At 47.4% G+C, this 72,089-nt stretch overlaps 1 long non-coding RNA gene across 1 annotated transcript; it reads left to right on the forward strand.

Moving 5' to 3' along the window:
* Positions 1-14,172: 14,172 nt before the first annotated feature.
* Positions 14,173-39,932, forward strand: LOC132653507 (uncharacterized). The gene is made up of 3 exons (XR_009591237.1): positions 14,173-14,315; positions 20,430-20,526; positions 39,799-39,932. It is a non-coding gene; the product is annotated as an uncharacterized LOC132653507 (long non-coding RNA).
* The last annotated feature ends 32,157 nt before the right edge of the window (positions 39,933-72,089 follow it).

Genomic DNA, 72,089 nt, shown 5'->3' on the forward strand with positions numbered 1-72,089 from the left:
AAATATGAGGTCAAGGTCAGCCTGGGCTATATTAGAAGATATTGTCTCAAGAAAAGAAAATCAACCAAACCAGAGGGTTAATATCCAAATTATATAAAGAACTCAAGAAATTAAACACCAACAAACCAAATAACCCAATTAAAAAATGAAGTACAGAATTAAACAAGCTAAACAGAGAATTCTCAACAGAGGAATCTCTAATGGTAGAGAAGCACTTATATGTTCAATGTCCTTGGTCATTAGGGAAATGCAAATCAAAATGACTCTGAGATTCCATCCTACACCCTGTCAGAGTGGCTAAGGTCAAAAACTGAAGTGACAGCACATGCTGGTGAGAATGACGATCAAGGGGAACCCTCCTCCATTGCTGGTGGGAGTGCAAACTTGTACAACCACTGTGAAATTCAAGTTGGCACTTTTTCAGAAAACTGGGAATAGTTCTACCTCAAGACCCAGCTATACCACTCCTGGGAAAATACCCAAAAGATGCTCCACCATACTACAAGTCTACTTGTTTGACTGTGTTCATAGCCAGAAACTGAAAACAACCTAGATGCCCCTCAACTGAAGAATGAATTTTTTAAAATGTGGTACATTTACACAATAGAATACTACTCAGCTATTAAAAACAAAGGCATCATATAATTTTCAGACAAATGGATGGAACTAGAAAAGATCATCATGAGTGAGGTAAGCCAGACCCAGAAACACACATGGCATATCCTCACTTGTAAGTGGATATTCGCCACAACCATTCTATAATCCACAGACCCAAGGAAGCCAAGAAGGGCCCAAAGGAGGATGCATGACTCTCACTTAGAAGAGGAAATACAGTAGACATCTGAAGCAGATGGAGGAGGGGACTAGGGGGGAGAGGGGGTGGGGAGGGTAACAGGGGTGGGGATCAGGTGTTTGGGGAGCAGAGGGTGGTGGGGAGGACTGGGAGAGAGAATGGAAAGGGGGCATCTCTGGGTCAGGGGATGCTTCCAGGAGTCTATGAGGGTAACTTTAGCTGAGACTTCTAGCAACAAGGGTTAAGGAGCTTGAAATCATCAACTCCTGTAGCCAGGTGGGACTTCCAAAAGAGGGAGGGCAACACCAACCTACCCATAAAACCTTTGACCCCAAATTTGTCTTGCCTACAAGAAGTTTAGGGATTAAGATGGAGCAGAGATTGAGAGAATGGCAAATCAATGACTGGCCCATCTTGAGACCCACCCCACAGGAGAGATCCAACCCCTGTCACTGTTAATGATACTCTGCTACGCTTGCAGATACGAGCCTAACATAACTGCCTTCTGGCTTCATCCAACTGCTGATGGAACAGATGCAGAGACCCACAGTCAAACAATAGGCTGAGCTTGGGGCATTGACTGACAGAGCCAGAGCGGTCAAGGACACCGCAAGACCTACAGAGAAAACTAACCTGTGCCATGGAAGTTCACAAAGACTGAACCACCAACCAAAGAGCTTGCATGGGCTGGACCCAAACCCCTTACACATATGTAGCAGTTTGGTCAATATGTGAGTCTCCTAACAAGAGGAATAAGAGCTGTCTCCAACTCTGTTGGCTGTCTTTGGATCCCTTCCCCTTAGTGGGGCTGCCTTGTCAGGCCTCAGTGGGAGAGGATGCTTTTAGTCCTTCTGCAACATGAGGTGCCAGGGTGAGTTGGTACCCCTTGGGGTCTCCCTTCTCTGAGAAAAAGAAGAGGGAGGAAAGAGGGGAGGGGCTGGGCCAGTATGTAAAGTGATTAAATGAATGAATAACATTCAAAAATCATCTAAACAAACAAGCAAATAAGACTAAGAAAATTATATAACTTCTTGTCCTAATAATGTCTAATTTTCTCAGGCAAGGGCCATCAAGGAGTTTAACTAATTGATTGAATTATATCAAGGGGTACTGAAAAAGTGAATGTACTTTCTAAAAATTTTATTTATTCTGCGTGTGTGTGTGTGTGTGTGTGTGTGTGTGTGTGCACAAATGCCATAGTACCTGTGCCTGTGTGGGTCAGAGGGCAACTTGCTGGAAACAGAACCCATGCTGGCTTGAAGTTCTTGTCAATCTTCTTGCATTAACCTTTTACCATGCTTCCATCTCTTGCCCTAAGCTAGAATTCAAATGTATGCCACCGTGTCTGGTGCAAATATCAAATCTTAAGATTAAGGTCAATCGAGTCAATCTCATCTTTGATCCAGTAATCAGGAGGCAGAGCATATAAACTTTGAGAGTTCAAGGCCAGCTTGGTCTACATAGTGTGTTCCGGACCAGACAGGACTACACAGAGAGACCCTTCCTCAAAACAAAACAACAACAAAAAAACTAACAAAGCCAATATTGCTCTAGACAGCCCTACACAATCCTAATCCAAAGACTTAATAAATTACTGGTCAATCTGCCTCCTATACCCCCAGAAGGGTATGAATAACAGCTAGAACCTCAACACATCCAACCAAAAACATGAGGTATGATGATAAAAAGACCAAGTGACTGAAAATCAAGAGAAAAATAAAAAAACATACAAGCATAGACCCATAAGCTGTTAAAATAATGTTTTGAGATAGGGAGCCTAGGTACATATCATCCAGTATGTGGGATGGGGGATATTGTTCAATAATTCTAATAATTAATATGTTTTTAAGATTATTAAGCGTAGGACATGGTGGTGCACACCTGTGATTCCAGCACTCAGGAGAGGCAGAGGCAGGTGGATCTCTGTGAGTTTGGGGCTAGCATGAGCTACAAAGTGAGTCCAGGGTAGTTAAGGCTACACAGAGAAACCCTGTCTTATCCCCACTCCAGAAAAAAAAATTATTAAGAAGTTATAGAGCAAGGCGTTCTGGCTCACATCTGGAATCTGAGCACTCGGAATAGAGGCAAGGGACTAGCTTCCACTCTATAGCGATTTCAAAGACTAACCTGAGCTTCATGAGACTGCCTCAAAAAACAGACAGCCAAACAGCTAACCAAACCCAGTGTGAAAAGAAGGATGCAGAGCTTCAAAGAGAAATAAAATCCAGTTTTAAAAAGTTAAACAGGCTGGGCCTTTAATGCCAGCACTTGGGAGTCAGAGGCAGCTAAATCTCTGAGTTTGAGGCCAGTGAGTTCCAGGAAAGCCAAGACTATGCAGACAAACCCTGTCTTGAAAGCCAAAAAAATCAAAACAAACAAACAAAAAATTAAACAGAAATTCTAAATCTGAAAAACCTTCTGCTTCTTCTTCTTCTTCTTCTTCTTCTTCTTCTTCTTCTTCTTCTTCTTCTTCTTCTTCTTCTTCTTCTTCTTCATCTTCTTGACAGGGTCTTACTATATAACCCTGGCTGTCCTGAAACTCACTCTTTAGACCTGACTGACCTCAGACTCATAGAGATGCCTCTGCCTCCTGAATGCTGGGATTAAAGAAATACACACACCATGCCTTGCTCTTTCCCTTCCCTCTGACCTCCACATGCAAACTGTAGCTGGTGTACCTTCATCCCCACTAAATAAACACATGCAAAATAAGTACAATAGAGAAACTAAGAGACAACTTAGCAAACAGACAATTCAGAGGGTAAAAACGCAAGGAGTAACAGTGGGTAACAATGAAAAAAGTAAAGATTTAGACACCGCAAAGAAGTCCAGCTGAGCATCAGGGGACCATCAGAATGAGAGAGTGAAGGGGATAGGATACGAAGAATAATGAGGGGATCTCGCCAAGTCTCAGAGGTCCACCGCAACACAGACCAGAGAATACTCGAGGCAGCCACAGCATGAAGATGCCACACCTAGACACTCCACAGTGAAATCTGTAGACATGCGCTGGAGAAAAATTACAAAAGTGGCTACGAGGAGCTGTTGAGGTGGCCCACTGGGTAAAGGTTCGTGCTACAGAACCTGACAACCCTAGTTCAATGCCTAGGGCTCACGTGGTGGAAGAACAGGGCTAACTCCCTCACATTGTCCACTGGTTTCCCCAGACAAGCTGCGGCATAAGCGCCATCCCCATCAATAAATGAAATAAAAATTTAAAAAATGGCAAGGGAATAACTGAATGTCTTTCTTTCTCTAGGATTCAGCGAGGTTATGTTAATTTCCTTGTCGTTTTTGTGACCAAATACCTGATGAGAGCAACTCAAAGGAGGAAGGAGTTATCTTAGCTCACAGTTCAAGGGGACACAGTCCATCATGGTGGCACCCAGCTTCCTGGAGGTGGTGGCTGTGTGGGCAGATACAGCTGGTACTTCTCATCGCCCTCCACCTCAGTGACCAGGCAGCAGCAACAGGGGTATGCTGGCCTTATCCGACATTCTCCTTTTTCCCTTTCCTTCAGTCTTGGATTTCAGTGTGTGGGTTGGTACCACCATATCTGTAGTGAATCTTCCTTCTACTCTTTCGGAAAATGTCCTCATAGACAACCCCACCCCACTACCCTACCCCAACCCTGGTGATTCTAAGTTCAGGAAACAGAGAAGATTAGCTGTCACAGAGGCTGACAGCTGGCTTGAGACCATAAAACCCAACTCTGATCAGATGTTGCTGAAGAACCTTATTGATATTTTACTACCTTAGGTATCAGGTGCTGGCTGCCTTTTTGTTTGTGACGGGGGTCTGTCCTTAGTTAGGCCGGATAGGCTTGCCATCAAGACCCGGGTATCTACCTGTCTCTGCCTTTGTAGTCTGGGGTTACTGGCCGGTACCACCATACCTGGCCCATTTACACAGATGCTGCAGATGGAGTTCAGGTCCCCTCACACTTGCACAGAGAGCACGTCCTCACTGCTCATTCCTCACTCCTGCTTTGGAGTGAAGTGAGAGCTGGGATGGGAGAAGGCTGGGATCTTCAGATTTTAAATGGATCTGCTCTGTGGCAGTAGAGGGAGAGGAGAGGCAACTTGGCTTTGGTAGAGATTTGGAAATGGTGGCTGTTGGAGAGAATGATGTGTATAAGACCTCACTCAGCCAGCATTTGGCCTCAATTTGAATAAGCAAGCCCCGGAGCCATTCCATAGCCCGTCCTGGAGGCTGGTATTGGGGTCAGAGTGGTCCTTCTCTCCTCAGGATTTTTCTGATCAATACCCCAGCTTCATAAGCACATACACATTTCATCCACTTTTATATCAACAGAAAATGCTTTCCAGATGTACGTTGGAGGTGACAGGCTCCGAAGTGCTGAATTTTTATTTTCTATTAGGCTTCAGCCTAACCCAGCATAGAGCCTATTGTTTTTACATAAAAAGGACCAGTCTTACCTGCTTAATAAGCAGGAGGAATTTGCAGCAACCAGGGGAAGTGCAGGAATGCGGCTTTCAGATCCTATGATGAGAGAGATGTGGCCAGGTCCCCAGGGCTCTCAGGTTTTAGCCTCCTCAGCCTACAATGTCACCCATTGTCTTCTGATGCTGTGTGCTAAATGATTCAGGTTTTCATGCCCTTCTTCCCCGAGCCTGTGCGCACAGCCCCAGAGCACACCACTGGCCAGGCTGTTTGGAAAGTCTCTGTGGGTTCTTGTAAACTCTGAAGGAACATGAAGATGGCAGCTCCAGGTTTCTACTTCTCTTCAGAAAGTTGAATTGTTCACATGAACGGCAGGTAGGTGGAACTGTGAGCTCAGTGTGACACTTCCAGAAGTGAGAGGACAGCTTCTGAGAGTTGGTTCTCTCCTTCCGTGGGCCTCAGCTACTGAACTCATGCCATCAGGCTTGGTGGAAGGACCTTTACCCACTGAGCCATTTCCTTTGCCATGTGAGACAGGGTCTCCTGTAGTCCAGGCTAGCCCGAAACTCCTCATCGTCTTCCACTTCCCACGTGCTGGGGTTACAGGGGTGTGCCACTGTGCTGTTTATATTACTTCTGTGATTCAATCAACTAAGGACTGAAAATGTTTGAATTAAAAATTGCCTGTGTTTGAACAGGTACAAATTCAATCTCTCTTCCCCATAACTTCCCGAGCAAACCATGTCATCTAGAGGCAGACCATGTCACTTAGAGCAACTTGAACTGAACAGGAAGACATATAGGATCTATGCAGATACTCCATTTTCTGCGAGAGACCTGAGCCTCCATGGATTTTGGTATCAAGGAAATGTCATCGATCTAGCTTCCCCATACTTACCAAGAGATGAGTTTATGTGATTTCTCATTCTCTCTCTCTCTCTCTCTCTCTCTCTCTCTCTCTCTCTCAATCCACCCATCCATTTATTTATTTGGGCTTTTAGAGATGAGGTTTCTCTCTGTAGCCCTGGCCAGCCACAAACTCACATAGTTTTGTTTCAATCCCAGGTGTGGGATATGAGGCTGCTTCCGATTGTCCACAGCAGCTGACTCTGCTTGCTCTGGCGGGGGCATGATTGTGCCAGCTGAAGATAGTTTAATTCTGGGGACTCCAGAGAGGGTATAAAAAGACCGGAGCTCTAAGAGAGGAGGTGTGGCTGTTCCTCCCACTGGTTTCTGCTCCTGCTGCTGTTGCTGGCTTGTCAAGTGGTTGTGAGAAAAGACTCGATAAAAAGAGAAGATTGGATTTTCCCCAAGTAACTCAACACCCCTAATCAGCAGGAAGTAGTCTAAAAATACCTCAAGGCCCCCTCTCTCCACTAACCTTCTGTCTCTCCTACCTGGTGTTGGGGTGTTAGAAGGGATGGGGTGTAGAAGAGTGGTAGATATAAGAACCCAAATAAAATAGATAAAAAAGTCATTCCAACAGACCCTCTCTAACTTCAGTTTTCCAGAGGTTACAACTATAAATCCTTGGACTGGATGGGCAGAGGAATCCAGGAAGTAGAGATGGATCTTATGTGTTGAGTCACATCACTTTGATTGGTCTCCACGATCATCTAGCCGGAGTGGCAGAGAATAATCCTTGTCATTGAGCCTCCTCACCTCCACTTCCCCTTCGTGACCGCCCTGTTTGTGCTTCTGAGCTAGGGAGTCTTGTGTATGTAGAGGACTGCTCCCCACTCCCCCATCTTACTCTACTCCTTTCTTCACCCGCCTTCTCCAGCTACATCATTTCTCCTTGCTATCTAACCTTCATTCTCTGTGGCCCAGTTTTATGAACCTTGTATGGGGATCACTCAGCATCTGGGATCCTCAGATGTTTAATCTGTAAATTGGGGATATGGGTGGTCCTTGCATTCTAGGTCTGAAAACTGTCAAAGGGGAGTGGCTGGTGCAGTTAATAAAGGCAACATGTTCTTTCTCAGAAGGGGGACTTGAAAGGGGTGGTATGGAAGGAGATGCCCCTAGATGTGGTTCCTGGGGCTGCCTGCAAGTCCTAACTGGATCTGTGTCTTCCATCACGCTCTGGCTTGATGGATATTTCTTTGATGTATGCAATTGTTGTCTGTGTCCCCATGGTGACTACATCTCTTGGAGCCTTCTCTCACTGCCATGCTTGCTGTTTCTGCCTCCACTGCTCCTTCCTGCCCCCAGGTCTTCTGATCTCAGCTTAAATATCACCCTCTCCTAGGTCTTAACCTGTTCATGCTGGCCATGTCTCAGTAGCTACCTCACTGTATAGTAATCTCCTGCTTTCTTACCTTTCTTACCTGAATTGGTAGTCATCTCCCTTAAATACTGACAAAACAAAAAACTCTTTCCTGAGACAGGGTTTTCCAATGTAGACCAAGCTTCCAGAGTGCACCCAGTTTCTTCATTTGTTTTTAAGCATCAGTAGAACGAGGTCCGGTCAGTGTCTAAGTCCCTAGCAGAGTGCTTGCTCTAGAGCAAGCACTTTAGGGGATGTTTGGATACATTCATTTGACAGCTATTGTCTGAGCATGTGCCGTGTGTTGGGTACCACCCTGGAGTGTAAGAAGGTTCTTACCCTCTGAAAGTTTAATTCCTACACTGAGAATGGAAATGCACACCAATTTCTAGAACTGATGTTTTGCCCAACTTGAACTTCCCAGAGTTGGGAAGACTCAAGCCTTCGCCTTTATGTGTTTGCAAGTGTGAGGATAGACCAGAACACTATTTCTCCCATATCTTTTTAGCCCTGTCATGCATCTCTAGAACTGCCAAGTGACCTGGTGGGCCTCTGGGGCCACCTATGCCGACCATCACATAAGCTGTTTGTTAACAGCATTGATTGCATGGAGGGAGGACATTTAAATTTAATTCTGTCGAGAAGCAAACATTTACACCACAGATGCACAGCTATGCTAATCTGGAGGCAAAGGTGTTTGCACGAGGCTAGATGGCATTTGGAGATGGGTGTTGGTTAGGGAAATGGAATAGCCCCCATGAGCTTGCTCTCCTGGACAGTGGTGGAAGGGCCCTACTGGTGGGTGTACTCACTAAGAATGCACCACACAAAGGCCTCTCCCACCTGACTTTTTCTGTCTCAGAACTGTTAGGGAGTGCCAGACTCAGCATTCATTCAGGAACTTCTCTTCCTCCCTTTTCCCCTTCCCTCCCTTCTCTTTCCCCCTCCCCTCCCCTTCCTTCTCCTCTCCTCTCTTGCCTCTATTTCTCTTCCCTCCTCTTCCTCTCTCCTTTTCTTTCTCTTCTGACAGGGTCTTGCTATGTAGCACAGTCTGGCTTCAGACTCATTGAGCTTCAAATTCACTCTCCCGCCCCAGGCTCCTGTGCACTGACATTACAGACACAGGTGCCCATTTCTTTTCTCCATAGTGTCTCTCAACCTAAGGGCATGGTTCTAAAATCTGCCTCTTTTAAAGATCATGCTGAGTTCCCCAGGCTGTGATCCAAACAGAGCAAGCCCAAGGGCAGGGTCCATCTCCTCTGGGGTCTGTACTGATCCTTAGATTAGCTGAAGTGGCCTCTCAAAGGGGAGAGGACCTGACCTTGACAGAAGCCCCCAGAGATAAAAGTAAAGCATCCTTAACTTTAGACACCACTGAGCCAAATCCCCAACCCCTATGCCAGCCTGGGCTATACGAGACATGGTCTAAAAAACTAATACAAAAATAGGTGGTCAGAGTGTGAGTCCTTTCAGAAGGCTCTCTGGAATTTGCTTTTTTAATATTCTTTGGGCAGGAAGGGAAGGTGTTGCCCGCGTTGAGACACGGCATAAATCTGAGGAGCCAACATCAGCGCCCACCCCATGGAGGGAGGATCCAGACTGCAGGCAGAGCTGTGACGCTCTCCAGGACTGCCCCAGCTCACCCAAGGTGTGGGGGCGAGCTCCCTGCCCCTTCCTTTGAAAGGGTCAAGGTGAGAAACTGCAGACTTCCCAAGTTCTCCACTGAGTCAGAGCGGAGGGGGGCGTGAGGAAGCCGCCCGCCTCCTCCGCACACATCTGCTGCACACATTGCCACTGTGTACTCAGCTTGTTCAACAGTGAGCAGGATCGGTTCCTCTCATTACTCCCCATGTCGCTTTAAAACCACACTCGGGAGAAATCAAACCGCGGAAGGGGTCCCTGCACAACTGGAGGTGCTGCCTCAGCTTCCTAAATGCAGGGGTTGGAGGTGGTGAGGAGAGGGGGTGTTGGGGTACAGAGAGGCCAAGAGGTGCAGGGAGGGAGAGAGAGCTGTAGCCTGAACAGATTCCTACTGTTAAGTGTGTGTGTTCATGTATATGTCTATACATGTCTGTCAGAGCCTTTGAGTATATATTTTTCTGTTTGGAAGTCTAGTATATGGGTCTGTCTGTCTCTGCTTGCCTGCATGCTGTGTGTGATGTATTTAATCCATTAATTATTTGTTTTATTTTATTTCGGTGCTGGAGATCAAATCTAGGGCCTCATGCACATCAGATCAGTAGCTTACCCTTGAGCTACAGTTCCAGCCATTGCTTCGTTGTGTGGCCCAGGCCTTTCTGTTTTGACTTAAGACAGGTCTCACTATGTGACTAACCCTAGCTAATATGGTGCCCACCCTGAAGACAAGGCTGGCCCAGAACTCACAGAGATCTACCTGCCTCTGCCTCAGCCTTTCCAGTGTCCTGGGGGAATAGCCATGAAGGAGACTCAGACAGCTCTTGCTTGTAAGGGTGGATGCCTAGATGGGGGGTGTCCTACCCTCACTATATAGAGTGGGAAGCACACATGTGCTGTTTGTAGCCAGGAGGAGGGAGCTGTGTTCTCCCAGGACGGGAACTGGATGAGGGCTGTGGGTTTTAGCCTCAATCTAGGAATTCAAGAGAATTTCAAGTAGCCATGGATATCTGGGCCCTTTCGAAAGGAACAGCTCCACACCAGGTGAAAAACGGATTGTTACTGAAGCACCCCATGAAAGCCTGCCCCTCCGCATCATCCTTTCTGAGGGCTGTCCCCTTCTGAGACTGGGGTTCTTGATATAACACCCTTCCATATGTCCAGGTCAGAGTTCCGTGCTACTGTTTTTTTTTTTTTTTTTCAGGTTCATGGCACATGATTGCTGAAGATTCAAGCCCTGAGAATCTCCAGTGTGGGCTTAAACACTGCTCAACCAGACCAAGAACTGTGTAGTCTTGGGAGTAAACATGGCCCTTTATTGCACTGACTGGCCTCAAGGGGAGGCTGAGATGTGTGAGGTAAAGCAAGGTAAACCTTCTTGGAAAGCAGGAAGGTTTGTTCCTGATTGGGTCTCACTGAGTGGAGTATGCAGTTTCCTCCTAGGCTAGCTCACGTGGAGAATACCGAATATTTCCACAGCAAGTAGCTGGTCTGAAGTGAACCAACCATGAAATGTTCATGCCTTTCCTTGAGCTGTTTGTCTCTGAGGTGGGAGGTATCGAACCCATTTTTATGAATGGATGAATTGAAACTTGGTTTCCAGTTCAAAGCCACACATCATGTAAGCTGTAGGCGTGGTATGTGAATGTAGGTCTCTCTAGCTTCATGGCATGACTCCAAAAGTATTAGCTAAGTCTTTTTTTTCCCATCTTTAAAATGGAGCTAACCACTGACTCTACATTATATGGTCCACATGATGGTTGAATGAAATGTTAGTGCAAGGCAAGTGTCAGTGCAAAAAACATGGAGGGTACTTCATAGATTCTCTCTCCATCTTTCTCTCTCTCATTTATTCAATACATACTCAGTGGATGCTAATTAAATGTCCAACCAGGAGAGTCAGCTGGGTCCTGTCATACATAGACCTGTAATCCCAGCTATCGGAGAGGCTGAGGCAGGAGGATTACTAATTCAGTACTTGTTTGTGAGTGAATGTATTCAAGGTCAACTTGGGCTGCTTAGTGGGATCCTATATCAAAATAAAACAGGTTCAAGCCCCAGCATCACTGTGTGTGTGTGTGTGTGTGATGGCGGAGAGTTTGCTTGGCATGAGCAAGGCTCTACTTTCATCCCACGGTAATGGAGGCCAATCAGCCATCAAAACCTGTATGGAAAGAAAAGGACCCTTAAGGATCTGGGGGTAGGGGTCCATTTTGGTAGTGTGCTTGCCCAGCACGGACAGTCAAGCCCTAGTACCCTATTAACAGGCTGTGGTGGCACACGCCTGTAATGCCAGCGCACGGGCGAAGAGGCAGGAGGACCACCAGCCTCAACTATGTGAGACCTTGTCTTAAAAAAAGCACAACAGGATAGGTGAGTGGCTCCTCAGGTAAAATCCTTCCCATACAAACCTGATAACCTCAGTGTGATGCCCAGGAGGGAGGGAATGAAAATAAAAACCAAAAGTTAAAAGTGAAACAAAGGTCAGTGAGAAGCCTCTGAGGGTAATGGCACTTGCCAAAATACCCTCCTGACCCGAGTTTGGTCCTCAGAACTCACGTAAAGGTGGAAAGAGGGAACCGATTCCTCAAAGCGGTCCTTCGACCTTCACATTCTGACTATGGTGTACACCCTGTCCACTCACTCTGCATATGCACACACAGTAATTAATAAATAAATAAAAGTTTAAAACGCACCTTCCCCCCCCCCCAAAGAAAATAGAAAACCAAAAGAACAAAACCCTGTATTGCAGAAAACCTTTCTCTTGCCACTCCAGGGACATCAGTACAGACAGAAAAATAAATCTGAGTCAAATACATCTCCTCTCTCGCTTTTCACAGTCTTCCCATGAGGTCACGGCTGGACAAAACCCAAAGGCAGGGAGATGGCTGGGACTTGATTTTATCAGAATCGGCTTTTCCCAAGCAGACCGCACATGCCACTGATACACAATACGCTGTTATTTATGACTTGTTGAAGACCTACAGTCTGTTCAGCCCTTTACAAGAGATAAAGGAGATAAGCCCCGAGCCCCTGGGAGGCTTGCAACGTGAGTCTCTCAGACTCCGGAGCGGCGCTAGCTGAGGGTCTGGATGCTCACAGCAGGCCAGCCCTCCACTGGTTTATTCCTCTCATAAAGGGAATGACGAGGACAGTGGTTCAGCACGGATTTGTCAAGACCTGACCCCTGGTATAGAAATAACATATGGTATTGAAATTAATTGAAAATTAAGAAGTCTTTCAAACTTCCAAGCCACAGATCGGGAGGTTTTCATTTCCTCCCCAACCCTTGCACGCCTTCTGGTTCCAAACTGTTTAATCTCCGAGGGGTGGCTCTTCAATGGAAGGACAGATCTGTAAACAGACCTTACTGTGCCTGGGAGGTTGGCACCTCGATGAACTTCGGATCTTCTTTCATTTTTGCCAGTCCAGGGGGAGGTCCTGGCAAACCTGGCTCTTCCTTGCTTGGAGAACATTGATCACCCCGCAGTCCGCCCCAAGAAAGAGGGCAGATCCTATGGAGCCAGCTAAAGAGGCCTTCGAGCGGTGGTAGCTGCATGTAAACATGGCCCTTTCTTTTCCGACTCTGATGTAAGGGAATGAAGAACGGGGTGCACAGGAGCCACTGACGGGCTCATTTCCATTCACCCCTCCGTGCTCCAGCGGGGGCCTTCACACCAAAGGCACTGGACAGTTGTCCCAGGGTCCCCGTTAACCAATTGTCTCACTTCTACCAAACCGTAGGGCTCTATTTTCTGTGCAGCTGTTGGTCCATTTTTAGTTGTCTTTACGTCTGCTTGCTCAGTCTAGCCACCATTCCTTTCCACCCGGAAGGGAGGAACAGCGATTGCCCTGATTGTCGGCCACCCCACCTTGTCCCATGGCGCTCCAGTATCGTGCATCCATGGTGTATGCCTTTTGAGATGGGGGTCTCACTCTCTAGCCCTGGCTGGCTTGGAACTTGCTACTTAAACCAGGCTGGCTACAAACTCCCAGAGAGCCACCTGTTTCTGCCTCCCAAGTGCTAGAATTAAAGGTATGTGTGTGCTACCAGCCCAGCTCACCTTCGGAGTTCTGAAGTATTACCCTCCTGTCTCTATGTTCCTATTCCATTCTTTAAAATGAATTCATTTTACTTTATGAGACAAAAATCTCATTTTATAGCCCAGACCAGTCTCTGTCTCATGATCCTCCTGCCTCAGCCTCCCAGATGCAGATCACCTACACGCTTTGCCTCCTGCTTGTGGCGTTTTTTGTTTTTGTTTTTGTTTTTGGGATGGTGTTTGCAGACAGTCCTTGAGGACATACCTTCCATGTGCTATTTATTGTAGGCCTCCCAGAGTGTAGTCCACCGTGTGGAAAGAAAAACTTAGTAGACACCCCACTTTAATAGACTCCTTTCCCCGGGTGGTGGTAGCACACGCCTTTAATCCCAGCACCTGGGAGGCAGAGGGAGGTGGATCTCTGTGAGTTCGAGGCCAGCCTGGTCTACAGAACAGCCAAGGCTACACAGTGGAACCCTGTCTCGAAAAACAAAAAGCGACCAACCAAACAAAAATCCTCTCACCCAGCCCCAAACCCACAGGATCTGTCAAAGACATTTGGATGCCTAATAGTAAGAGATTTTTGAAGCAAAAAGGTGTATGTCCCTCTTTTGGTTTCTTAATATTGTTTAATACCATCTAAGACACAAGTCTGTGAGATTGTCACTCCTGGACCGCTAACCTGGAAAATTTCCGGTGAGACTGTAGCCTGTCTTCGGGGGATGAGAAAGACTGAGGGCCCTCCTGCTGTCTGCCATCCCAGCAAGGAGATCACCAAACAAAGGGAGACATATTCAAAAGCAAAAGTGCATCCGCTTGCTAACGCCCGAGGAAAGCCTGGTTATGCTCAGCCCAGTCTGCGCATGCGTCTGGGACGGCCTTGGTGGCCTCATGTTGCAAGCATCAGGAATATTTGCAAAGTCAAAGTTCCTGATGCAGCGTCGGTCCAAGGGAACTCTGTGTTTTTCATTCTAATTGGAGTCGATTGGGTTTGTATTTACCCTGTGAGTTCAGGGTGAGTTGGATCTCACATCAATCCGTCTGATCTTCCACGAAGAATTCTCTGATCCTTCTTTGAAAACCTCGCCGTCTTTCATCCTTTTTTCTGGTTGCTGTCATGGGGACAATTCAGAGCAAAGCTGTGCTCAGTGGGAGAAGCTTTCCACACAAGGTCAGCCGGAGTGTGTCAGCCAAGGGCTGCTGCTTTTACAATCTTCAATATTGTCTGTATTATTTGGGTAGCAGCGTGTACAAATGAAACGCGGGTCTTTAGAAAAAAGTTTCTAGGGGACACGCTTGGGTAAAAGTGATTGCCGCACAACCCAATGATCTGAGTTCAATTCCCAGAACCCACAGTGGGAGGATGCTTCCCATTTCCACAAGTTCTTCTCTGATCCCCACACCACACAAGCTAGTAATCAATAAAGCGAAAATTCTCAGGTCGGGGAGGTGGCTCGGCGAGTGAATGGGCTTGCTTTTGTAAGTGGGAAGACTCAGTTTGAGTCTCCAGCGCCTACGTGAAAGGCTGGCATGGTGGGGACAGGTGAAGCCCAGGAGCTCAGTGGCCAGGCAACCTCCCTGGAACTGTGGGCTCAGGTTTGATGAGAAACTTGGGGCAAAGCGGTAAAGTCAAGTCCATACAGGAAGACACCCAACAGTCCAATGAACTCTACATGCACTTGTACATTCCTGAGAATCCCCACAACACACACACACACACACACACACACACACACACACACACACACCAATTTGTTTAAAAATAATTTCCCAGGGGATGGAGAGACAGCTCAGTGGTTAAGAGCACTGGCTGCTCTTCCAGGGGACCTGGGTTCGGTTCCCAGCACCCACATGGCAGCTCACACTTGTCTGTAACTCCAGTTCTGGGGCCTCTAACATCCTCACACAGACACACATGCAGGAAAAACACCAATGAACACAAAATAAAAATAAATTATATTTAAGAAAATTTCTTAGATGGGGCTGGAGAGACAGTTCAGTGGTTAAGAGCACTGTCTATGCTTTCAGAGAACTCAGGTCCAGTTCCCAGGACTCACATGGCTTCTCACAACTGTCTGCACCTCCAGTTCCAGGAAATAGAAGGCTATCTTTTCTCCTAGCCTCTGAAGACCCCAGGTACACATGTGGTGCACAGACATATATTCAGACACAACACCTATACATATAAAATAAATAAAAATTCCAGACAAGGTTTCTCCGTGTAGCCCTGGCTGTCCTGGAACTCGCTCTGTAGACCATGCTGGTATTGAACTCACAGAGCTCTGCCTTCCCCTGCCTCCCCAGTACTGGGATTAAAGGCATCACACCCAGCTTTTTTTTTTTTTTTCTTTAGATAACTTACTGAGTTCAGTCAGGGTTGCCTGTGTGTGGATATTTGACATGTCACTGACAGCTTATCAGTGGCTGTTCTTTCAAAGGAACATGACCTCCTCTATCAGCAGCCATCAACTACTTTCTAAGTATTCCCCAGAGAGGGGTGGGGTCTCATGAGTTCCTCTCCTATCAGAGCTGGAGTTTTGGCTGGCTTAGTCTTGTGAGGGTCTCATCCAGGTAACCACAACTGAGTGTGAGAGTAGAGTTGTGTCCAGAAGATGACATTTCACAGATCTCCGCTCCAGCCACGGGTTCTTACAGTGGCTTCTGTTGCCTTTTCTTCTATAGCATTCCCTGAGCCTTGGTGAGGGGGTCAATACATCTGTACCATTTGGGGCAACAGTCAGTTGCCTTCAGCGCTTTGACCGGTCATGAGGTCTTTGCATTATCCGATATGACCACTGAAGAAGCAACTTCTCTGACCGAGGTTGAGCACAGCACTAATCTGTGGAGATGGACAATACATATTTAGAAGGCAATTAGACTGCTTGTCAACATGACCTTTTAACAAAATAAAATAGCAGGTTCCTCCCCAGGACCTGTGACCTTTTGACCAGGGTACAGTACCATTCATAAATTCTCACCTGTGGAACAGGCACAAATACTGTCAGAGAGAGGTTGGTTACTCACATACCACTCATGCCACTACTGCTTCAGGGGGCACACCCTGCCTGGCAAGTCCATATTGGGTCATGCGGGGTCCAGCACTGAGTTGATGGCTTCGCTCCCCCAGCAGTCTGCTGCACAGCTCTTTCCAGCACTATCAAAGAGGGGAGAAAGCGTCTGGGTCAGTTCCGATTTTATGCAACCAAAGTGTGTGTGTGTGTCTTCAGCAGCAGGATCTTCTCAACTAGTTATGGTGGTCAAACGAGGACAATGACTATATCCTGTGCTGTTTGGGGGGCCTCTGGGGCCTTTTAGTGAGTTTTTCAACTCCCATCTCAGGAGTGTCCTTTCTCCACAGACTCCTTCTGAGGTTTGCTGTGATGAACTAGAATGTGCATGGAAGGAATATTGAGCTCTATAGGTAGAGATGAATGTCAGAGATGTTGACAGATAAATGACATTTGCATTTCAGAAAGTGGCTTCCTTCCTTCCCTCCTTTCTCCCTCCCTCCCTCCCTCCCTCCCTCCCTTCCTTCCTTCCTTCCTTCCTTCCTTCCTTCCTTCCTTCCTTCCCTCCTTTCTCCCTCCCTCCCTCCCTCCCTCCCTCCCTCCCTCCCTCCCTCCCTCCCTCCCTCCCTCCCTCCCTCCCTCCCTTTCCTTCCTTCCTTCCTTCCTTCCTTCCTTCCTTCCTTCCTTCCTTCCCTCCTTTCTCTCTCCCTCCCTCCCTCCCTCCCTTCTTTCCTTTCTTTCTTCCTTCCTTCCTTCCTTCCTTCCTTCCTCCCTCCCTCCCTCCCTCCCTCTCTCTCTCTCTCTCTCTCTCTCTCTTTCTCTTTCTTTCTTTCTTTCTTTCTTTCTTTCTTTCTTTCTTTCTTTCTTTCTTTCTGTCTCACTAGGTAGCCCTGGATAGCTTGGAAGTCCATATGTAGACTACTCTGTCCTCAAACTCATAGAGATTCAATTTCCTCTAGCTGGCCTTAAAGGCATGTGCCATCACACCTTGCCTAGTTGTTTTTTTTTTTTTTAAATTGCCTCAATCTCACTATGTAGCCAAGGATGACCTTGAATGTTAGATCCTTTTGTCTCTGCTCCTGAGTGCTGGGATTACAGGATCTGGTCACCTTGCCTAATCTATGTGGTGCTGAAGATGCAACCCAGGGCCCTGTGCATGCTAGGCAAGCACTTTACAGACTGAGCAACACTGCGTCCCCCTCCCCCTCCCTTTGCTGAGTGTTGATTGAATCCCTCCTGCTTCTGCCTCCTGAGCACTGAGATTACAGCTATGTACCCTACTGTGGCTTGGACAAGTCTGTTTTTCATGCACCCAGAGGCATCTGAAGGCTGAAGACCACTCCCTTCCCTGCCCTTTCCACAGATGAATGCTACCAATTACAGAAATGTCTTATTCCTTGGGTAAAACAAAAGATAACTCACACTTGTTGTTTTTAAAAGGCAAGTTTCTTAAACTATATAATTGACATCCAATAAAAAACATTCACCCTTTAGAGATGTGGTCTGAAGACATTCTCACATGTCTATCCCTCCACTCACAAAGACTCCTCTGTGCTCCTAGAAGCACTTCCCCCTGCTCATCTTTTGCACCTGCCTGGGAACCACTGATCTGTTCTCTGTTCTTTTAGATTTAATGTCTTGAGGATGTCACAAGAATGGAAATTCTATGACGTCGTCTTTGGTGCCTGGGTTCTTTCAGTTTGTATAATAAATGCTTTAAGATTCATCTGTATTTCTGCAAGGCCTGTGGTTTGATTTTTTTTTATTTTTATTGCTGTGTAATACTCCATTAGATAAACATACCACAATGTGTTTCTGCCGTCAGCAGGTAATGGGCTTTGGATTGTTTCAATAGGTTGAGGTGTTATGAATACTCAGACTTGGGCTTTTGTGAAGACACGAGTCTTTATTTCTGTTGGCTATATACCCAGGAATGGAATTTCTGGGTTAAATGATCCATGTTTAGTTAAAACTATGAAAAGCAGCAGAAGTTTCTCTTAAGTGTTCTAAAGTCTTCTGAGGAATTGGCCATAGTGGAAACTCTCATGCAGATGGCCTCATTTCAACACCTTCACCTCTGTAGGTCTCCACATTCTGGGTGCTGAGAGTCAGAACTGGGACATACAGATTGCCTTGGAGGGAGACGTGGTTGCCCTTGTCCTCTATCTGGACAGGGTGGGAGGGATTCGGTCTTTCCACATCCTTGCCCTCTCTAGCTCTGGTTGGTCTGTTTACTATTGGTCTTTCTGGCTGTCTGAAGAACTCATTGTACTTCTATGAACTCATTTCTATGACCCTGGGGCTGTGTGAGTTTGCACATCCTTCTTGCTGAGAAAGCCTAGGGTGTTGTCAAGAGCAAATAGCGACCAGCCACTTGTGCCAGTCATTACTAAAGACCAGAGTCCAAGAAAGTAGGCTGGATCTGGGCGCCTGCATGGCGGCCTTTGCCGTGCTGGTGTTGCTTACACAGACAAGGAGTCGTGTGCCCACATGAACCCCATGCAGCAGCCACTTGGGGAGCCTGAGGGCTCCTGCTTTCTTAAGAGTGTGGGAATGGACTAGGGGAGAAGACCAGAACACAAACAAGAGATGCCTTTTATGGGGAAGAGATGGGATGACAACTTGTTGGACTCTGTGATGCAGACGGTTTCACCAGGCACAGGGAAAGGTGGAGATAAAATTGGATTTTGTCCTGAGATATGATGTCAAAGAATAAGCCAAGTGACAGGCCCCTTAATAATTTTTCCCCTAATTTTTATGTCTATCTATTTATTGTCTATTTATTCTATTATCTATCTATCTATCTATCTATCTATCTATCTACCTATCTACCTATTTATGCCTATCTACCATATCTATCATATTGATCTATCAATCTGCACACCTACCTCTCTACCTATTTATCATCTATCATATCTCTCTATATCAATCAATCTATTTATCTATGTTATCTATCACCTATCTTATTTATTTATCTATCATCTACCTATTGTCTGTCTATCTATCTATCTATCTATCTATCTATCTATCTATCTATCTAAGAGCTGCTTGAATTTCAGACCCAATGCACTAGCATTCCATTTCTCTTCTCCCCCTCCTCCAGCTGCCCCTAAAGCAAAGCCCACAAAAGTGACTCTGACAGCCGTAGAGTGATATTGCAATTGATTGGCCTGCCGTGATGGCGTGAGCGTGTTTTGTCGTTAGTGAGGAGACTGAAAGGGGCCAGCTAATAGAATGATCTGGCCTACAAGACAGGCCTGGCCTGATGAACAATCCGACACAAATGTCAATAACAATTGGATTGTCTGTAAACTACAGTCACTTAGGGCACCCGGAGCCTGTCCACAGAGCCGGGACTGAAGCCCTCAGCCTTGCGAATGCCAAATCAGGTTTGGCATCGGGAATGAAAAGCCATCAGAGGTAATAGTGTTAGGAGGCTGTTGGTCAAAGAAGTGAAAAGGGCTGCGAATAATTCTTGGGCTCTGTGTGTCGCAGGGCAAGAGATGAGAGGAAAGAAAGGGGGGGGCTGCAGAGCCCTAAGTACACAGAAGGAAGGCAAGCTGTGTGAGGGTACAATGGTGGAGATGGGCTACGGGGCTCTGAGTCTTGGATCTGTCATGCCTACAGTGTGTGACTTTGGACAGACGCCCTTTCTGTGTCTCGGTTTCCTCCTGATGAAATGGGATGGCTTAGGACCCAAAAGGAGGTCACATGATGTTACAGGGCTCTGTGCTAAGTGCTCACAGAAAATGATGAGAATTACAGAGTAGCTGAGAGCCCTTCAAGTTAGTTGCTGAGTGGCTGCTGTAGCTTTTAAGTCTAGAATACAGGGTAGTCATGATGGCTCAGGAAAGACACTTGGCTGCCAAGCCTTAGAATCTAAGTTCAATTCTTAGGACACATATAGAGAAGAAGAGAAATGAATTCTAAAACTTGCCCTCTGACCTTCACATGTGGATCATGGTACCCACATGGACACATACACAAAATAAAAGCATGTAATAAATTGCTTTTACAAACACACAACACAAGCTGCTGTGATTGTTAATTTCGGTTGTCAATTTGATTGGATCTGGAATAAACTAAGACCCAGCTGCCAGGGCCAGTTTGCAAGGTCACTTCCAGGAAGGATTAACTGAGGGGAAGACCCTCCCCTATGGAAGCCCCCTGTGTAAAGAGGGGAAAGCCAGGCTGTGGCTCACCTTTGCTTCTTAGTGCTGGTGAGGCTGCTGCTGCTGCCAACCTCGCTGACATAACCTATGTCTTTGGTCTTCCAGTGTGTTTACGTCATCAGAGTCAGTCTCGTGGCCCAACGGGGTTCTTGGTTCTCTCTAATGTTCAGACAGCCACAATCAACTATCCTGATCCTATCATGTAAGTCAGTCTAGTAAGTCACTTCTGCAGTATATGTGTGTGTGTGTGTGTGTGTGTGTGTGTGTGTGTATTTATATTCATTCTCTTGATTCTGTTGTTTTAAAGGAACCTGAATAATAATTCAGCTGGGATGCAGTTCAGTGGTAGAGCGCTTGCGCAGCATGCATGAGGAAGGTTCAATCCACAGTAACATACAGGCACACACACACACACTGTAGTGACTCAGAGCCTCCACATGGCCTCACTTTGGGATGGAATAGCTGTGATCAGGTGCACTGAGCGGAATTTACACTCTCCTGGAGGCTGGGGACCCTCAGCAGATAGAAAGAGAGAGAAATGTTTCCACAGAACGTCACAGGGCGGCTGCTGCTGCTGCTCTCAGCCTCACAAGCCAGGGGAGGCTCAGGCTGTTTTGGAAAAATGGAGAGGAAAAAGACACAGAAGAACGAGTCTCTGGCCTGGTGAGATATTTACGTCTCTGGGAAAAAATCATCCTGGGTGTGCATGGGTAGGGGAGAGGAGCAAGAGTGGGAAAGGGAGGAGGAAGTGGGCTGGGGCTTTAAATCAGAAGCCTTTCTCACAGGCTGGGACATCCCTCAGTGAGTACAGCACTTTTGCAGCACTGAGTCTGATTCCTAGCACCATATAACCTGACTGTGGTGGCATACGCCTGTAATCCCTGAAGTTAGGAGGTGGAAGCAGGAGAATAGGAAGGTCAGGGTTATTTTTGGCTCTAAAGTGAGTATAAGGCCAATAAAGTCTACATGAGACACTATTTTAAAAGCCCCCCCCCCCAAAAAAAAAAAACAGCAGAGAAGAGAGCAATGGATTAGTGAATGCATGCCAGGGTTCATCTCATTTTCTCTACTAGCACACAGTCCGAGACCCCATGCCAGGGGAATGGTGCCACCCACAGTGGGCATGTCCTCCTACGTCAAGCACTTTAATCAAAAACAACTCCCCCCACAGATACACCCCCAAGGAAACCCAACATAGAAAACATAGAATATTCTTTGCTGAGCTCCCTCCCCAGGTGGTTTTAGACTGTGTCAACTGGACAGTTAAAGCTGGTCATGGTGAGGTGTCTTCCCAGGAGTGGAACTGGCTGGTCATACATTAATTCCATTCTTCATTATTTGAAGGATGTCCTTGCTGACTGCCATAGTGGCTAGATCAAGATAAACAATTCTGATGACCTAACCCAGCAGCCCAGGGACAGCCAGTGTGGGGAGCAGAGTTTGCACAACAATTGCCAAAGTCAGGAGAAGCCAAAGTTGTTAGGATGGTGGAGTTGAACCATTGAATAGATGGGTAAACCAAGGCTGGAGAGCATAAAGGGACTCACCAAAGGCATGTAGTGAATGAATGAGTCTTCTGAGGACTCCAGGAACTTGGGTGAGCTGGTGAGATGTGATCTTTTGGAGCCAGAGATTTAGTGGCAGGAGGGTCGAAGAACATTTGAGGTCCTCTTGAGTGTGATTTATTCATTTGCTCCCTTAGCTTTTTGTTGTTGTTGTTGTTGCTAAGGGTTTGAGTCACATCTGCAGCTAATTCTTTCCTTCTTTTTCTTTGACTGGACCCACTTATTTCCATTGATAGATTTATCTTGCTCCCACGTCATCACAGAAGCAGGCATCGCGTCTGCAAGCTGGGATTTATGCTGGCTTTGACATGCACAGCACGCAGGCGCTTAGCTACAGCTCTAAGAGACCGGCTGTGTGGCTCCTATATGGACTGTGTGCATGGTGCTGGCTTTATGTATCAGGCGAGACCAGTGGCACCACTGACACATAGCAGGTCTGTGTTCAAAATGAAAAGGTGGGGCCTCACGCTCCTGTTACTCACTTTTGTAGATGTTGGGACAGAAGCCACTTAGACTCTCAGTTTAAGCGGGCACAGTCCATGATGGTATCTGGGGCTTCATACGAGGTGGTAGGTGCTTGCAGCCTGACTTATTAACGACATCTCAGCAGACCAGAGGGTGCAGAGAGGGGCTCCACTGGAAGTGGGCATGCTTCAACTCTCAAGGCCTGTCCCACACTGGCCCTCTCCCCCGAAGCCAGGACCTGAAACCTCCTGAAGCTTCCATAATGTCCATAAACAGCAGCACCAGCTGGTGTATAAATGTCCAAGCTACATATTTAACCCATTATACAGTGAATAATGGACTCAAGGCACTGACTGGAAGTCATTCAAGCCAGCCCTTGGCTCTTCTGATTTCAGGGCCCTGCAACTGTGCAGCTCCCACACCCAGGAGGCCAGGCCTGGTATGGGCTTTGGGAGATTCTGCTCTAAGTAGGACCAATTTGATGGCCCGTCCTAGGTCCCTTGGGGGCTTGCTCTGAGGCCACCCACCTTGTAGGGGTGGTCAAGCACTCAAAGTTCCCCTGTGAGAATAGAAGTCTTCATGGAGCCACAAACAAACAAACAAACAAAACAAAGCAAAAACCAAAGCCTAATGTGGCTGAATTCTTGTTCCGGTAACCTGGGACTGGAGAGTTAGGAAATACAAAGGGCCCAGACACGGGTTCCTTAGAGATTTTAGTGGAGGGCTAAGGTGATGGCTCAGGGCGTAAGGAGCTTGCAGCACAAGGGCCTGAGTTTAGACCCCCAGCACAAACATAAAAGTCATGTGTGGTGGTGTGTGTAACCCCAGTGCTGGGGCGGTGAGAATTGGAGGATTCTAGGGGCTGAACCTGATACTCAGGTTCAGAGAGAGAGAGCGAGAGAGAGAGAGAGAGAGAGAGAGAGAGAGAGAGAAACAGGGAGAGAGACAGAGACAGAGACAGAAACAGAGAAAGAAACAGAGAGAGACAGAGACACAGAAAGAAACAAAGAGAGGAACTGAGAGAGACAGAGACACAGAGAGATGAGAGAGACACAGAAATAGAGAGAGTCTCAGAATATAGTATACAAAGTGGAGAGTCCAGAGGAAGATGTTTGGTGTTGACTTCTGCCTTTCACACTTGGGCTAACACAGCCAAATACACACATGAATTAAACACACAGACACACAGACACACACACACACACACACACACACACACACACACACGGTGGGGATACTTCCTAAATAGGAGCCAGAATTAAACACACAGACACACAGACACACACACACACACACACACACACACACACACACACACGGTGGGGATACTTCCTAAATAGGAGCCAGAAATGCTATTCTCATCTGTATGTCCACTTGATGGTGCATTCTTGGTAGGGGAAGAAAATTCAGGTGTGGGAAGAGAGACAGGAAGAGGAATGGGAAAAGGAAAGGGAAAAAAGAAAGAAAAACTTAAAATGGACTTATAAAGTCTCAAGATAGTTCCAGCAGCTTCTTTGGCCTGCCTTCATGCCTACCTGGGTAAGTGGCTGCCAACATTTGAAATAAATAACTAAAGAGACACTCCTGACTTCACAGATCAAAATAATGAGCACAGTGTCTAGTGTAAGTCCCCCAAGCTGCGGCCTCGGGTGACAGTTTAGAAACGTGGTGGCTGCTTCACTGGGTGGTTGCTTCTCACTCCTTGTTAAGAAGGGACAGGCCATCCCAAAGCACTGCAAAACCCCACACAGGTCTGGAGCCTCCTCAGAATGCAGAGCTAGCTGAGAGCTTCAGAACAATGGCGTCTGCTGCTTGGAATGAAACCAGTGAAAGCCGTTTTCAATTCACCAAGGCAGTCCTGCAGAGAAATCATGTTTTGTTATAATGGCTCTTAACAACAGCTAATAATAATAATAATAATAATAATAATAATAATAATAAGTCCTTCCTTCCTTCCTTCCTTCCTTCCTTCCTTCCTTCCTTCCTTCCTTCCTGTTTTTTTTTTTTTCTTGCTTGCTAAGACTTGTGCCCAAACAAGTAAATAAATGGAATTTCTATTTATAAAGATTCAAGTAATGTGGGCCCAGGAGAGGAAAGTGGGACATTTTTAGGAACAGCACAAAGTAGGGTGTGCCACAGATGCCACTGTCATGGCGTCCCAACAACCAGCTAAATCTCTTAAAGGAGTTATTTAAAAAATGTCATTTTTAGGGGAACAAGGAATTATGACCCAGCCTGAACACAAGACTTGTTTCCTGGTGCTGTTTCTCTCTCCAATCCTTCTCCTTCTATCCCAACTATAATATGGGGGGGGGCAGCTGATTATAGTGTCCCACCCTTGGCAAAAATGCTTAGTCTAAGAATGAACATGTGACTCAAGCTTGGCCAATCAAATTGTCCTCCCTGAGATTCCTGCGCCTCATTGTTCCAGTAGGAAGGGATTGTGCAGGATTGACAGGTTTCCAGCTTCTGGTAGCAGCTGGCCTGGGAGAATCAAATGACCTCAAAAGAAGAATGGTTAGTGACAGAGAAGAGATGGAGACTTTGAAAATAGTCATTTAACTCATCGACTTCTCAGCTTGACAATGGCACAAAACCAGTTACATTCAGCAAGACCTTACTTCAGATTTTGAATTTGGAAGTAGCCATGCCTCATACAATATTTTCTCGGAAACCCTGTCAGGGCTTTGAGCCACACAGCTAGCTTCCAGTCAGCTACGTGATCATGGCGGTTAAAGAACCTAGACACAGAGGATGTGATGATGCTCACTTATACTCCTAGAGGGTTTATTAAGAGGCTGAGCCAAGATGTTCATGAGTTCAAGGCCAGCCTGGGCTACATAGCAAAACCATGAAACTTGAAGAACAGAGGATGCATCAGAGTGGCAGGGTGCCAGACTACGACGGGTGAGGCTGAGGGTTCTGTCCACAGGACTGCAAATGAGCACGGGGGCTCCACACCTCGCTGTGTTGGTGGCTGTTCTGCATATATGCATTCAATAAGCTACATGAGACATTCAACCTGCGACTCTCAAATGGGCTTTGTGTTAGATGACGCTGCCAAGCTGCAGGCTAGTGTAAGTGTCTGAAGATGCTTAAGGTGGCTTTGAGGTCCAGTAGCTTAGCAGTGTTGAATGTATATCTATTTGATTTAATTTTATTGATTGATTTAGAGAGAGAGAGAGCGAGAGCGAGAACACATGCAAGCATGGATGTGTAGATCAGAGGATAACGTTTAGAGGCTGATTCTCTCCTTCCACTATATGGATTCTAGGGGTCAAATTCAAGTCTGAAGCGCCTTTACATGCTGAGAAAAAGTGCCCTAACAAAGGCAGTGCTTAGGATGCTGGGCATGTGTCTATGAGAACCGTCTGCTCAGGGCAGGAGAATTTTGATATTCTTGAATTCAAGACAGCCTTGCTAGGGAGAGTGAGCTTCAAGAGGCAACATGAAGAGTAATAAGAAATGGGCCAGAGAAAGGGAGAGGAGGGAAAAGGGTGCTTCTGATGGGGGACCCAGGAGGCAAAGGCTAAGAGGTGAGAGGGTGCAGGGCTCCTGTGGGGGAAATGACCACACCTTTGCCTGGCTTGAGGACTGACCATAGATGGGTCTGGAAGGAAGAGTGAGAACAGGGAGACAGACTCTGGGAGTTCATGTTCAGATATTAGTACTTTAGGGTCCTGAATCCCCCTGAAGAATGACACAAGGCTGTTTGAGGTACTAGAGCATGGAGCAGAGAAGGAATCAGACTAGAATCTTGGATCAAAGATGTGAGTGTGTGTGTGTTTGTGCGCACACACATAAGTGAGGGTGCAGGTGTGAGTAGAGGCCAGAGTTTGATGTCCAGCATCTTTCCTGATCACCCCCCACCTTATTTTTGGAGACAGGCTTTCTCCGTCAATCTGGAGCTTCCCCACTTCAGCTAGGCTGGCCAGCCGCTGAGCTAGAGAGACCCTCTCTGCCTCTCTAGCAATGGGATGACAGGCCCACATTGTCATATCTGGCTCTCTCATGTGGATTCTTAGGGTCCATCCGAGGACCGCATGCTTACATAGGAAGAACCGACCCATTTCTCCAGCTGTAATGGCATTAATTCCTGAAGATCCCAACCTCCCATTGCCCCAACAGGAAAACTATGTTTCTCCGACAAAAATCCAGCTTGCCTGAAAAGCCACAGCACTGATGAAGAAGATGATGGGAGTCAGCGCCTTCAGACCTCAAGCTAGTTTTAAGAGGTTTCTGTTCTTTTGGAGCATGTCCACTCCAAGCCCCTGCCTGGACCAGATTTGGTCCCTGGAAGCTCTTCTGAACTTAGGGAAGGCTCCAATTCCTCACGTTCACGTAGCCACGCTGTCTGAGGAAGCTCGCAATAATTTTTTTTTTTTTTTGAGAGGCAACGCCTTGCTCCCATCTCTGCAAAACAATGTATTTATTATTGCTAAGCCGTTTCCATCTTTGAGGAGAAAATCTATACCACATGACTCCCCAAAGCAGAGTGGTCCCGGCTTACAAATACAGTACGTTAATAGCTTTGTAAACATTTATTCAGGGTGACAGCTGAGGGGAGCATGTGGCATTAATTAGAAGGCTTAGCGATGAGGTCTGTTAGGAGCTAAGGGTAAAGCACAATTCATTGGCTTTATAGAGGGAAAAGGCTCTGGGTGGGGGTAAACACCTCCTTCTAATATGTTCTGACTCTGTTGATGTGGGGTGTGTTGGGAGCCATGGGGGTCTCGGCTCTGAGGGGGAGGAAGTTGCATCTTGGCAGAATGGGGCCTGAGTTATGAGGCCTCATGGTGGCCATGGGTGGCTTCCTCTGAGTGATTACTGTGACAGGAACTTCAAGCTGAAGGCCCATTCTAGAGAGAAATAGAACAAAATCTGACAGGATCAGCCTCCCAGGACTGGTAGATTTTAGGGGAGCAGCTCTCTGGAATGAGAGCTGCCTCTTCCCATATTAGCAATCCCTTTAGAAAAATATCCTCTTATTTCTCTCTGTATGTGCAAGTGTGTACATGTGTGTAGAAGTTTGGAGGCCAGAGGATAAGTCTTTCTTGTAGTGAGAGGACGTTCCACCCTTATTTTCAGTTATTTGTCTTATTTTGGCCTGTAAGCCCCAGGAAACCTCCTCTCTCCCTAACACTGACATGACAAGTACTTGAGGGCCCTGAAGGCCAAAGAAATTAAGTAACAGGGAGGACCCAAGGAAGGATGCTTGAATCGCACTCAGAAGGGGAAATAGAATAGATATTGGAAGTGAATGAAGAGAGGGACCTTCTGTCTCCCCCCCCAGCCAAAACTCTTCCACAAGACTCCCTGAGCTCTACCTAATGTTTGGCTGTGGGTCTTAGCATCTGTTTCAATCTACTGCTGAGTGAAGCCTCTTAGAGGACAGTTATGCTAGGCTCCTGTCTACAAGCATAGCTATCATTAATAGTGTCAGGGGTTGGCTTTCTCCTCCTTTGGGTCTGTGGATTGTAGTATGGTTATCCTGTACTATATGGCTAAAATCCACTTGTGAGTACAAACCATGTGTGTCTTTCTGGGTCTGGATTACCTCACTCAGGATGGTCTTTTCTAGTTCCATCCATTTGCCTGCAGTTTGCATGATTTCCTTATTTTTAATAGCTGGGTAGTATTCCATCATGTCAATGTGCCACAGTTTCTTTATAATGCTTCAGTTGAGGGACATGTGGGTTGTTTTCAGTTTCTGGGTATTATGAATAAAGCTGCTATGAACATAGTTGAGCAAGCGTCCTTGTGATAGGATGAGGTGGCATCCAATGTGTTCATTGGTTCCATGCACAGGAAATGGCACCATGGCAGGTATGTGGTTGATTTTCACATGTCTATATCTGGGAACATTCTCAAGAGCCTCTCATTTCAGAAAGGAACCAGACCAGATCTCTCTTTGTTCCAAAGACCTGGGCTGGTGATCTGTGCTTTAGTGTTATAGCTCTGAGGGAAAAGGTGTCCTGGCAGTTGGGAGCCAAGGAATATCATAGAGTCACACCACACAACAAACTTTACACAAGGGATTTATTAGGAGGGGAACCCCCGGGGGGTGGTGGTGGCTGCCTTCTGCTCAGGCAGGAAGCACCAGAGAACTGAGCAGAAGGCAGGCTTTATACAGGGCTTCTTGGGGAGCGGAGCTTTCCAGGATGGGGATTTCCAGGGTGGAGATTGGTAGGATTTCAAGTCCTGAGCTTGGGCTTTTTTACTCTGCAAGGGAGGGAATGGGTCCAGCCATTACAGCAGTTAAGAATTCTATGTGTGTTGAATGTCCTCAGTGAGGGGTCTGGCCATTTGTGTGCTTTGAAGGGCTTACACTGTGGACATGCATAGGGTATCTACTGGAAGAGAGAAGGACCTTGGAAAGACATAGGCTCTCTCTGGGATGCAGGTTTATCATCTGCACAGGGGCATGATGTAGTGGACTGGCGAGGTGAGGGTTGAAGATGGCAGGAACCTGTCAAAAAGCCAGAGATATCAGGTCTGCTTCTTTGGCTCTGTTGGAGGGACCTTCTGGTCCCGCCAGCCTGGCTTCCTCTCTCATCTTTCTTCTCCTCAGCACCTAGTTGAGTCACACTCCCATCTTCACGCTGCTCAGATCAAAACCCTACTTGATGTTTGACCTGGAAATAGATCCAGGCCTTCTTCTTGTTGGTCTACTTACAAACTACCCTCTTTCTTACTTCTTCCTGAAGACCTCCAACAGTCCAAGACATGTTCCCACTCAATGGCTTTCAAATATTGGCTGCTTTTCCCCTCCAAGCAAAGTCCCACTGCATCATCGATGTGGCCTTTCCTTTTTTTTTTTTTTTTTTCCTTTTCTGTCTGGAATGTTCTAGAACTCTTTGCAACATCACATTGACTAGATGGAGAAGCTACTGCTGAAGAAGGACAGTGGCCACCCTGGCTGGGAAGAGGGTAGGGGTGGGGCTCAAGCCCCATTCTGTCTTATATAAGAGCCTGGGAGGGTCCAGACGACTGTAGGCTGAGAGGTGCACCCTCTGTGTGCATACTTGGGAACTGTATGCCCTTAGGTGAGTTGTCTTGTGTCTCCGGACTCCAGCGGTCAGGTGTTGGGGTCAAGTGTGACATGAGAGCCCTGCATGCAGGGAGGGCTCAAGAAATGTCAGTTTCTTTGTGATTGGCTGCACCAAGAAGAGGAACAGCAGAAATGTATTTTAGCACCTGAGCCCTAGAATGATTAATCTTGATTGTCAACGTGATGAGAGTTAGAGTCACCAAGGAAACAGACCTTGAGGCTTGTCTGTGAGGGGCTTTCTAGAGTGGATTGATTAAGGTGGGGAGACCCACATGGAATGTGGGTGGCAACCTCTCGTGGTCTGGGGTCCACGACTGGATACAGTGAAGAAAGTAGCTGAACATCCGTCTTTGTTTGCTTCCTGACTATGGATGCAAATGATTAGTTACTTCCTGTTCTTGTCGCCATTGCTATCTCCCGCCCTCTCACCACGATGGGCTAGTCCCTCAGACTGTGAGTCAAAACAGACCCTTCCTTAAGTTGCTTTTGTTTGGTATTTAAAACAATATTTATTTTCATTTTCTGTGTATGGGTGTTTGGCCAGCATGTATGCCTATACAATGCCCAAGGGAGGGGTGTTTTTTTGGTTGTTGTTTTGTTTTTTGAGACAGAGGCTCATGTATCCCAGGCTGGCCTCAGACTCACTATGTAGCAGAAGATGAGCTCAGATCCTGATCCTCCTGCCTCTACCTCCCGATTGCCAGGATCAGAGACTCCGGCCACCCTGCTTAGCTTGTGTGGTGCCAGGGATGGAACCCAGGACCCTGTGCATGCTGGATGAACCCTGCCCAGTTGAACCCGGCCAACCTTCTAAGCCCCTGAAAAGCTGATTCTTGTTTGCTGTGCTAGTTTCACATTTTTCTCCACAACTTACATTGGCTACATTTGACTCCTTGTTGCCATCATGTACCTCACTTTGATCTGAGGCATGCTATCCATCAGAGCCCTGAAAGCTTGTACCAAAGACCCTCCAGGCATTTGCTGGCCCGTTGCATCACACACTCGTCCCTCCAGTGACTTGCTTGGATCTTCCTCCATTCTCCTCTTCCTTCCCTCCTTCTTCCTTTTTCTCCTTTCTTCTTCTTTTGAGACATCTCGTAATGTCTCAGCCTTGGACTCATGCTCTTCCTGTCTCGACTTCTTGAGTGCTAGGATGACACGTGTGTGGCATACACAGTTTCCTTTTTCTGGGAGTTTCTTCACGGTGGGGCCCACCTACGGTATTTCGCTTGAGTTTTAGAGTCTGTGGCTCCCTGTAGGTTGGCTGGCTTCACGGAGTGGGAGACCAAGGCTGGGTAGGGAAGGGCAGAGCTGTGCACAAAGGCAGCCTGCCAGGCCTTTTCAGAGCCAGCAGTGGGGTGCAGGTGCACTGTCTAACAAAGGCCCCAGTTCCGAGTGGGGAGGGCTGGTTCTGGCCTTTCAGGTGAAGATAATGAATGGTAGGTGAATGCAAGGGGAGAGGAGCCAAAGAATGGGGGACAAGGCCGGCAGAACTTCAGGGAAATCGTGGTGACTAATGGGCATGTCTCTGAAAGGCTCCCTTTTTGAACCTGCCAGAGGAAACAGCCCATTGCTGACTTTTTTTTTTCTTTTTGCATTTCCCCTCCCTTTTCCCTCCTAATGCAGGGAGGAGAAGAAGGCTTTTATCTGCTCCCAGTATTTAGGCATTTCCTGTGATACTGGCTGGATGCCCACCACTGTGTCTACCCTTCCCTGTGCTCCTGGAAGCCTGGCAGATAAGGGTTAAGACCAGGACCTACTTACACACACTAGAAACCCGGGTGCTCCCGGAGATGCGCTTGCCGACCATGCCAGACCTGACACCTGGCAGCCTCAGGTTTTAGCCAGAATCCCAGGGTAGCACATTGGATGTGTGGTGAGTTGACTCCTGGAGTGGGGATGTGATATGTTCCATCTGTTCCTTGTGTCCTGCCTTCTGGGTCTGTGGCCGGGATGGAGAAATAAACTAGAGACATGATTCAAAAAAAGAGGGCTGGGGATGTAGCTCAGTGGAGGAATGCTTGCCTAGCATAGTGTAGGGCCTGGGTTAGATCCACATCCCCACAAGGAAAACAAAGGAGCAAACAAACAACAAAGAAAGCTAAAGGGTAAGGAAGAGCATTTGACTCTGGCCGCTCATTGGGTTGGCGAATGATCAGAAGAGCTGTCTGTCTCCTCCATCTTCTTTACCCGTGTTTGGCTTTTCAGACTGCTTGAAACACATCTGGTTTCTCCCTAGTCAGCTTCTCTGTTTCAGTCCGCCAGTGTGGAGGAGAGTCTGAAACAGATGCTTGCAGTGAGGGAGACACTGGCCCATCTCCAGCCCCCTCCTTGCTACTGGCTACAGTGTGATGGGCAGCCTTATCAGTCCACCCCTCACTCCAAATTTATCTTTTGTGGGCTGGGAATAATACAATTTCTCCTACCTGGAAAAATCTGAGAGGCCAGCAGCAAACATTTTAGTAAGGTCAGCATATCAACCGGTCATATTTATTTGTTAATTTGTGTTTGTTCTATTCTGTTGGCTTCTTTTTTGTTTTGTTCTGTTTTGCTTTTCAAGACAGGGTTTATTTGTGTGTAGCAGCGGCTCTCCTGGTACTCATGCTGTAGACTTGGCTGGCCTTGAACTCAGAGATCCTCCAGCCTCTGCCTCCCGAGGTGTGTGCCACTGCCCGGCTTTTCCTAGTCCATTTTAATCTGAAATTCCAAATGCTCTAACATCCCAAACCTCATGTCACATCATGAGACTTAATGCACAAAATCATGAACAAATATTACAGAAGACAGCTTCCTGTATGAGGTTACATGTGACAATAATACATTTTGTGTTTAGTCTTGGGTCCCATCCCCAAGACATTTCGCCCTGTCTGAGCAAATATCCTGAAATCTGAAAAATTCTAACATCCCAAATACTCTTTTGATCCTGAGAATTTCAGATATGCGATGTTCAGGGTGTCTGTAGAAAGGCATGCCCCGCCTCCTGTTATTTTCTAGAAGGAGCAGATCCAGGGAATGGGGACCTGGAGGCACTGGCTGTGGGAAGGAGTCTTGGAACAAAGATGGTAGAGACAGCTCAGCTTGGGTTCATGGCCAAGTTCATGGCTGGGTTTATAACCAGGTTCATGGCCACGGTTCTGAAGTTGCCTCCCTCCGCCCCCATCTCATGCTTTTAAAAAAGAAATCATTATTGTAGCTGCCAAATCAATATTAAAACCAGGGGCTTATGAGAGGGCCTGGCAGGCAGCTCTGGGAATCTTTTTACACTTTTTAATATTGGGGAGACAAGGGAGCCTCTCACCTGGGAAGCTCTGTGGGCAGCAGTGAGGATTCTCTATGGGCCACGGAGCTCCTGGCTTGGGCTCAGAGTTTGATTCCAAAGCATTTCAACAAAATCAGGAACAGTAGGAAGAGCCATGCCCTGACTTCCCAGGTGGAAAAAATGTTCCTGGGATAGAGTGGAAGGAGAGAGAGAACCTTCCAGAAGTCATCATATCTCAGGAAATGAGCCCCCAAATGCTGCAGTGTTGAGGGTCTGGATTTGCTTGTGTGGGTGAGGGAAGCCCAGTTCTGAGGTCATTACTGTTCAATTTTCTCATAAAACTACGCATGCCACTACTTCCAGAAGCCTCAATGTGCAGCGTCTATCCCCAGGGTACTGGGAGAGGCTCATAGAGGAAAAAGTTGGTTCCTGTAGCATCAATGGGGCAGTGAGACCTGGAAATGACCCAGAAGACAGGTGACTAAGCCTAGCCAAGAAATGAAAGCCATGTGCCAATGCTAAGCATTTCAGATGTTATTGTGGGCCGGGTAGTGGTGGTACATGCCTCTAATATCAGCACCCAGAAGGCAGAGGCAGGCAGACATGAGTCTGAGGCTAGCCTGGTCTACAGAGCAAGCTTCAGGAAAGCCAGGGTTACACAGGTGCTATTGTGATCCCTCCTTCCTGGTGTCTCCCCTTTTCTCCCTTCGTCTTCCTTCCTCCCCTTTCCTTCTTCTTCCCCTCACTTTTTCCACTTCTTTCTTTTCCTCTCCCCTTCTTTTCCCTCTATCCTCTCTCTTCCTCCTCTCCTCCCCCATCCTTTCTTCCTCTTCTTTCTCCCTTTCTTCCACTAACCTTTTCTACAAATATTTGCCAAGTGTCCCTATTCTGTGGGCATTGTGGATCTCAGTGCGCTGATGTAGACGTTTATGAAGTAAGAAGTAATAAATACACAATAAAATAAAAGGTTTAAAAGCCAGTTTCATGGATCTATTATATGATTGCACTCTTGTAAACGCATGTTTATTTATTCATATACTTGGATAGGCAGTAAAGCATTTAAAAGGTCAGGCACCAAGATGTCCCTGTTTGCCCCTTTCTTGGTGACAAGACTGTAGATAACTGTTCATTTTTTTTTTTTTTTTACTAATACTGCCTGAGCCCACGTTTCTTGTGCAATTTTAAGTTTGCAAAGTCAAGAACACTCCACATACTGGGCTTTGAGCTTCTCTTTTTACCTTGTTTCCTGTCACCATTGGCCTGGCTTTAGTCACACAGTTTCTCTGTTGATTAAGCATAAGGCTTGTCCCTGTCTCAGGGTCTTGGTACGTGCTGGTAGCTCTGCCTGAGTTTCTCTTCCTCAGGTCTTTGCTGAATGTTTCCCTGGGAGAGGCCCCTACAGCAACAAATATGCCCAGACCTCAGATTGGGTCTTCCTAGTGCTTGCAGCTCTGACGTTGTCTTGACTCTTTGCTACTTGTTCTCTTTCCTCTTTTCCTGAATGTGAGTGTGTGTCTTCAGGGACCTCATGTTCTTGGCTCCTGGAACCAAACCTGGCACGGAACAAGAAACCAGTAAATATTTGTTGAATGAACACATTCTGGGGAATAAATATTAAAAAGGAAAGAATTTTTTCCTTTTTTAAAACGATTTATTTATTTTTGTTTTATGTGCATTGGCTTTCTGCCCATTATGTCTATGAATGTGCCAGATCCCCTGGAACTGGAGCTACAAGCAGTTGTGAGCTACTCGGTGGGTGCTGGGAACTGAACTTGGGTCCTCTGGAAGAGCAGCCAGTGCTCTTTACCACTGAGCCATCTCTCTAGCTCCTAAACTCTTTATTTTTTATTTTTCAGACACTTGCGTTTGCTCCTGGGCCAGGACTTGTCAGGAAAGGGCAGGCTCTAGCTGAAAGTCCCTTTGCTCTTTCTTGGCCACTCTTCCATTTATTACCTCGAAAGTGAGCCCGGGTGGGCTTCTGTGTGACATCCGTCTGGTAGGCCACTTCACTTTTCCGGGGAGCAGTTTTCACCTGGTGCGGAGGGAAGACCCTTTCTGCTTTCCCTTCCCAGTCGATAGGACAGCACCACACCCGCAGGCCCTGCCCATACCTGTCTACTTCCTCATCAACACCAGGAGCCATAGTTATAGTTTTGTGGAGCAGGTTGGAGAAGGGGAAATGGAGCTGAGGCTTTGTCAAACACCAAGAGCAAGGTCATTCCTGTGACATCTGGAGACACTTACCCAACATTCCTTTGGGCTTGAGGTGAGAGTAAATGCTGCTTATACCCCTGGCTGCTGAACTCAGCCCTGAGGCAGGCCTCCAAGTTACAACGCTGCAAAATACCTTCCTTCTTCCTCTTTCCTCCTCAGCCCTCCTTGCTTTTATTCCTTCCTTCTGTGCCCCTCCCACACCCCTTTTCTTTTTATTTTTTGGATTTGTGATTTTGAGTCTTACTTTTTTTTTAAAAAAATTAATTTTTTTAATTTTACTTTTCATATTATAGTTTATTCACTTTGTATCCCAGCTGTAGCCCCCTTCCGTATTCCCTCCCAATTTCACCCTGCCTCCCTCATCTCCTCCATGCCCCTCTCCAAGTCCACTGATAGGAGAGGTCCTCCTCCCCTTCCATCTGACTCTAGCCTATCAGGTCTCATCAGGATTGGCTGCATTGTCTTCCTCTGTGGCCTGGTAAGGTTGCACCCCCATCAGGGGGAGGTGATCAAAGAGCCAGCCACTGAGTTCATGTCAGAGACAGTCCCTGTTCCCCTTACTATTCCTAGTAAGGGGAACCCACTAGGATACTGAGCTGTCTAGAGTCTTACTTTGTATCCCCGACTGGACTTGAATTTGGGATCTTCTTGCTTCAGCCTCCAAATGCTGGGACCACAAGCATGGTGATTCTGGTCCCAGAATTCTTGATGGATACTCATTTCCTCATCCATTTCTTCAAGTGGTTCAGATCCTGAAACACAAGGTTGTGACTAGCCAGCTCAAACCGTCTGTCAGGATTATTTTCCTGAAAGACAGTGAGGGTACAGATTTATAGCTCCTCTCTCTGTCTCTCTCTGTTTGTTTGTTTGTTTTTTCTTTCTTTTCTTTTTTTTTTTTGTGTGTGTGTTTTGTGTGTGTGTGTATAGGTGCCCTCACGTCCCCAGAGTTACAAGTGGTGAGCTGCCATGTGGGTGCTGGGGAGCAAACTCAGGTCCTCTTATCTCCAGCCCCAACAAGGAAGTTTAGGATTTATCCCCTGATCAGCAGACTGGAAAAACTCCTTCAGCTCTTTCTAAAAAATATGGTAATCACCGGGCTCGTTGGGCCGTATTCCTGTGATTCCAGCACTCAGGGAGGCAGAGGCAGTGGATCTCTGTGAGTTCGAGGCCAGCCTGGTCTATAAAGTCTAGGACAGCCAAGGTTAGACAGAGAAACCCTGTCTCAAAAAACAAAAAACAAAACAAAACAATCTACCAGGTGTGTTCCCTTTCAGTTTTAATCCCAGCACTTGGGAAACAGGCAGATGGATCTCTAAGAGTTCAAGGCCAGCCTTATCTATCCAGACCTACACCAGTGAAATTCTGTTTCAAAAATCCAAAGAAACCAATAAACAAAACAATTGTAGGATGCAAACTATTCTGGCTACAAGAACGTTCTGCACCCTGGGGTCTTTTCAATCATTCAAAAGTCTGTGTCTCATATGGAAGTGATATTTGTCTTCAGCATGCTGTAATTACTGCTCAGTTTGATATGACCATGTGTGAAAACACATACAACATCACCCACCTGGCCAATGTATGTATAATATGCATTTCTTTTCACCTTGGATTTTGCCTCATATACTTTTACGGTCGTATTATACAGCTTCACTCACAGAGGCAATGGATGGAAACTGAAGCATGATTCCAGATTTTTCTCCCTGCTTTCATCTTCTCCGCAATTCTGCAGACTCCCTGGTACCAGAAAAACACCAGCTTTACAGACTAGGGTCTCCCCCAGACCCCATCCTCACCCCAGTGTGTATCTGTCATCGTGTCACAAGATCTTTGGGCGTTCAGAGAAAGTGTCACGCCCCTGCTACTACCAGGACATGGAAGGGGACTTCTGGGAGCCACCTTCCCGGGAGATCGGCCCCAGATCTGTGTTTTTGGATTGGGTTATTTGGGAAAGTAGCAGGGCATAATGATGATGCCTTAGACTTTGAAATCGAAAGGCTCAGAGTCAAATCATGGGTTATAACTCCGAAGGATGCACAGTCCGGCATGAGTCTGCCTCATTCTTTGGTTCAGGCCCTCTGATTCAGTTGAGTACTGTGGCTTGGAAGTCTAAGTACTCTCCCCAATCACTCTGTCTTCTTTCGTTGAGACGGAGTTTTGCCACATCGATCCGAGGTTTGCCACTCTTCAGCTGGACTGGCTGGCCAGCAAGACTCAGAGATTGCTTGTCTCTGCTGTCCTGTCTGTGGAGGGACAAGCAAGGGTAGCTTTTCTGTGGGCTCTGGGATCCAAACCCGGCTCTGTGAGTGCTCTTATCCACAGAGACATCACTCCATATCTACTCTCATTATATTTAGTGCACATTAATCCTGTAAGTAACGGATTTCCTTATGAGATTCTCACCGTGAATATTCATAAGTGTAATGTACTTTGATCATTTTGAAGTACCTTCTACACCCACCCCCATTACCACCTCTTATCTCTCTAGCACCTCCTCCGTGGGCTTAACTCATTACAAGGATGACTCTGGACCATGTCTATATTTTGGATGAGACACTGGAAATGTTTAATATGATTCTTTTTTTCTTCTCTTTTGGTTGTCCGAGCCAGGGACTCTCTAGTAGCCCAGGCTAGCATCTCTAGTGCCTGTACAGAGATGCATACGCCATGCCTGTATCAGCATACTTTTTAGGTTAACCCCCCACGTTAGGCCATAGAGGCCCCTTCCCCACTCTGTTTCATAGACAGAACCTGGGGCCAAGAGTCGTTTCTTTGCATAGCAAGGTTCACAAAGCTGGTCCCGGGGGTGCTGAGGCTTAGTGCCTCGTCTCCTTGTTATCATCGCCTGTGCTCCCTGTTTCTGATGACATAAAGCGGGCTCTCGGAGTGTGTTAACAGTGGCACGTGGGGCAAAGGTCGCCACACACAGTAAGTCCCGTTGGCCTCTGCCCTCTCCCCTCCTTTAGCACACAGAATAGACTTTTTGTCGGAGCTTTTCTCAGAGACTGAATTTCAGGACGGCACGATGGCATTCTGTCAAAGATTGGCCCACTGCTGCCAACAGCTTTCAAAGGTTTTGGGGTCTGCAGAGCCCCTGAAGAATTTTGGCTTGGAGCATTTTTCTCCTTCGTTTCTGAATCCAATGGTAGATTAGGCGAAATGGAATCCGTATGGTTCTGATTCATTTACACTTAACTCATCAAAATGTTCCTTTTTATGAGCTATTTGATGTCCAGAAAGCCTTTTGAGTAGATTTTATAAGCCTTTTAAAGACTTTTCTCTTAGAAACAGGCGGTTGCATTTTGCCAAGAATAAACAAACTTGAACCTCAGAAGTGCATGGCTTGCCAAGGATCCCAGGGCCAGAGGACAAGCTTACTAAGGCACCCCGTCCTAACTCCGTCTTCCATCTCCCCCAACACCCTCCTGCTCGGGCCTCACTTCCCTCAGAGTCTCTTTGCGGAGGTCTTATTCACTTCACAAACTTCCACCATCTCCCCCCCCCGCCCCCGCCTCCAGCATGTCCCGAGAAGTTGCTCTCATCAGCAGGGACAACCCTAGAGCTCTCGCCTTTGTTGCTGTTCTCGGTCCTGCTTGGGAACAAATGAACAGGACAGAGATACAGGTGGAGTCCTCCAGCTCCTGAGGAGCTCTCTCACCCGGTGGTACACACAACCCCATCGTCCCTTTCGCCTTATCAGTCAGGGGATCAGGCAGGGGAGACATTCTGATCCTTGTGCTGTTTTGGGAAGCTGAGGCTGGACAGTCTATGTGATTTCCTAAGCCCACCTCCTCACCTGATGGTTGTGAGCCCCAAAGACATTTGCCTCATTTCCTTACATCGTCTCCTAAGAACAACCCAGAAACAGGGTGTGGTGTGGAACTGCGATTCCGGCCCTCAGATAGTGGAAAGCTGGGAATTGGAAGTTCAAGATTATCCTCAGCTACCTAGTACATTCACACACACACACACACACACACACACACACACACAGAGAGAGAGAGAGAGAGAGAGAGAGAGAGAGAGAGAGAGAGAGAGAGAGAGACACCTTTCTCACATCTTATGCCTGGTCTGAATATATGGAGACTCATTTTGGGCTAAAGCTATTTCACCTAAAGAAAAACTTGGAAAGCAAATGAAGGTCAAATATCTGATTCCCAGCTTACCACCACCGCAAGGCTCAGTGGTGGCATTTCCAGTAGACGCGAGTGTAAGCACTGTACCTAAAATCATTTTCACCTAGCTGCCCAGTTAGCCCAGCCGCAAGATATGTGTGTGTTCGTATATGTGTAGATATGTGTATGTGTGTAATAATAGTGGTAGTTTTGAGCCACCACATCCTGTTTTGTGCCTGTTTTGAGAGTAGAACCAGAGCCTCATGCAAGCTAAGCAAACATTCCACCCACTGAACCATACTCCTCCACATACACACACACACACTCATACACACACACACACCGCATACCATACACATGCACATACATAGACACACATACACATACTTACGAATGTGCTCTCTCACACACACACGTGCATGCACACACGCACACATACACAGGCACACATAGGAGACAGAACTGTCCACTGATATAAGGGAGTAACTAGACTTTTTTTTTTTTTTTTTTTTTTTTGAGACAGGGTTTCTCTGTGTAGCCCTGGCTGTCCTGTTCTGGACTTGCTTTGTAGACCAGGCTGGCCTCGAACTCACAGCAATCCACCTGCCTCTGCCTCCCAGAGTGCTGGGATCACAGGTGTGAGTCACGGAGCCTAGCTGTAACTAAACTTTCATAGCTGCTTTGCTTTTATTATTTTAAATGTATTTTTAATTTTTGGTCTGTGGGTGCTTTGCCTGTATGTATGTATGTATGCATGCATGTATGTATGTATGTATGTGCACCACATGCATGCTTTTTGTCCACTCAGGCCAGAAGAAGTGTAGGATCCCCTGGAACTGGAGCAACAGATGGTGGTGAGCTAACACGTAGGTGCTGAGAGCCAAACCTGGGTCTTCTGGAAGAGCAGCCAGTGCTTTTAACCTCCGAGCAACCTCTTCAGCCCCCTCTTTTACTATTGACTGAGGACATTTGTTGTTTATGGACATGACACTATATACAAACTCTCAGAAAACTTCTCATTTCATTTAATTGATTCATTTATTGAGGTAAGGTCTCCTTTGTAGCCCAGGCTGGCCTTAAACTTGCTGCTGACCTGAACTCCTGAGCCTTCTGCCGGCTCTTCCAAAGAGCCAGACCCACAGGCTACACCACTGGCTCTGTTTCATTTTCTTTTGTTAAGACAAGATCACAGTATATGACGCAGGCTGCTGTGGAACGTGTCATGCGAGGCAGGCTGGCCTTAACTCAAGATTTCTTTGTCTCTACCTTCTGCGTGCCGGAGTTACGGGTGAGTGCTGGGCTCTGGGTTGATCTGAATTCTTTCAAAATGCGGAGACACTTTTCCCTGGATGAGCGTGGCGGTTCTCACCTGGGACTGACTCATTTCTTCTTCTCAGAGGACATCTGGAGATGTGGGGGGAAGATGTCACTGGCATCTGGTGGACTCTGGTCACAGAAGAAGCCTCACAAGAGTCCCCCAGTGCCGACAGTGCCTGGAGAGAAAGCTGGAATATCCAGGGAGACTTGACCAGTGCTAGATCCTTGAGGCAGGAGTCTCACTATGTGTCCCTGGCTGGCCTGGAACTCACCATGTAGACCAGCACCCCTCTGCCCCGGAGTGCCGAGATTAAAGACTTATTATGCCTTCACTCCTGGCTTACTCAGTATTTTCACTCATGGTTGGCGACCACCGTAGCAAGACTTCCCATAATTCAGTTTTAATCCAGCTTTGCTGACTGATGCTTAGACATGAAAGAGGGTATTTGTGTAGATATCTCAAACTAGGTTATGGTGGCATATGCTTGCAAGTCCGTCTCTCAAGAGGCAGGAGGGTAAGAAGTTCAGGCCAACCTCGGCTGCTCAAGACCCTGCCTCAATCAGTCAACCTATCAATGAGAGCCACAGTCTCTTTGTCCTCCCGAATGGACACTAGGTACCTGCTTCCTAGGCTCACCACCCCAGTAGGTGACGCAGCATACACAGCTCCTGGTCCCAGCAGGTAGTCAGAACTCTAAAAGAGCCTGACCCCTCAGCACCCATGGGCACGTGTGTGGTAGTTCCTCTCAGAGGAAGAGGAAAATTCTGCCTGTTCTGAGAACTAATAGAAAAATTGCAATTGAGTGGCAGAAAAGCAGAGTGCCAGCCACCCCTGCCCCTCACTGCTGTGAAGAATCTCTCCACTGCTCGTGAGCCTACAGACCCTGGAGGGAAAGCAAGATGTGAAACCGGAGCGGAGAGCAGGCCCTGGGAAAATGCCATCTCTTTGTTGGCAACAGCGGAGGGAGGCGCACGAACCGTGGAGCAGTCATCATAAATACAGTTATTTGTAACGTCAAAGCAACAATGGCAGCTGCAGCGCCCCTCTCTTTCATTCCCTCCTCTTGAAATTCCTTGTCCCCGAGCGGAAAAAAAAAAAATCACAGGAAAATGTGAATAACGTTCTCATTCATTGGGGTTCCTGGTGGTGTATGACTGAAGCCTGTGCCCTGCATGCTTCTCTGCAAGAATGTCAATTCCTTTTTTGGGCTGAGAGGCACGGCTCAGCTCTTTCATTTAAAAGCTTTTTTTTTTTTTTTAATAAAATAAAGAATGGGGCATTGCCGTGTGTATCTAGACATACCATCAAGTGGAATTCACGCCCCTTCCCCTCTGTGGGCCGCTTGGTCTGGGAACCTCCCGTCCCCACCAGGGAAGCAGGCTGGAAGCGGAATGAGAACCTGGTGCAGCGGAGAGTTAGCGAAGCTGCTCTGAAAAGGCTGAGGGCGGGGGAGAAGCTTCCTCTCTCAACCGTCTCTTCATTGTGCTGGCATAGGCACACAGGTACCCGAAGACACATGTACACAAACGTACATATATGCATTCAGATGGGTACAATTTCACACACATGTGCCCACATCCATATCCACCCCTACGCACCCATACACATACACACACTCTTTAACACACACAGACACACACACACACACACACAGCTTATCTTACTACAATGACTCAGGAACACAAGAAAGGGTATTTTCCTCCTGACACACGAGGGTGACATGACCCAAAATGCCTAAGTGCAGTTGGGCGACCATATGCTTCACTCTCCGCGAGACTGCGATTTCCCTCCCTTTTCCTCAATTTAATATTAATATCTTTGCTTCCTGCCACTGAATCTGTTTTGGATTTTATTCTAAAATGAAGCAGCTTGTAATTTTCTCCCTAATTTCAAGATTTCCCTCATCCCGGGGACAGGACCCGAACAAATTAATTTAAGAGTTGGAAGGGAATTGATTCCCTTAACATTCTCAGTTCAACTGCTTAAGACCAGAACTGAAAATATTGTGTTTGTGGACAACAGGGTAGAGGGAGATGGTGGGAATTATATGTGTGAGTTGGTGGGAAGGGTGACTTTGGAGAAAACTGTGTGTGTGTGTGTGTGTGTGTGTGTGTGTGTGTGTGTATGACACATACCATATCCTTCAGTCCCCAGGAGTCTGTGATTTCCCTCCCAAATAAAATTAACTGTGTGTTAGACTTACACTGTATCCTTCAGTGGGACGCACGCGTGCGCACACAGACGTAGTGTGTGCTGGTGTGTGGTGTGTGTAGTGTCTGTGTATGTGTTGTATGTTTAAGACGTGGAATGTGTAGGGTTATGTGCTTCTCTCTGTGTGTTTTGTGTATCTGTGTCTCTGTGTGTGTGTGTCTGTGTGTTTATGGTATGTCTATGTATGTGGTGGTGTGTGTGTGTGTGTGTGAGAGGTGTGGAGTGTGGAATGGTCTGTGTCTTTCTCTGTGTAATGTGTGTGTGTGTGTGTGTGTGTGTGCACCTGTATGTGTGTGTAGGATCAGACACACCCACGTGCGCATGTGCAGAGGCTAACGGAGGACTCTCTTGTGCTCCCCTTCATTCCCTTGAGACGGGGCCTCTCACCAAGCCGGAATCCTGTTGTTCCATCTGGGGTGGAAGTCCTCGTAGTCTGCTCCCCAAGGCGGGGGAGACAGATGTGCACAACCGTACGGGGCTCCCAAACAGCCTCGTGTTTATATCACAAACACTCACGGCCTGAGAGTCAGCTCTCCAGACCCCAAATTAACTTTTAATATAAAAATAGCTCATTTTAAAGCAGGAGAAAAGAGAGAATTTTTATTGTCTTTTATGTTTCTTTCTCTATCTACCCACATCCTGTTCTCTGTGATGAGAGAGAGGCACACACACACACACGAACTGTCTGAAAATTGGAAAACTGGTAAAATGTAGAGGAAACAATGTCTGTCGTGTCACATCACATTTTGATTTATTTTCTTCAGGTTGAGAGAGTGCCTGAGCCACAATTGGGAATCATTTTTCATACTCTGTCACATCACAAGCGTTTTCTGGTATCATTAAATATTCATTAGAGCCATATTTTAGAGTGATTGTGATATGTTTGATCATACCACAATTTTACTGAATCATTTTTAATTGATGGATATTTAGCTTAAAAAAAAAAAACTTTGTAAAAAACATCAATGTGACAAACATCTTTATGCATGAATCACTGGCCTTAGGTCACATTCAGAGATCAAAGAGTTTGGAATGGGTGGGGTGGGGAGGAGAAGGGTGTTGGGAAGAGATCAGGATGGTTAGGGAGGCAGAAAAAGAGATCTTGCCAGCCCCTGCATGTCAGACTAAGGGTTTGGGGCTTTATTAATAATTAAAACTTGTAAGGGTGATAGTGGGCCTGATAACAGTTAATATTCATCAAATCTTTCCTGTTCACTAGACATCCTACCCAAAAAGTTCTAAAATTAATTGTTTGAATCTTTGCACTAACCACAAGCTATGGGCATAACGTGCAAACTCAAAGCCACAGAGAATTTAAACCACACAGTCCCGGCCATAGGTTCCCAAGACGTAGAGCACACATACATGTCCACTTTGGTCCATTATTTTATGGCGACATGGAGCCCCAGGATGGTTTTGGATGAATGGAGTTCTTTGTGTAAGAGAATCATGGTCTTCAGTGAGAAGAGATGGAGTAAACAAGAGCGAACTCCAGGAGGAAAATGGAGGTGTGAGTGTTGGGGCATGGAGGTTGGAGGCTGGATAAACAGGAAGTGGATGAGGAGCTAGAGAGACCTGGTTTCCAGGATGCCTTACAGGCTTGGGGCAGCTGGTGGATGATGGAGGCCTGTGGGGAGAGAGGGGTTGTTGAACATCCCAGCCAGGGTCAATAAATCCTTTCCTGCTATTGTGACAGAGTCTCTGACAGTGAAGGAGGGCCATCTATCTATCTATCTATCTATCTATCTATCTATCTATCTATCTATCTATCTATCTACCTACCTACCTAGTTTGTGTGTTTATGAGACAGGGTTTCTCTGTGTAGCCTGGCTGTCCTGGAATTCACTCTGTAGACCAGGCTGGCCTGGAACTCATAGAGATCTGCCTCCCAACTGCTGGGATTAAAGTTGTGTGCCACCACACCCAGATGGATTTGTTTTGCTGCGGGTATCAGAGGGGTTTGTCCCTGGTCACTTGGCTCCATGTACTTGGGTGGATTATCGAGGTGGTGGGGGATACTGGGGAAGAGCATCTTCATCTAATGATGTAAAAGAAGTGTGTGAGGTGGGAAAGTCAGGGGCATGATGTTTGCAAAGATGCACCTTCGGTGACCTGTGTCCTCCGGCTTAGCCCTCCTCCTGAAGTTTCCAGACCCCTCCCCCACAGAATGCCATGAACTGGGGATCAAGCACTGAATCAATGAGACTGTGGGGAGGCTGTTCCATCCTCAGCTCACTACAAATGCAGGAGGTAGAGTGTTGTCATTTCAAGAAACTCATCTGTGACCCAGAGAGACAAGACGCTGAGCCTGGGCACAGCTTCAGATTGTGTCCCCATGAGCATCCGCATAAAAACATGGCAAACCTCTGTGTGGGGAAGGGGAAGGAGGGAGATGGAGGGGATGCATTACCTCAGTCCAGAAAACCTCTCAGACAGGAGCAAATCCACTCCATTTACATGTGGCGTGACCAAGAGTTGGGGGCATGTTTATGTCCAGAAGCTGAGTAGTACACAGGTGGAGCCTTTAAACATACATCCAGGTGAGTAGGTTTTCGGGATTTACTTTAAACCAGAGAGGTGACAAAATGGTGGGGGAAAGACATATGGGTTTGTGTGTGTGTGTGTGCGCGAGTGTGTGCGTGCGTGTGTGTGCTGTGATAGTGTCTGGCTATGTAGCCTATGCAGCCAGAGAAGGTGGGCTGCAGATGCTGTCCTCCACACCTGGCTCCTGTGCTCTTTACAATGCACAAAGCACTTCCTGCAAGTGTGTCCACTGAACAATCCCATCACAGCTCTGCCAGCTTGCAGGTTAAGGACGTTCCCGTTTCATGGATGAGTCAGTGGAGTATCAGAGAAGAAGAATGACCCACGTGGGCTCCAGAAGGGGTTGCATGAGCACCAGGGGCCCTCTGTTTTCAAGCTTGGGTCCAATGTTCTTCCTTTCTTTTATATTGCCTTTTTATTTTTCTTCCAGTAGTGGGGATTGAACCTACAATCTCTGTGTATGCTAGACAAGCTCCCTACCAAGCGAGCCACATCCCCATTCCACCTTTTGTTCTCTCTGTCATTATCTTCTATCCCTGAGAGAGGAAACCAGGCCTTGATTCACTATGCAAGCTGGCCTTTGTTTAAAAGTTTAAGCAGCCTGCTTCCTCCTGCTTCCCTCTTAACCATCCCTTTCTTTTCTGACACGCTTTCTCTACATAGCCCAGGCTGGCCTTGGACTTGCAATGTCCCGCCTTAGCTTCCTTTGTTCTAGGACTGCAGGTAAGACCACCATACCCAGCAAATGCTGTGCTTCCTGAAGTAAACCTTTCTGGCTGTGGATTCTGGCCAGGACCTCACCCTGCAGCTTCGAGCATGCCGGCCATGCTGGCTGTTTCTCTCCGGGCTCCAAAACACCACCTCTAACCCAACCCATGAGTGAAGCCTGTTGCTCCCCCTGCTCACGTCTCACTCAGTCCTTGCCCTCTATGAGTGTTTCGGTATTAGAGCCTCAGAGACAATGAAGGATGCTATCTGGGATCATGCAGAAAAGACAGAGACCAAAGTGGCCTCAGATACAGAGCAGGTGCCATTGGGGAGAAAAACACCCAGCTGAACCCTCAGGGAAACAGAATTATTTGACCTGCCACAAAGGAGCAAATGAGTGACCTGACCTACGTTAACGGAAGAGCTAGGATTGGTGTCACTGCCCTTCAGAGTTAGGACTTCTGAGCTCTTCTGTGATCTTATGAGCGACAAGCTGAGCGGTTTGGTGCAAAGGTCACCTCGCTGAGACTCTCCTTCCCGTTTCCACCGGCTTGGAATGTCCAGCCAGCAGTGTTTTTTGTCCTTTCAGCTCCCTGTTGCCCTCCACCCCCCACCCCACCCCATTGCTGAGGACAGTGGCCATCACACAGTATCTCTGAAACTATCCATCCAATGCACTGTTGCACAGAACCCATCAGACACAGCTAGAAGCCCATCCCTCCCAGGGATTCTATGTGCGAGGGACATGATGACACTTGGTCCATCCTTTGCCCCTATGTGAGTGTGTGATTAATGGTGGGGGAGGAATAATGAGATGGTGTCAGGGTGCTCACCAACAGTGTGCTCTGTAGGCAGTCACCCTGGGCAGGAAGGAAATTGCCTGCTAGTGAGCAGGCAGAAATGCTTCTATTGCATGTGTGTGTATATGTGTGTGTTTTGGAGATGCACATGCATGTCTCTGTGTGTTAGTGGAGGCCAGAGAACAGCCTGCAGGACCTGGCTCTCTCCTTCCACTACATGGGTTCTGGGAATTGAACCCAGGCTTTTGCGCTTTGCTATAGGCTCCTTTACCCTCTGAGCAAACCCAGAGAACAGCACTCCTATCCCAGCTACAGTGCTCCTGGCCGGATCCCTACCTCCCCAAGTCCTAGTGAGTTTAAGAAACCATTTGAAGTATAAGAGGGAAGAGGCAGGATTTACAATTTAGCTGGTAGCTCTGTGAGCTGAAAGAGTCTGTTTCAGGGAGAGAAATCCAAAAAGAGGAATTAAAGACCCCGTTGCCAGGGCTGGAGAGATGGCTCAGGGGTTAAGAGCACCAGCTGCTCTTCTGGAGGACCTGAATTCAATTTCCAGCACCCACATAGCAGCTCACACCTGTCCGTAACTCCTGCTCCAGGGGATACGACATCTCACACAGAAGCACATGCAGGAAAACACCAATGCACATTAAAATTTTTTTTGAAAGATCCCATTGCCTTGTGCAGAAGATTACCAGGAAATCAGACATGGTGGCCAGTTGTCAATCAGGTTTGATGGCCTCTACATCCTCCCAACCACCTCAGGTGACCCACACCTGTGCGGAAGGGACAAGTGACAACAGTGAGGGGGAGGACAGTGCCAATGACAAACAAAACCAACACCTAATGGTCTCACCACGCTGCTTCTCCTGTCCACCACCACAGACAATGCCCAACTCATCAACGTCCCTAAAGAAACCCAGCAGCCTCGTCCCAATGTGTCTTACAAAGTAGTAACAAGCCACGAGGCACCAGGGACGCAGATATGACAGCACAGGCTGCCACACCAGTCAGCCACATAGCCCACAGCGTCCCCCATGCTGTGGTCATCAGTTCTGTCAACTGAGCACAACTCACCTGAGAGAATCACCTGAGAGTCTCGGATAAGAGGTTGTCTAGATGACATTGGCCTTCGGGCACTTTGGTGAGGGCTTATCTTGATTTTGCTAAACTGAAATGAGGAAACCCACTATGGGCGGTGCTGTTCCCTAGGTTTAGGTCCTGAATTGTGTAAGAGAAGAGAAAGCAGGCTCAGCACTAAGCATGCTTGTGTTTGTTTCTCTCTGGTTTTGACTGTAGCTCTTGTCACTATGCAGTAGAATGGTGAGCCAGACAAACCCTTTCTTTTCCTGGGTTTGTCAGGATATTTTATTGCAGTAACAGAAATGAAACTCTGACACCACCGAAATGCTTCTTTTCCCCGATAAGTCACTCTTTAACTCAGTGCTGCTGCTTAGGGTGGCTATGGCTCAGTCTACCTCGTGCCAAGCCAGTGCTGACTCAGGAGGCACAACTGGCCTAAAGCAATGGAAACAGACAAGTAGGCAGAAAAGAGGCTTTGGAAAATGTGGTGTCTCTCGGAACCAAATGCTGTGGTTGTGTGTGACTGGGGTTTTCCCAGCTTTGGTGGAATGAAGAAAACCCATCATCCTGCTCGTTGGCTGGGCCAAACAGCCTTATTCTTTCTGGCCTTCCCCAATCTAGTTCTCCCCTCTTCCTGCCTCAGCCACCTATGCTGGTGCCAGCTTTGGCTTTGTGGATGCCTCACAGAGAAAGAGAGAGAGAGAGAGAGAGAGAGAGAGAGAGAGGAGAGAGAGCTCCAGAAGTATAGGGAAGAAGCCAAAGCTAGGGGAGTGGTGAAGATGGATTCTCAGCCTGGCTCGGAAGGAGTGTAACCACGGGCAGCTTGGTGTGGTCCGCCTGTCCATCCAAGACAAACCTCAGTCCTAACACTTACTTTGGCACAGGGAAAGAAACACATAACAAAGTTTGTTGTGCCCCCCTCCCCCCCACACCACGAAGTGGACCCAGAGATCCACTCCTCCCCTGTCTTTTTCCTTTTCAAACAAACCGCCCGGCTTTTAAGATCTTCAAAATGCCATTAAAGGCTTTTTATCCCCTCATATATTGGAGGCGTTTGATGAAAGGGGGTGGGGGGAGAAAGATAATGGGGCCTCCAAGAACAGAGAGCAGAGGCCTTAATTTCGCCTGTCTCCCCTGGCCGTAATGGTGCTGGATGTAAACACCGCCCTGGTGAATGTTGGAGCAGTGATTATAGGACAGCCGGGGAAGAGGAAGTGCTTGCAAGCCGCAAGGAAGACTGTCGCCCTTTGAAGGAGTTCGGCCTCTCTTTTCACCGCCCCCCCTTGCTGTCCCCCGCCACAAGTCCCGCCCTCCCACTTTTCTTCTCTGCATTCCCTGTACTGTAAACACGGTGACAGAAATTAGACCTGGGCAAATCTGTTAAACATTTTAAGTCAAAGTGGGGTTAGTAGCTGTCTCACTCGGAGGGGTATGCGAGACAAAACTAATAACTCCGTAATGGGCCTTTTGTTTTTGTCTGGGGACTGGTGGGAGGGAGGTGGGAGGCTGGGGCCAGGGTGAGGAGCAGGGATCCAGGATGGGAGGTAGGGCCGGCGGCTGTCAGGGAGCTGGGTCAGGGCTGGATTCAGTGTTTGGGATGGGCAAGCTTCCTTGGGGAGGTCTCCACTGTCAGAGTGTCCGGAAAGAGCCACCAGTGACCACCCCATCAACACACCGCTTGCCCTCCTGCTCGGGCACCATTGGTCTTTGGTCTTCTGGTTACGGAAGCACTTCTTGACAGCTTTGGGCTGAAGACTAGGCTGCCCCCTCTTCATTTGTTCCATCCGTGAAGTTCCCAGTGACGTCAATGGGCTTCCAGATGGAGAACACGTGCGAACTGTGGAGACCAAAGAGCAAACCCAGGGAGCTGAGCCTGGGCGCGGAGGACTTCACACTGGCACGTTTTGTAGTCTGGAAACTTCTGCCTGGGATGGAGTGCCTCTTTGTAATAATTCTGGTCAGATGGTTGGAGCCAGGGATGAGAACTGGACCATGGGAAGCTCCATTAAGTGGCCAGCCATGTCACCCACCTCACCTCTATTAAGAGCTGGCTATGTGGTCAGTGAGAGCAACATGGACGTGACATCACTAAGACGGGCCTGACCTTTGTCCTCTGAGGACACTTACAGTCTAGTGCACTGTATATTAAATAATAAATTAAATATTTCCACGGGCCATCATTTCCTGTTAGGAGTTCCAAGGAAAGAATAAAGGGTATAAAATGGATTTTTTAAAAAAGGAAATAATAAAATCTTTTATTTACTCTCTGACAATCTCATACATGTAAACAATGTATCTTGATTATATCCACCCTTCAGCCTTCTCCTCTCTCTCTCTCTCTCTTCTTCTTTGTAACCCACCGAGTCCAGTTAGAGACTTCTGGATGTCCACCATCTTAGAGGCTTGGCTGTGCACAAGTTGCACTACAGCTGATCAGCAGTGGTGGAGGATGGCAAGGGCACGGCCCGTCAGAGGACAGTGCTTCTCAGGACTCCTCCCCAACCTCTGGGCTCTTACACTCTTCCCGCCCCTTTTTCCATGATGTTCAAAGTGGGTCCTGTTAGTTTTTAGTTCTGTGAACTACAGTGTATCCGCTACAATGTATTCACTTCTTTTTCTTTTCCCCTCTTCCTTCCTTCCTTCCTTCCTTCCTTCCTTCCTTCCTTCCTTCCTTCCTTCCTTCTTTCTTTCTTTCTTTCTTTCTTTCTTTCTTTCCTTCATTTCTTTCTTTCTTTCCTTTCTCTCTCTCTCTCTTTCTTTCTTTCTTTCTTTCTTTCTTTCTTTCTTTCTTTCTCTCTCCCTCTCCCTCTTTCTTTCTTGTTTTGAGGCAGGTTCTCTCTACATTGTACTAGAACTCACTCTGCACACCAGGTTGGTCTAGAACTCACAGAGCTCCTCTGTCTTTGCCTCCCTGAATATTGGGACTAAAGGCATGTGCCACCATGCCCTACTGCTGGCTGTTTTCTTAATGACTGGGGATGTTTATTGAGAGAACATGGCAGAGGACTGTAAGGACTTCCTATTCACTGAGGACATTAATGGAGAGTTTGGGCTTCTCTAGTCAGAGGGGCTACGCCAGCCCCTGAGAGTGCCTCGGCCACTAAGATATGGAGCCCTGACTTCAAACTTATTTGAACTTATCTCTCATCCTGTTGTAGCAAGACTTGCCTTTCATAGCCTGTTCGGCTAGACGATAAATCACCCTAAGACGAGACATACCCTTCTTCCATCTGTCAGCAGCACTGCCAGGTGCAGAGATAGGACTCATGAGCCGGGTTCGCTGTCCCTCTCCTATCACTAAAACCACTTGGTCCCTCTGTGTTCCACCATCACTTAATTCCCACTATGTTTGCTGAAACCCCAACTGTCGTGGAGCTGGTGCTTTCAATCCATTGACTCAACCCTTTTGTTACCCAGCAGGGGTGGCCACACCCCCTTTCATTTCTTCTCAGAGCTAACCCATCAGCAGCTGCATGTGCTGTTGGAGAGCGACCTCAGAAATGCCTCCACTGTCATTTGTTCGGACAGTTGGGCTTAAGGCTCTGTTGTAGAATGTCTCAGAAGGACTCGCTCCAAAAGAAGAGGTCTCCACATACCAGCAGAGTTGGGAGAATGTGCTCATGGGCCACGAAGGCTTACGGGGATTCTGATTCATTCAAGATTCCCGGGAGAGACCTGGAAAGCTGCAGATGGTTTCACATTTTTGCTGGTCCTTTTATGGAGAGATGGTGTTCGTCTAGTCCCCGTACTTCAGCAACTTGAGTGACCAGTAGAGTCAAGTGGAAATGTTATTCATAAAGCTAGACCCTTAAGACATTTCAGCTCCTTCCTAGGAGTCTTGGGATGTTTGGTGTTGGCACCATCCACCTAAGAACGTTTATGTGTGCAGAGGTGCTATCACAAGCTAGCAGGACGGCATTGCCACATGAATGAGAGATCTTGTATGGATTCTTCAGCTCGTCTATTCTACCCAGTGCTCTGTAGACCAGAGACGGCATGAAGAAGCCATTTCTGCCAATCCCTGCCAGATAATAAATTTGGGAGCCAAATGAATGAACAATTTGTTTTCTCATGTCGTTCTGCAGAGGGTGGTTGTTACACAGCAGTAGGTAGTAGTACAGAAATCTCTCCTCCCAGGAGGTTGCTCATCTGTTTTACCTATGCTGGTGGTTACACAGCAGTGGACCAATGTAGGTAGGGAGGAGTGACTATTCCTTTAATGACATCTCTTCCCCTGTGGCTCAGTGCTTGAGGGATCCTCTGGGAATAGCAGTAGGAAGTGATAGTGTGGAGAGCTATTTGACCCTCTTTCTCTACATTAACTCTGTTAATGTATGTTAAGGGGATGAAGAAGAAAATATCAATTTCACCATGGGTATTAGTAAAATTAAACATTAAAAAAAAAACTCCTTTAGTAATGGGTTTTGCTAATCACACAAAGGAGAGCAAAGATAGTCCAGGTGAGGATAGGGCAGAAAGAGTAGAAAAAATGATGGAGGAAAACAAGGAAACCAGACCTAGCTGGGCAGACGCAAGAGACAGAGAAAGAGCCACCAGGGGCCCAGACTTGGCTCTGAGCACGGCCTGCTTTCAGGACTGTCTATACACACCCAGAAGCCAGAGCCATCAACATGAGCCTGTCCCTTGTGTGACTGGCTCAAGCCCCCGACCACTGCTCAGAAGTGGCATTAGCAGAAGACAGAGCTTCCTGTGATCCACAGAAGCCTGGCTGGCTCCTTAACAACACGTCATTTGTCTCCTGTGAGTGTGAATTCTTCCTCTTCTTCAAATATGCTTGGGGTTACACTTTCTCTGCTTCCTGGGGGAATCATCCACTCCACACAGCCATTACTCACTCTGTAGAAGTTGGCTCCACACATTCCTTCTTAGCCTTTTCCCCATCACCTTTTTTTTTTAATTTTAATTTTAATTTTTTGCAAGCCACTGGCTGGAGGCCAACTGCCGCCATATTGGATCTTGGATCCTGCTGCCATCTTGGATCCTTCTCTTCAGAGGAGATCCTACAAATATCATTTGTTTTCTGCCTTCCCATTTCCTTTCTATACACCTAACCAGGAAAAACATCATTTTCCTGCTTGTAACATATAAATCTGGAATCATGTCCCTGTTATGGAAATGGATTAAATGGAATGATATGCTATGAAATAAAATGGATATATATATATATTCATGTATATATATGAATTGTGCATTCATATATATATATATGAAATGAAATGGCCAAATCTGCTATCATTATGCTGAAATGAGTTGGGTTAGGGGTAAGAATGACAGATGTAACTTCACTGACCATCTTTGGAGGCTGTCCCTCTCATCTGTGGTATGAGTGGGTCCTGCTCAGTTCCTTGTTTTTTGTTTTCATTTGGTTTTTTTTGTTGTTGTTTTGTTTTCTTAAATCACAAACGGTGAGGTCATTGGGATGAACATACATGAACATACATGAACATCTCACACATTATAAAATATTAAGCATCAATAACCATGACTCATGAGAGCAGTAACAAAATTAGTAACAATAATGAAATTACCAATGAGAAAGACCAGTTAGGTAAGAGCCAGAATGTCTGGGTTGAAATTTCACCCACTCTGTTCGATAGCTGTGTGACCCTGGGCAAGTTATCTGACCTCCCAATACCTCAGTTTCCCAATCTGTAGAAAGATAACAGCCTTCTCTTCAAAGAGCTGTCATAAAAATTAAACAGACACACAAGTGCTTAGAGTGACACCAGCACATTGTCATTGCTGTATAAATGTTATTATTATTATTATTGTTATTATTTGCAACTTGATTCTGTTTCTTGCCTCTTTACTCTTCCCGCTCTTTCTTCTCTCCTTCCCTTCCCTTCCCTTCCCTTCCCTTCCCTTCCCTTCCCTTCCCTTCCCTTCCCTTCCCTTCCCTTCCCTTCCCTTCCCTTCCCTTTCCTTCTTCCCTTCCCTTCCCTTCCCTTCCCTTCCCTTCCCTTCCCTTCCCTTCCCTTCCCTTCCCTTCCCTTCCCTTCCCTTCCCTTCCCTTCCCTTCCCTTCCCTTCCCTTTCCTTCTTCCCTTCCCTTCCCTTCCCTTCCCTTCCCTTCCCTTCCCTTCCCTTCCCTTCCCTTCCCTTCCCTTCCCTTCCCTTCCCTTCCCTTTCCTTCTTCCCTTCCCTTCCCTTCCCTTCCCTTCCCTTCCCTTCCCTTCCCTTTCCTTCTTCCCTTCCCTTCCCTTCCCTTCCCTTCCCTTCCCTTCCCTTCCCTTCCCTTCCCTTCCCTTCCCTTCCCTTCCCTTCCCTTCCCTTCCCTTCCCTTCCCTTCCCTTTCCTTCTTCCCTTCCCTTCCCTTCCCTTCCCTTCCCTTCCCTTCCCTTCCCTTCCCTTCCCTTCCCTTCCCTTCCCTTCCCTTCCCTTCCCTTCCCTTCCCTTCCCTTCCCTTCCCTTCCCTTCCCTTCCCTTCCCTTCCCTTCCCTTCCCTTCCCTTCCTTCCCTTCCTTCTCCTCCCTTTTCTCCCCTTCCTTCTCCTTCCCTTCCCTCTGCTCCCCTTCCTTCCTTTTCTCTTTTTCCTGATGCTGGCCTGGAACTTATGAGGCCAAACATGCTAAGCAAACATTTTTCTATTACTGAAGTGCAACCTCAGCTCCCAAGTGGAGAATTTGAATTTCTCTCCTTTTTATTATTATTATTATTTTTTCTTTGAGCAGGTCTTGCCATATAGCTGAGGCTGGCCTGGAATGTATGCTCTTCCTGCCTCAGTCTCCTCAGTGCTGGGATCATCAGTGTGGATTCCCCACATCTGGCTTGATTTCTTTGTAAAAAAAATTTTTTTAGTTATTATTATTTATTTTATGTGCATGGGTGCTATGTCTTTGTGTATGTCTGTGCACCACATGTGTGCTTCATGCCCACAGAGGACAGAAAAGCACATCATATCTCCTGGGATTGTTTTTACAGATGGTTGTGAGTGGCCATGTGGGTGCAGAAAACCAAACCCGGTTCCTCCGAAAGAGCAGCCGGTGCTTTTAACCACCAAGCCATCTCCCCAGCCCCCTGACTTCTTTCGATATGAATTCTTCTCCAGTTGTAACATGTGCCAATCTGTTTTCATGTTTAAGATAAAACTGGTCATACCAAGAACCCAGTGGGGAGGGGGTTGTGACCTCTGATCAATCACCTTGGTCATCAGGGCTCCGGGCACCTAGCTTCCTCCCATTCCCCGTGGCACTGAGGCCTGCTGGTGGTTGGGTGGAAAGCAGATGTTTAACCGGCCCCTTGGCCCTCTCCCTAGGCAGCCAATAAACACTTGTCAACACTAGTATGATGAGTGGCCCTTTGTGCATTGCCGATCTCTATTTTTGGGTGTGTGTGCCAGTGAGTGAGTGAGTACGTGCGTGTGTGCATATGTGTGTTTGAACTCTGGCAGGTAGGTGGTTGTGTGTGTTGCCATCGGAAGTCAATCTTTCTGATATTGTTTTTAGGGTCCCACACACCTCTTTTTAGGGTGCTTAGGAGAGCTCAAAGAACAGACGATACTGTCCTGCCAGTGAACCTGAAGACCCTCCTGCCTTTGCTCCCCTGGTTCCGGAATCACAAGCATTCTCCACCATCCCCATCTTTCTGTGCAGATGCTGGAGTTTGAACTCAGGTCTTCAAGTTTGCTCAGGGAGCATTTTGTCAACTGAAGTCTCCGCAGCTCCACATTTAATCCTTAGGGTTTTGTCTTGTAATTCCACTGACAAACATGTCTGATAAGGCTGGGGCTTGGCCTCGTTGTGAACTAACACCACCCCTGAGGAACTCTGGCTTCGTTTTTGGCTAGGATGTGCATAACTGTCACTTACTATTCACCCAGGGATGATAAAAGTTACCCAAAAAGGGGGAGATATATGAAAAAGATTAAGGCCTCGGAATGAAAACTATTTTTATGGGCCGTTTGGCCCTGACTTTGAAGTTCATTGGCAAGTGAGGTATTATGATCGGCTTGGATTTCACACCTACTCAGTTCTGCAACCTGGTTATGATGCACTGTCTCCTCTGGGGAAGAAAGAATGAAGCTAAATTAAGGCAGGCTGAGAGCTGGCCTATGGCTGCCACTTCCTCTGCTAAGGTTCACCAGGCTCTGTTTACACTTCCCCTTTCCCCTTTAAGTTGGAAGATGGTGTGATGATATTGAAAATATTTTTGCAAAACAAAGTTACTTATAATAAGCAAAACTATTTCTATTTTTATATGGTACCAGTTAGCTCTCGTCCTGAGAACATGATCACAGAAATGTGTAAAGAATTGTGTGTGTGCCTCTGTATGTGTATGAAAGAGAAACACAGAAATACATACATACATACATACAGAGAGAGAGAGAGAGAGAGAGAGAGAGAGAGAGAGAGAGAGAGAGGTTGTGTGGCATGTGTGGTGATCAGAGGCTATCTCTGTGGAGTCTACTCTCTCCTCCCATCCTTGCATGAGTTCTCAGGATGAAACAGAGTCACCAGGCTTTCAAGGAAAGTTTTATTTTACCCACTGAGTTATCTCTATGGCCCCAGAATTTTCTTTTAAACACTTTTCAGGGCTTGGAGCGATGAGTTAGTGGTTACGAAGGCTGGCTGCTCTTCCACAGGCACTGTTAAGTTCCCAGCACCCATGCAATGCAGCTTACAACCTCCTATAGCTTCAGCTCCCGGGGATTTATCGCCCTCTCTTGGACACCATAGGCACCTGCACTCATTTGTGCAAGCCCACACTGACACATAGAAAAAAAAATCTTAAAATATTCTTTAATCTCTTAAAAACCATTAAAATCCTTCTTATCTATACATTTTTGCTGTTGAGCATGTATTCATTGTGCAGTGCTGGGTTCTGCCATGATGCATTTCAGCATGTCTGTCATGTATTTTGCCCATATTCAAGCCTCTTCCATGGCCTGTTGTCCTCCTCTTTCTCTCCTTACTTCCTTTCCCCAAAGGATCCTTCTACTTTCATGTCATCTACCTATATTTAAGTCTAAATTCTGCATATGAGAGAAAAAAAAATGCAATATTTGTCCTCGTGAGTCTGGCTTATTCCACTTAACATGATAGTCTCCCATCCCATCCATTTCCTGTAAATGACATAATTTCTTTCTTTATGGCTGAAGAGTAGTCCATTGTGTAGATGAACACAACCGCCACTGGAGGTTTTCAAAACGGAGTCAGTTGCATGTCATTCTACAGAAGACACCATTAAGTTTTTACCCTAAGCCCATGCAGACGGCTGCTATGTCCAATATTGGAAACAGAATTATCGAGTGTCTTCAGATACTGATGGTGAGTCAAGGCCGGCCTTTGAGACCCAGCTTTCCCTCTTAACAAAGACAGCAGAGGTAGAAAGCTCTGTGTTGAGGCTGCCATGGAAACAGGACTAAAACATCCTCTACAGCTCTGCTCTTCTCCCTTCACAGTCTTCGGATGGGCCGAGCTTCCTCAAACTGATGGGTTCTTTTGTGTCTACTGTCCCTCCTGCCAGGGACTCCTGCCCAACTTAGCACGGACAGTCCTTTCTCATCTCTTAGGTCTCCACTCCAATGTCTCCTCCTCAGAGGACGCCCCCCCCTCACTGGCCACTGTGCACGTCATGTAGTTTTGTCATTCTTTGTATGATTGTCTCATCATTTTCTTTGGGGCATTTGTGACATCAGAACTACTGACTTATTTGTGCCCCCAAGAGTGTCCTGCCCACACTCACTCATCTCTGCCTACACCTGGCACTATAGGTGGCATTTGTGGGTCTTCAGCAAATTCTGCTCAGTGGTCAATGGAATTGCATCTTGCTTGCTGGGAGCTCACTTTTTCTACTAAATATTTCTTCTTGCCTTCCTTCCTTTCTTCCTTCTTTCCATTCTTCCTCTCTTTTTATATCCATTTATTTTTTTCAAGTTAGGGTCTTATGTAGCCCAAGCTACCCTCAAACACACTATGTAGCTGAATGACCTTGGACATCTCCTGCTTCTACCTCCTTAGTGCTAAGATCTGAGGCAGCTGCCATCACATTCAGTTTATGTGGTGCTGGGGGTAGAACCTAGGGCTTCGTGTACACCAGGTGGGGTCTCTATTCCACTTGAGACTGAGCACGTCTCAACCTTATTCAGTCTATTTGCACAGGCTTTCTATGCCTGTTCCAGCAGACAAGGGCTGCTTCTTTCCTAGCACCTTTTGCTGTTCACGCTATGCCTGCTGGGAGGGAACATGGCCACTGTGCACTGTCCTGCTCCAGTCCCATGACAACCTTTCCCTCCTTTCTGCTTCTCTGGTCCTCCTAAGCCACCAGGGCCAACATGTGGCTTCTCCCTTTGGTGAGACTGTCAGCCTTCATCTGGCTACACAGGTTGTCCTGGTGGCCTAGTCAAGCTTCGGCAGGAAAAGTCATAACAGCTTGATGCATCTCAGCAGAATGTTTGGGATCTACTGGCAAGGTGAAAGCCGGAAGACTTCTGAATCTGTATTGGAGGATCTCCTGCCCTGCCTTCTTTCTTCTCCCTTCCTCTTGTGTCTTCTTCTCTCTCCCTTCCTCCCCCTCCTACTCCCTTCTCTTTCCCTCCCTTCTTGCCTCTCTCTTTCTCTGCCCAGAACCTCAGTTTCACCTCCTTCTTCCAACCAAGTCTTAGGTGGAGGAATCAAGAGTTGCTGTGCGGAACTATGGGGGTTCTGAAGGCTCACAGGGCTGCATGAGAGCATGTGTGCATGTATATGTGGCGTGTGTGTGTGTGTGCATGTATGTGTGCATGCATGTGCCTGTATATAGCATGGATGTGAGTGTCAATGAGTGAGTGTGTGTTATGTGTGTTTGAGTGAATGTGCATGTGTGTGAGCTTGTTTTGAGTGTATGTGGCTATTTGAGTGTATGTGTGAGTGTGTGCGTGAGTGTGTATGTATGAATAATGTGTGTATTTGTATGGGCATGAGTGAATGTGTGAACATGTATATGTGTGGTGTATAGTGTCTGTACATGTTTGAGCAATTGTGTGTGTGTGCATGTGTGTGTGTGTGTGTATGTGTGAGAGAGAGAGAGACACTCAGTCACTCTTGCTTGGTGACTACCCCGAGGATGTCCCTCAGAAGGACAGAGAGAATGACTGAGCATGGATCAGGAGGTGGATGCTTCAGATTCTCATGGACCAAATGACCCACACAGAACATTCAGGAGAATGGGTCATGAGCTCTGGCATTAGTCCTTTCCAGAGCAAAAGCCCAGCTGGTCGGTCTAGTGTTAGCTGCTGGAGCCTAACTGGATCAGACTCAGGTGTTTGCACTGGTGAGCCAGAGTCTGGGAACAGAAGAGAACCCCTTTTCTCCCCAGAAACTGTCTTAGCAGCATCCTGTGGAAACCTCCCCACGTCTTCACTGTCTGTGCCAATGGCCAAGGCCTGGTTAAGGCCTCACTGACCTCCTCCAGACTCCGTGCCTCATTTGTGCCCCTGAGCTCCCTACCCAGTGTCACTAGCAGGGTGTCTCCAGGCTCCCAGCTTCTCCCTGTGGGCTCCCGTGAGGCTCCAAGCAATCAATTCCAATAGGAATCCAGCTCTCTCTGGCCCTCAAAGCCAAGTCCTGAGCTTTTCTCCTAGGGTTTTGTAAGACAGGCGGTTCTCCATCTCACACGTTGGGGAAACCAAGGCACAGGGAATCTGTGTCGTTTTCCCACGGTGCAGAGCCAAGCCACAGACACTAGGCTCCACTGTGCCTGACCCGTTTTCTCTGTGGCCTCTCTTCAGTTGTATCCAACATCAGGAGTGAGTGGTAGCCTTGAGTGCCGGCCGCTGTCCCAGTTGGCTTCTGCTCCTCTCCTTGCAGCCATCAATTGGGGTTGGGGATTGGAGCCATAGACCCCATTGCACAACGTGGATGGCCTCATGTTTATTTCTTCGTCTGTAAAATGGGCTTAATAATAGCAGGGGTGTTGTGGGCCCGATTAATTAACGTTTGGACAAGTTCTTTGAGATGCCTGGGATGAAAGGCGTGGTGGACAGCCAAGAGTCATTACGGCAGAGGTGTTCGCAGTACTAATTTAGGGTTCCTCAGGTTTCCCACTTGGCAGCCTCCGCTGGCATCGCTGACTCAGGACACAAGAAAGCAGAAACTACCCTTGCAGGAGGCTCAGCTGCGTCAGCGAAGGGAGCAGGATTCTCCCACACCCCCCTTTGGAAGACTTTCTGTTCTTCCAGGGCTATGCATGTTTGTGCTGGGACAGGAGCAGGGATGATCCAGGAACCCATAGCATGGGCCCTCGCAATTCAACTTCTGCCTCCAAGAGAGAAAGATGGTGGCAATCAAAGCCTTGGGTCTCCCAAGAGCCTGGAGAAAAGGCCTGGGCAGCACAGGACCTGGAGATGTGGCTCAGAGGGTAGAGGCTTGCCTAGAGTGTCTGCTCCCTGAAAGCACCGTGCAAACCCAGCATGGTGGGGGCATGTGCAAAATCCTAGTGCTCAGGGGAAAGAGGCAGGAAGATAAAAAATTCAAGGTCATTTTAGGATATGTGGTGAGTTAGAGGCTAACCTGGGAGTTAGAGGCTAGCCTGGGCTATGCTAGACTCTGTCTCAAAAAAAAATTATGAAAATGGCAGAAAAGGAAAAACCATTTGGACCTGAAATGGGCCACTATGCTTGCTGGGAATCACAGAAAGCACTGACTCTCCAACCTCCACCTTTGCGGGATGGCAGCTTTCCTTCCTTCCTTCCTTCCTTCCTTCCTTCCTTCCTTCCTTCCTTCCTTCCCTCCTTCTCTCCCTCCCTCTCTCCCTCCTTCCTTCCTTTCTTTCTTTCTTTCTTTCTTTCTTTCTTTCTTTCTTTCTTTCTTTCTTTCTTTCTTCTCTCTCTCTTTCTTTCTTTCTCTTTTTCTTTCTCTTTTTCTCTCTTTCTCTCTTGGTCACTGTGTAGACCAAGCTGGCCTTAAACTTATAGAGATCTGCTTGCCTCTGCCTCCAGGGATCAAGGGTATGTGCCACCATGCCTGGCCTTCTCATTGTCTTTTCCATTGACAGTTGGTTGTTTTCTAATAGAGGGTTTAGTTCTAAACTTTTAGAAAATTTCAGTCCTTCATGTGGACCCCCTAGAGTGCCACACCTGTCTCCTGCATGACATTTGCATCTTAGAGAGTAGATGCCATGTATGGTTCAGAGACAGAAGCCACATCCACTCAGCCCATGGAGATGTACGATTAGGAGTGGCAATCCAACAACTGATGGCCTGGGTGGGCTCCTGAATTCCTGTCCAAACAATGAAAAAAAAAGTCCTATTTTGTAGACCCTAGACAAGATAAACTGCAAAGTTAGTTAAAATGACTGTTTAAAAAATCTTTGAAGAATCATCAGGTGCTGCCACAATACTAGCTTTCCCTTTCTCTTTCCTTTCCTTTTTCTTCCACCCCCACCCCACATAAACTTCAGTATGGTGTGTATGCATACACCTGGAAGCCCGAGTTGAGTACTGAGTGTCTTCCTCAATTTCTTTCCACTGTATTTTCTGAGACAGGGTTATCAGTGAACCTGGAGCTTGCTGATTTGGGCTAGGGCTTACTGACTAGGGAGCCCCAGGGACCCTCTTGTACCTGCTTGCCCAGTTTTAGGGTTACAGTCACCTGCTGCTATGCCTGGCTTTTCACATAGGTGCTGGGATCTAAAGCCAGGTCTTCATGCTTACACAGCTGAGCCCTGTCCTCCAGTCCCACAATTGTGGTTTGCACCTCCAGTCTTTGTACAGTGCAAAGCAAGTATCAGTTCATCAGAATGAATGAATGAATGAATGAATGAATGAATGAATGAATATAAATGACTGGACTGGTGAACAAGTGGATGAAAGGGTGCATGGACAAATGTATAATGGACAGAAAAAATGACAGAAAGGTCAATGAATACATGAATGAACAGATGGATGGATGTTAGACAGATGGAAAGAAAGATGGATGAGTGAACGGATAGAAGGATGGATGTAGATGGAAGGTTGGATGTATAAAAGGATCAGTGGAAGGACAGGTGGTGGATGGATGGATGGATGGATGGATGGAAAGGGGGATGAAAGATGTATAGAAAAGCACATGGTACGGATGGAAGGGTGGGCTTTAGGTATATAGAAGAATGCACATGATAGTTAGATGTGAGGCTGTAAGAGTTAATCAGGGTCTCTCCTACAAATGGCTCCTTTCTCTCTGGTTTCTTGTGATGGGAGGGAGTCAATCACCCCAACTTTGGCTCCTACCTTACAACTGTTTTGTGGCTTTGAACCAACTCACCTCTTGGTTTCCTTGCTTATAAAAGGATGCTAATGACACCTTCTTTGGGGGCAGCTGGTGTAGTGGGTGTTGAGAAAATTAATTGTGCGGTGGCGAGCAGCACAGTGAGCCTCAGATGAAAGGAGCTGTGAGGGAGCTGTCATTATCCTTATTACCCTGGGCTTCCTCTCACTGCCTCTGCCCTCCCGGGGCTAGGTCCTCTCAGCCACCGGGGCGCTCATAGTGCCCCAGAAGTGAGTCCCGCTTGGAGCAGGAGCCTGTCTTTCATGGTACTGACTCTTCCCCGGGGTCATTTGGCAGAAGGCTTTCAAAGGAGGAGTGTGCTCTTAGGAACTTGACTGACCCACCTCACTTCCTTCTAGGGAGATTGATTATCTCCAGTGCCAATCAGGCCCACAGTGTCAAACTGTAGAAAACATACAGGGGGTTCCTCCAGATGCTGTGCTTGGAGCTTAAAGAACACCAGGGCTCGCTCCTCTCTACTCGGGGACGTCAGCCTTTTTTCATTTCCCATAATTCAGTTGGCGTTTATCTGACAGAGGAAAGGGGTCACTGACATTAGGGTTAGAGGATGGGATCTGCTCCCGTGTGCCCTTGGGAGAAACACTTAACCTGTCCGATGGTCACTGTTTAGATCTGTCAAGTGGGTGTCTGATGCCAGCTTCAGAGTCACTGGGGTTGTTGAAAGAGATACACGTGTTCAAGCCCTGTCCCCTGCCTGTTTCTGGCTGCTTGCTTTAAGTCTTCTGCTCCCCACCCTCGTTATGATCAAGTTCTCCCCTTGCAATCCCCACTTCCCTTTCTTCCCGTTCTCTGCTAAATCTTCGGGGGGAGGTTTTGGTTTCAACTCTTCTCCCAGCCACCTTAGCCAAGTCCCTCTTCCTTTCTGGGTTATTTTCTTTAACGTGAAGCAAAAGGCTGGGTCATCTCAGGAGCTGTCAAACTATAGCCCTCTGTTCTGGTTCTGTAAATAAGGTTTTATTGGAACACTCTCCCGCCCGTTTATTGGCTAGTTTAGCACGCCACGGGCCACCGGAGTGACTGTTGTGGAGGTTGTGCCAGTGGACATAGCCAAAGCATTTCCCATCTTGTGTTTACAGAGTGGGTTTGTCAGAATAGATGCCTTCTTAAGAATCCTTCAGTTTGAATGTTCACATGTGATGCTTACTTAGTTCTACATGTGGGGCTTGTTATGACTTAAACGTGCAGTCTTGATCCCCAAACAAAGGGTCCAGTCACTGAGAGGGTGATGAGCCATTTGGGCTCAGGACTAATCAATGGATTGATCTGTTGATAGAATCATAATTTGATGATGTTCTTAGGAAGTGAGGGGAAGTTTTGGAAGTGGCGCCTTGATGGAGGAAGTAGGTCCTGGAGCATGTCCCTGGGGCTACGTCTTTTCCCAGCTTTTCCTGGTCTCCCCGATCTGTGTCCTGGGCTAGTGTGAGATGAGTACCTCTTTTCTTCATTGTGCCCTGCCTCCATGAAGCCCTGCCTCACTACCATACACCCATCGCAGTGGGGCCAGCTGGCCGTGGTCTGATAACTCTGACACTGTGAGCTAAAATAAAACTTTCTCTTAAATTGTTTCTTTTGAACAGTGATGGGGGCCTGGAATCAGCACAAAGCTCTGCACCTAGTTGCAGGGGCCCAGTGTCTGGCATCCGGCAGACCTAAAATACCATCCTGAGAGAGTCATTGTCGCCGCCCGCCCCACCTTCGACAGGGTCACATATATTCTAGACTGACCTCAAGCTTACTATGTAACCGAGATAAACTTCAGCCGCCTCTAGCTCGGGAGTCCTGGGGTTGTAAACCTGTGGCACCATGCCTGTTTTACCCAGGGCTGGTGACCCTCCGCCCCAGGGCTTGGCTCATGCTCAACAATCTCTCTAGCCACTGAGCCATAGACATACACTTCCCCTTTTACTTTGGCGTTGGGGACCAAACTCAGAGCCTCACACGCACTTGTGACAAAAAGTGCTCCAGCACTGAGCCCACCCCGGCCCCAGGGCTTTTTTTCTGTTCCTCGTTCAACACTTCCCCACTGCATCTAGGAAAGGGACGCAAAGACGGTCGATGCCAGAAACTGATCTTTCCAGAACATTTCTTCAGGCACGCCAGCATATCCAACTGGAATTTAACCAGGCTTGCTCGCACGCTCAAAATCCCTCCTGCAACACCCCCAAATCCAAAGGTCTCTACATCAGAATTGTTTCCACACATCATTTGATAGCCACGTATAACCGAAACGGGCAGGAGATTATTGACTGCCCTTTAAAGATCAGTTTCCATGAAGGTGTAGACGGGTCACACTGGAGAGTGCATCTCCTTAGAGGTTCGGTGTGAGAGTCAAGGGCAGGGCTCGTACTAAAACTCAGGGTTGTGGAAGGTATCTGGTCTGGAGGTGAGGCCGAGGCAGGACTTCTGACCTCAGCCTCAGTCTACCGCACTTTCTATTCATGGTACGTGTTTGAAAACGTATTAGAGTCGATTTAAAAGAAGCCTTGAAGTGGGGCCCAACTGTAAAGAGCAGCACTCCTACACAAGACCCAAATTCAGCTCCCGGCACCTGTGATGGGTGGGTCACACCTGCCTGCAACCCCAGCTCAAGGGGTGTGTGTGCGTGTGTAAAGCCCTCTTTATTGGTGTGTGTGTGTGTGCGTGTGCGTGTGCGCGTGCGCGTGTGCGTGTGTGTGCGTGTGCGTGTGTGTGCGTGTGTGTGTAAAGCCCTCTTTATTGGTGTGTGTGTCTTCTGGCCCTTTTGGATACTTCACTCATGTGTATGCCTATATACACACACCTACAACACATACACACACACACTTACAGAAATACACCACACACGCACTCAGACAAACACATACATTCACACACACCACACACATTCACGCTCAATACACACACATGCACACACACTAAATTAAATAAAAAAGTTAAAGACATTCAAAATAGCAGGGTGCTGAGATGCATCCGGCTTCCATCAGAGGCTGGAATTTGGGGACCTGTCTTGCAGGGAGTTTGCCATCCCTTCCCAATCCTCAGCTCATCTTCCTTTTATGCTCACATCGTGTGTGGCCGCCAGCTTACCTCTAACACCCACACACTCACACTCACACCTAGACACATAAACACAGAAACATACACACACTCACACACTGACACATACACACACGGGCACCCTAAGATGCACACACGCACACTGACACACATATTCACACACACACACACACACACACACACACACACACACTCAGACACATACTCAGACACACACACACACTCACACACATACACACCACACACAGTGGCTCTATGTGTGACAGTTTCTTAGTCAACAAACCTGTCTTTTCCAGAGTACAATGTGTGATTCCAAAGATACCAGGTGTTTTTAGAAAGTGATTTTTGAGGTCATCCAGGCCGTGCCCAGGAGGGGCATGGGCTTCCTGGAGAAAGAGGGGAGAGCAGGAATGGAGGGGGGTGTCTCAGGGTCCTGGCATGATTACGGGAAAGGTCAAGGCCGACTCACTGGGATAGAGTTCAGAGCTCTGGAAGGTCGAGAGCCTTGATTTGAGAAAGTTCTTAAAACACCACGTAACATTAGTTCACACAAATGAGGGAGGCTTAAGCCTAAACCTGATTAGTCAAGAGTGGTGAGGCCGCAAAGGTAAAGAAATGAGGTTATTATGTGCGAGGGGCGCCATTAAAACTCTGTTTACAAACCCATGTGCCAGAGAATGGGCTAGGGAAAGAATTATTAGTGACGGGGCCATTTGATCTCCTTTACGATCGTGTGAGTCAGATCGCTCTGTGCTCATGAAGGTGAATAATGGAATCCCCGGGCCTGCTGGTTTATAAACAGACCCAGAATTCCGTGTTCTGTAACCTCAGATACCCCTTTGAGTGCGGCTTGCCCTGCGTCACAATTGTACATCAGACACCGATGGGCTCACCCCTCCTCCTGGGAGGCAATTGAAGAGGTGACTGGCATCTGGGATACAGCCCTGTTCAACATGATGGCCAGCTGGGGCAGGGGCCAGTGGCTGGGACTCTCTGTATCCTCTCTCTGCTGGGCTTAAGGCTCCCAGACTGCCTTTGTCTTAGTTTCTGCCTTTTCAGCAGAATTTTCTCAAAATTCCTGCACTCTCAGACCAGGTATAAAACCTGCTCTCCATTTCCAACTTAGGGATTCTTAGGAGAACTTTTAACTCTTTGTGGCCTGTTTTTTATCATTTCCTATGAGCCACACCAATGAACTCACAATAAAATCACTAACAGGACAACCTAATTGCAGCTAATTGTAAACCCCACAGATTCTTAGCTTGTGGTATTTTCCTATCTACACATGAGATGGGCTTGGAATTCCTGGAGGAGTCTCCCCTCCCCCTCCCCCTCTGACCCCTTTCCCCCCAACAACTAGAATTGTATCAGTTCCCTTCTCTCACTGATGTAACAAAACACTAGACAAAAGCAACGGAGGGAAGAAAGGTTTATTCAGCTCCCAGTTCAAGGGTTCAACTGTCTCTGGTATGGGAATTTGAGAAAAGGACAGCTCAGGGTAGATGTCAGGACTTTGGATTTTCATAGCCACGGCCTTTGAAGGGGTTGTAAAGAGCAAGAAGAGTTTGAGGTGGGATCTGAACACGTAGTTACGAAGCCTCGCTTTGCATGTCTGTAAAATGACCAGGGCATGTTTACAGCCCTTGCTTTGTGTGGAAGCTGTTGTGAGTTGCTTCCCGCATGCTGTGTGACAGCTCAAGGACATCCTCCAGCGGGATCAGAGTAACTGCACGAGGCAAGACCTCATGGCAGGGGGTCTGCTTTAGATCTTCTGTATTCATTGAACCCTCATGGCCAAACTGGAAAGTGTTGCTGAGATGAAAGGCCTGTAGGTGCAGATAGAATTGGTGCCTAAGTGGTTAGTGTGGCAGGAGATCCCAAGAGGAGTCCCCAAAGGACGGGGCGGGGGAAGGCAAAAAAATTAAGCCATAGTTCTGGTTGCATATTGTCAACATCTCTACTCTGGGCACCCGGGATACAGTTGCCATGGCAACCTTTAAGAAGGATGTGGGCCAGAACAGTTGCACAGAGGGGGAGGAGCTTAGCATGGTTATGACCACGTTGTGAGAACTGATACTGATTGTCATCTTGATGGGATTGAGAATGACTGAAGAGACAAGGCTCTGAGCACATCCACTCGAGAGTTTCTGCATCAGGTTAATGTGGGGGCAGCCACCCTAACAATGGGCACCATCATCTCAGGAGTGGATATCCGGTACTGAATAGAAAGGTGACAGTGAAATGAGTGCCAGTGTTCATCTCTTTCTGCTCCCTGGCTGCAATGCAATGAGACCAGCCTCTCTCACGCTCCTGTGGCCATGGCTTTCCCCATTGAGGTGAACCACACCCTTGAACTGTGAGCCAAATAAACCTTTTCTTCCTCAAGTTGCTTTTGTCAAGTGCTTTATTACAGAAATGAGAAAAGGGAACTGATATGATTCTAGTTGATCACAGGGGAGGGGATGGGGGGAGAAGACTTTTCCAGGAGTCTGGACCCAACATTCCAAGCCCATCTCATGTGTAGACAGGAAAATACCTCGAGCTAAGAATCTGTGGGATTTACAACTAGCTGCAATTAGATTGTATGGTGAGTTCATTGGTGTGGCTCATAGGAAAAGATAAAAACAGGCACAAAGAGTTAAAAGTTCTCCTAAGAACCCTTAACTTGCAACCAGGAAGTAGGTTTTATACCTGGTCTGATATTAAAGCTTTCATGGTACAATCCATTCTGGAAGGGCTCCATCCTAGTCTGTTTTCTGTGGCTATAAGAAAACAGGTAAAATCAGGCCATTTATTAACAATAAAGCCTGAGAGCACAGCACAGCATGGTTAGAGCTTTCACATAGCAGAGAGGAAAAAAGCACTTCTTCCCATAAAGCCACTGATACTATCATAGGAACCCCACATTCCAACCTTATCAAACCCCCTCAGAGGATAACATATAAAAGCAGAGATTTAGTTTCCTACACAGAAATTTGTGGGGTGGTGGGTGGCAGGGGAGACACATTTAAACCACAGCTGTACTTACATTAAGGTTGTAGAAATCAAATATTTGAACTTCACCTTGTCCCGTGACAAATTAGCGAAGGAACCAGGATGGAAACTTGGCTCCCATTGACTTCAGGTCAGGCTCAAACTCAACCCATTGGGTTCCTTTCACTGGAGAAACCCAAAATCTGTCCTGAGCCACAGCAGGGTCCTCACACCTCAAAGCAGATGTTGAGGTTACTGACACAGTATGTTTTTGCTGTTTCAGTTCTTAAGTCTGTCCCTAGGATCGATAGGAGTGGACGCCAGACCCTGCCTAGCCACTCAGCTTCTTGTTTTTATTTTGTTTTGAGACAGGATCTCATGTAGCCCAGGCTGACTCTCTGTGTAGCAGAGGATGACCTTGAACTTCTGGTCCTCCTGCCTCTAGTTCCTGAGTCTTAGGATTACAAGGGAGCACTACCATTCCTGGTTTATATGGTTCTGGAGGTCAAACTTGGGGCTTGGTGCATGCTAGACAAACCTCTGCCAACTGAGCTACAACCCCACTAAAGTTCTTATTTTTTCAATTTCCTGTGATCAGTGGGTTGGGGCCTTCCTTTATCTTGGAAACACCTTAGGAGCACACGGCTCCAAAGGGTCTAATTATGTACACTAAACGTACATGTGGATATGGACACTGTGGGCTTACAGTAGCTTTCCTGCAGGGACCTGGCCTCCTTTGCTGTCCGTCGGCACAGAGACACAGCTAGCTGAGCTGGATAACCGACATCCCCGGTGGAGAGGGTGGAGAGAGGCATGTAGAAACCACGCGGTGCTCACAGCTGCTTGGTTTTCCACTCCACTCTGCTGCACCATTCCCCCGCACGATGGCTGTCTCCGCAGTCCTTTCTCACAGTTCCTACTGCTCAGCTCACACCTAAGGCAGCCCATAACCCCGACCAGCTGACCGCCTGAACCTTTTCGTGCAAAACCAGCAAGAGCACACAGCCCAGCAGGTTGGAGAACAGCCGACTCCTAGGCCTCCTTGTTCCTTGCAGAAGCAGTAGATGCCAATGTGATGGAGGGCACCTGGCCCTGGGGATGTGCGTCAAGGAAGTTCTTTTGAAGCCGGGGCTGAGATGCCCTGATCCCAGGCTCTTTTCTTCCCTGCCTGCCACAGAGACTAACTAGATGGTCTATGTCTCATTAGCGGTATTTCTGACTGGCTTGAGGTCCCTGTGGACCCCTTCTTTCCCCCTTCTTCTTTTCTTCCTCTCATCTGTTTTGAGACTGAGTCTCGGTGCCCATAACAAGCTGCTCCTGAACACTTGATCCTTCTGCTTCTTCTCTGCAAGTGCCAAGGCCACAGGCCTGTGCCACCACGTTGCAGCTGAGACCACATTGTTGAGCCCCACTCCCCAGCTAGCCCTGGCCGTAGAGAAGGTCATTAAGTCCACGAGGGCAGAGATGATCGTGTTGTTTACTTATATATTATCAGTGTCTGGCACAGGGGATTAAGGTCTGGAGCCTGCAGCAGACACTCAATAAATGTTTGTTGAACGAATAAATAAAATCTCAGGCGCAGCTAATGGTAAACAAGAGCGAAGGAAATGCCAAGAAAGAATCTGTTTGGACCAAAATACCCTTTTAAAATGTTGAGAATCACCGCTCCCTATTTTAACCTCTTTCAAGCAAGAGATAGATTACTGGCAAGTTGGAGTGTAGCGCAGTACCTTCATTGATTCTACACAGAGGGTTGCAATCATACACAAAGGAATCTAGAAAACATGTTAGACCAGAATCCTGACCACACCTTCCCAGCAAGGCCCAGCCCTTCCGCCATCCTGACTCCAGAAGAACCATGGAACTTGGGCTGGGGAGATGGTTCATTCAGCTAGGAGCTTGCTGTTTAAGGATGAAGGCCTGGGTTCGAGCCTGTGTAAAAACCCGTGTAAAAACAAACAAACAAACAAACAAACAAACAAAAAAACAAAAGACAGTTGTGGTAGTGTGTGCTTGCAATCCCAATGCAGAGGAAGTGGAGACAGGCAGATTCCTGACGCTTGCTAGTCAGCCTCGCCCAACAGTGACCTCCAAGTGCAGTGAGAGACCCTGTCTCAAAAACTCCAGGTGACGACACCTCAGGCTTCAAAGCACAGGCGTATGCATGTGCAGATGCACCTGCCGACATGAATGTGCTCACACAGTCCTATGCACCGGCACCTTCCTTTGTGTGGGTGTGCAGGTGGCCCCATGACCCCTTCCTGCCTCCTCATGCCCATGCTCCCAGCTCTGCGCTGTCCAGAGTTCTTCAGTGGCTCAGGAGGCACTTGCAGTAGGTTCTCACTGAGACTTCTACTGCTCCTGCCCTGGTGAAGGGCCCCTCCTTCACTGGATAGCTCAAGCCTAGGGGGTCGATGGGATGTTGTGGAAGTGATCTAACGTGACCCCTAAGGCTTGGCCATAAAACCAAGCTTACATCTACCTCGCTCTCTTGAGAGTTGGGTTCAGGGTGTGTCCAGGAGGAGCTGAAGCCTCCTGCTGGGGGCTGTGGAAAGGAGCTTCCCGGGAAGTGGTGATTCCTCCAGCCTTGTCCAAGCCTTCAGATAAGCTATTGACACGGGTGACATTCTGATTGTGTCTCAAGAGCATCCCTGAACCTCAATGCACCTAAGTCAGGCCTGAGTTACTGCCTCCCCAAGTGAGTTGCACCTGCATGAGTTTATATGTGCTGCGTGCATGCATGTGGGAGCCTCAGGAGACCAGAGGGCATCAGATCTCTTGGGACTGAAGTTGCAGGTGGGTGTGGGTAGTGGGGACCAGACTCCAGTTTTCTGCAGAAGCAGCAAGCACTCTTAGGTGCTGAGCCATCTCTCCAGTCCCCATCAATATTTTCTTATCTAGTTACTGCTCCTGTGGTGGATGGAAGCCAGGGTCTCATGCACACTAAACAAGCTGGGATTGAACTCACTATGTAGCCCAAGCTGATTTCAAACTTGGCATCGTCCTGCCTCAGCTTCCAGGGTTCTAGGACTGTAGGTGTATAATCACCTTGCCCGGTTTTGTTTTTGTTTCAAGTCACTATTTTTTTGAGGATAACTTGTTAAGGGTGAAAACTATGCTCTCTCCCTCTCCCGACTCCCCAGACAAACTGAGAAACCGATGAGTGATGAGTGTTAGACTTTAGGCCAATAGGATCTACTCTCTCCGGACATCAGTTTTCCCATCTGTAAAATGGAAGATGGCAGCTGTGTGCTACCACTGCTTTAGAGAGGGGATTGAACCAGAGCTGGTGGCTGTGAGGAAGGAGCCAGTGGGAAACACAGGCAAGGCATGAGGTAGAGTGTGTGGTAGGATCACAACAAAATACTATCACACAGCAGGCGGGCAGAGCAGTCACAGTGGTCCATGGGGATGGCACGCAATCACTTGCTGGAAGAGGTACTTTTTGTCAAAGTCATAGACTAACATCCCTGGTGCTGCAGAAAACTCTCGTTTCAGTTCGAGAGAGACAATCAGCCGTGCAGACTAGAGGGCAGCCATGTGCAAAATGAAGTTCGGTCCTGCAAGGGGTGAGGGGAGACCCCACACAATGACATTGTCCATACATACGAAAGCCCCTCACCTCATCAGCCTCTCTCCGACCTAGTGACTCTCTTTCTCTTCCCCTCCCCCACTTCCTCTCTAATTGGACAGAGAAGCTCATGCAATCCAGGTTGATCTCAAACTTGCAAGGATGACCTTGAACTCTTGGTCCTCCGGCCTCCACCTCCTGAGTGCTAGGATTACAGACATGCATCACCATGCAAGTTTATTTTGTTTGTGTGTGTGGGGTCAAACCCAGCGTTGTGTATATACTTGGCCAAGCACCCATCAGCTGAGCTGTGTTCCCCTCTTTGGAGTGCATGTTTGTGGCCTCTGTTCTCCCGGGTTTAGGAAATCAGTCTCGAGTTAAATGAGAAACCTGCTCTCCCCTTCCTTTGCATATGGCCTTAGACACGTGGCTTAGTCTGTCCATCTGAGACTCAGCATCTGCGTTTGTTAAAAAAAAGGGACCATTCCAGTTCTTAACCGGCTGTTAGTGCTTGAACAAGACTGAGCTTGGTCCTAAAACTGACACTAGCATGCTCTCTTTCTGCCATGCCATGCGGGTAACCATGGTTACCCAC

Source organism: Meriones unguiculatus, chromosome 4 (genome assembly GCF_030254825.1).
Source record: "Meriones unguiculatus strain TT.TT164.6M chromosome 4, Bangor_MerUng_6.1, whole genome shotgun sequence".
Taxonomy (NCBI): Eukaryota; Metazoa; Chordata; class Mammalia; order Rodentia; family Muridae; genus Meriones; species Meriones unguiculatus.